At 40.1% G+C, this 72,089-nt stretch overlaps 2 protein-coding genes and 1 long non-coding RNA gene across 4 annotated transcripts in view; 2 read left to right on the forward strand and 1 right to left on the reverse strand.

Moving 5' to 3' along the window:
• Positions 1-5,965: 5,965 nt before the first annotated feature.
• Positions 5,966-31,916, forward strand: vax2 (ventral anterior homeobox 2). The gene is made up of 3 exons (XM_046065793.1): positions 5,966-7,035; positions 11,477-11,664; positions 27,439-31,916. The coding sequence occupies exons 1-3, from the start codon at positions 6,801-6,803 to the stop codon at positions 27,934-27,936; spliced, it is 921 nt and encodes a 306-aa protein (XP_045921749.1). The 5' UTR covers positions 5,966-6,800; the 3' UTR covers positions 27,937-31,916.
• LOC123981126 lies at positions 20,802-23,513 on the reverse strand. Its single transcript, XR_006827680.1, has 2 exons — positions 23,209-23,513; positions 20,802-21,254 (listed from the first exon to the last, which is right to left on the reverse strand). It is a non-coding gene; the product is annotated as an uncharacterized LOC123981126 (long non-coding RNA).
• A 25,610-nt stretch (positions 31,917-57,526) lies between the features above and the next one.
• Positions 57,527-72,089, forward strand: part of shtn2 (shootin 2) — a 15,621-nt gene continuing 1,058 nt past the window's right edge. Inside the window, exons 1-17 of one of the 2 annotated variants that reach the window (XM_046065779.1) lie at positions 57,527-57,837; positions 62,860-62,909; positions 63,365-63,425; positions 63,760-63,854; positions 64,122-64,314; positions 64,829-64,926; positions 65,000-65,081; positions 65,651-65,745; positions 67,881-68,015; positions 68,104-68,257; positions 68,932-69,111; positions 69,486-69,618; positions 69,815-69,873; positions 71,261-71,358; positions 71,538-71,558; positions 71,665-71,718; positions 71,819-71,969. In XM_046065779.1, coding sequence (XP_045921735.1) covers positions 63,380-63,425; positions 63,760-63,854; positions 64,122-64,314; positions 64,829-64,926; positions 65,000-65,081; positions 65,651-65,745; positions 67,881-68,015; positions 68,104-68,257; positions 68,932-69,111; positions 69,486-69,618; positions 69,815-69,873; positions 71,261-71,358; positions 71,538-71,558; positions 71,665-71,718; positions 71,819-71,969 — 1,594 coding nt within the window. In that variant the 5' untranslated portion in view covers positions 57,527-57,837; positions 62,860-62,909; positions 63,365-63,379. Of the gene's footprint in view, positions 57,838-61,245; positions 61,371-62,859; positions 62,910-63,364; positions 63,426-63,759; positions 63,855-64,121; positions 64,315-64,828; positions 64,927-64,999; positions 65,082-65,650; positions 65,746-67,880; positions 68,016-68,103; positions 68,258-68,931; positions 69,112-69,485; positions 69,619-69,814; positions 69,874-71,260; positions 71,359-71,537; positions 71,559-71,664; positions 71,719-71,818; positions 71,970-72,089 lie in introns of those variants that run through there. The other variant, XM_046065778.1, reaches the window with a different exon arrangement.

A 72,089-nucleotide genomic window follows, 5' to 3' on the forward strand; every position in this document is an offset into this window, starting at 1 on the left:
TTACTGAACATACTGTTCAGTCACTGAATCTGACAGAGGTATAAGTAACTTTTTATTTATGTTTCTTTTCAGTATTTATAAGACAGATATTTCACTTAAAGTAGAATATTTGAAATTACACCAATTTTTAAAAAAACTTTTTATTATCAGAGACTGAAATCATTTTTTGGGGATATGTTATCTTGTAATTTCTGGATTTCTTCAAAGATCACATTCAAGTGTGGATTCCTGTGTTGCTTTATACTTGTAGACATTAATTCACATAGAAAACATCACATCCATCAATGTTACTTACTGTTTTACCATTAAAGAAGGAAGTTAAGTTTTAAAAAAAAATTAAAAAAAAGGTTTTGTGTTTAGTATGCATATGGCTGTATTGCTCATTTTCTGACAAGCTGTTTGAAAATGAAGACTTTAGGTTCCCCTCAGAAATTTAAGTTACAAGATGCTTTTTGTTATTATTCAGAAGTCAATAGTACAACTCATTACAGAACAGAATTAAAAGAAACAACCTTTTAATCACTGAAATCTGGGAAGGTTTTGGTGAAACTGGCAGCAACAACGAGCCTCGTGACCAGACAAAAACTGAGGAAGCCAACAACAAACCTTGTCTCAAAGTAACTTTTAGTGTCACTGTTTTTGCTTCCACTAAAATACTTCTAAAGCAACACATAACAAGACTCTTTCTACTACAACAGAGGGCAGCCTAACCAGTGTATGTGTAAGGATGTAGATAATAAAGAGGAAGTTAAGTTTAGTTTTAGCCTTTAAGTCCACATTATAAAGATAAGTATGAATGTTTTGGGACATGGGGCATTAGGAGGCATTGCACTATCAGTGTGGTGAAGACTAAACTTCAAGGCTTAATTTAAAACTTTATTTACACTACTGACAAAGTTGCCTTAACTACAAAAATAAGAGTGCATGATTAAAAGAGAAGGTGAGGATTGTGTGGATTTTCTCTGGCTCATTTCCAGCCATTATATAACCAATGTTAAATAACCATTGCTATCAGTAACACTCCTTATTTTTTTATGTTTAAAAGGCCTATATATTTAATATTCAGAGATGATTTTTGGTTGTTTGAGCTGGGTTTGGGAAGACATCATCACTAACAATCTGCTTGTGTTGTGGTGCTGAACGTGTTCAGGAACGAACAAAAGGAAAAGTTGGAAGAAGCAGCGATCCTCTGCTCTCCTGTGGGACAGTTTGTACCCAGAGCGAAACCCGGACACAACAGCACCAAACTAAATGTCAGTACAGGAGAAACAACCTTTCGACGCCTGAAAGTTTCTTGAAGAGTCTGGTAATGATGCGGAGCTGCGGAGGGATCCGTGTTGTAAGAAAAGAGGAATAAATATTTTTCATTTCGACATTTTTTTCTGCATTGCTCTGTTATTGTACAAATATAAAGTAGGCTACATGTCTTTCTCTTACTGTATGTGTGTAAAAAAAATTTTTTTTAATAAAAACGCTTTAGAATTGTGATGCAGAAGAAAACATTTTCAGTCTCTTAATTGGGCGACAAAACTAACATTATCGTTAGTATTGGTGGTGTTGGTGTAGGCCTACAGTGTTAGTAGGAAACTAAAAGGGCAACATGCATTAATTATGAGCGTCTGAATTATTCATGTGTTGGTGTGTATTGGTAAAAAATATTGTTAAAATTCTGAGCAGGTTGTTAAAAGAAGGTAAAATATTAATAATAAGACATGCAGTTATTCATTCTTAAAATTTATTTTAAGTTATCTGCAGCTAGTCCCTTTAATGCTCAGAAATCACAAGCCAAAATGTTTTGTTTTCACCTTAAAATGTTACTTGTTAGCCCCAATTACACGTCCTTATATTGCTTTATTTTATTTAACTGCTTTTTAAATGTATGTATGTATATGATTATCCGTTTTGAAAGTGTCGAATTAAATAATTTTATCAACATTATGTTTAGTGACATCATGGTTTTCAGTAGACTTAACTGACAGTAAATATTTAATCTCCTAATAGACTTAATAGGCTTATTATAGTCAGATGTAACATGTGCCCGTGGTATTAGCATATATTAAGCATTAATTTTTCTACCAATAACAATGCATAGTCTATATATTTCTTAAAGGGCATACATTTCGTTTAAAATGAACTGCAGTTCCCTAAGATGTTCTGAAATACGGGCATTTTTTAGCCATTCAGTTGGACGAAATTATAGATTCTACAGGTTTATTTTATCATTTGTCCCTTGTTAAGTATTTTAATATTCCACATAGGTTGCCTCTGTGTTGTGCAACATCAGTTGTCTCTTGACTACATGGCAAGGAACTGCGAGTAAACATGAGCTGAGTAAAGTTGATGACCTTCTGAGAGCGAGGGGGGACAAACACAGAGATATTTTATTAACCGAAAGAGGCCAAACGCTTAATTCAGTTTGACTGCAGTCACTGAGATTTTATCACGAGGCCAGTCTGTCTGTTAATGTGGATAATAAGATCGAATAAATGTGCGTAAAGCTGAGTGTCCGTCACACCGCTGCCCACATTTTACATTAACCTGCTGCCTCATTTCCTCACCACCTCCTTCCAATGTTTTATTTCAACAAAGCTCCATGAACTCACCTGCAACCTGGCTCAGGTTTCTTTCCAGTATCCAAAATATAGAAATATCGGCTGTCCACATCTAGTTTCAGCAGCTCCACGGCTTTCATGGCCTAGTGACAAAACTCGTTTTCAACTGCTTGTTTTAATAATCCCAAATGCTTGTCTGTGACGTTACCTGCTCCGTTAACAAAAATAGACACACGAAACAGTTTTCGGGGGCATTTGAAATATTACAGCTTTTTATAAAGGCTTGGGAAATTATAAATCAATGCCTTTGTCTGATAAAACAGAGATCTTGCCAGCAGCTGCACTTGTATTTAGTGTAAAATAGCACCAGGTCGTTTAAATAATCTGTTTCCGTCTAAATGTTTGAATCTTTGCATAAAATTACAGTTTCGTGTGGCCAAATGTTTGCAATTCCTGCACAGATTTGTCTGGAGCTTGTGTGAGGGATGTGTGAACTCTGAGTGGCCCGGTGCCCTCCCGCTGACCTCTGGGATTACAGTAATCTCTGTTGATTGATCTGATTGATCAGATTCATCTCCACGAGGCCGCAATCCGCACATGGGAGAGGAGATGAGGCAGTCGGTGCGTGGTGCAAATAAACATCTTTTTCTTTTTGGTCTGCGGGCATATTCAGGCAGAGGGTAGATCTATGTTTTTACTCTTGCTACAGGCATCATAGCCTATTAGGAGACACGCGCATTTATGTGCAGTAGTGTAGTGTATGTCTGATTCTGAGTATATCAGAAATATGCTTCACATAAAATGGGGCTTTGTTTTGATTATTATCACGATAAAACAGATCAAGGATCTAGTTTCCCCTGATTGCATTCAATCACGTGGTAAAAATAATGAAATCATTCTATAGTAAACATCTCCTCAAGCCTCAAGGCAGGAAGATCAGCCATAACCTTTAAAAACTATGGAAGCCTGGTCATTAATGATCCTACGGATGAGTTAATAACAAAGTACATAAAAAAGTGATTAATGAGAACTGTTTATACTGTTGGGGCTTTTAATCTAGCAGTGCATCATTCTTTGTGTAGGTGAAGTATATTAGTTAATTAGTTTTTCTTTAATAAATATAACTAACATATGTATACTAATGGAGCCAGGAGGAGTAGCTACTGCAACAGAATCAGTGGATACTGATTAGGATCAACTGTGAACAACAACCAATAGCTAAATGTATTGGATCAAAATGCACAATATTTACCTGAAATGTGGTGGAGTCTATCTATCTATCTATCTATCTATCTATCTATCCCGTTTCTACTTATTTCATGATATTTTCATCGTTCACTAGAAATATATTAGAAGAGGTGTTTATCAGTGCAGCAAACATCCTGGCATATTTTGCAGCAAAGGCAGCAGCCACAATTGGTTAAATATTATAATCACAGAGTGAGACAAAAAAAACCCAACCGTTTCCTAATAGGCCTAAAGCTTGAAATCAAAATATGAGCAGTCTTCAGAAAAGTTAAACGTGGTAAAATCTGCTTTTTGGAGGGTTTTAGTTGTGCATCAGTAAAGGCAGAGAAGGTGAAAATACTGGAGGAGGAGGACGAAAAAGTGTGTGCGTGTGTGTGTGCTTGTGTGTGTGCGTGTGTGTGTGTGTGTGTGTGTGCCGCAGCACAGCAGCAGCAATCAGTCGCCTCTTGTCTCGCTGCTGAGTGCAGCGTCTGATTGACAGTTTCTATTCATCCTCTGTGAGATTAGGCCAGCTGAAAGGAGTAACGACCCATGGCTGTGAGCAGTAATTACGGCCTCGGATAAGAAAAATAAGAAAAAACACACACAGCAAAACTATAATTATATAATCCCGTTAAAAAAACCTACTACAGATGTTTCACCTGTAAAGAGGAAATTCCACCCAGTGTTTCAGTCCTTCCTGCAACCGAAATTATCTCACAGTCACAACAAACTACAGGCTGCACCATCAACATCAAGCTGGCAGAAAAGAAAATGGGCTTGAGTTGAATGAAGATGCACAGATACAGTAAATTACTGTGAATGAGGCGTTTTATCTGCAATGGAAAACAAATAGTGGCTTCACCTTACGCTCTTTTAGTGCTTATAAATAGGCGTAAACAGTGAGGTACAGGGTGCCATCAGCATTTCATAAAACAATACTCCAGGCAATTGTGTATAGAGAGGCGGTGGACAAAATAACAACAACACCTGTTGAATGGAAGAACTTTAATTCAGGCCTTGATACAACTTCAGGCTTTAGTTCGTTATGTTATTGTCTCGGACTATGTTTTAATGTGTGTTGAAACCTTCCTCAAAATATTTGCGCTTATTGTAACAGGGTGTCATCATATGCCGATATCTTATTTTTTAGATAAAAATTATACAGGTGATATTTTGTGCAGACATGTTTGACATCAACAGTAATGGTTTAATGGGCTTCGGAAACAGCATTTAGGGTAATAAAAAAAGTGACAGATCACATCCAAACCCAGAATTTTATGGCTTTAAATACTTTATGGAGAGCCACGCTCCATGTCTAGTGAACAGCAAAGTCAAGTCCCTTTTAACGGCCTTACATTAAAAAAAAAGACGTTTACCTTTACAATATGGGACATCCGCTATACTTAGAGTAAAGTTAACTCTTTTAATTTTAATAAAGTAAACACTCCCCCAGGTAAAGCTGTTAAGGGTCGCAATCAAGGTTACTGTTGCAAATGCTGCTCTTAACTAATTGCCCCTAGTGGGATTAATAAAGTTGATTGAACCAAGCACTTGAATGTGGCTGTAAAAGACACTAAAAAGACACTTAAATGTGACTGCAGGCTTTCTGTTGACGTAAAAATCTAAATCTGATCAAACTGACTGACAGGAAATCAAATTTTCAATTTAATTTAAAAAAAAATTGGGGCATATATGGGGCATGCATATGTTTATTAAATTCAGTTTTTAAGATCCTATTGATCGTATTGGGAATTGTGAGGCCCGTGGCTGAGTGAGATCTACAGGTAATACACTGAGATAGGCCTACATTTTAAATGTAGGCTAACTGAAGTTTTACCTCACAGGCTCATAGGTGCCTCTGCTTGTTGGAAACACTATTGAGCACCACTCACACGGTCTTCTGGACCGGGCAGAGCTCAGAGTTCGCTGTAAAACAAAAGAAAGTGTCAGAGTCTGTCGGTGCCGCGGAGAAAGGCCGGCCAGCGCTGCATTTTGGCTGTTTCCAGAGCGGAATATTGCACACAACCATCGTCTCATGTCTCCATGCCTGATCCCGGTCTGCAGCGCCGCTCATCAGCTTGTCAAAACGTGCCCTTCCAGCGGACCAATCGGCGACGACCCTGCGTGGACAGGAAGTGACGTATGGGGTTCCTGCCTCTGTAAAGTGTACCGTGTCACCACAAATATTATCCACACACCAACGTCTCTCCTCTGTCAGTGTAGGCAGGGTGTTCCAGCCGCCCCGCTCCGACGTGATGTTTCAGCTGCAAAGCAAATTATAAAAGCTGACCAGAGTGCTCCAGACTTTATTTGAGAACAAATGTGACCATTTCCCATTTCCCGACAGTCCCCTCCTGCAGGGTTTTCAACACAGACATCTTTTCTTGTGAGCTCTCCAAAAGCAGAAGACCACCGACTACCCTTATGTGGCCGTCTCACCACCAGCACCATTCAATCAAGGATCCGCAGAGGCAGTGGATCTGACCGGGGCTGAAGTAACAGGCAGCTGCTTTGAACAAACCAGGAGAAACTTTCCTCCTTGGCTTGTGCACCACGGTGAACTGTGATCGCTGCTGTGTGGGTTTTTTTTGTGTGTGTGCCGCCTCTCACTTTATTTCCACGTGGGTGAGCAGTGTGAGCTTGTGTTTGTGGCACCTCCCCGCTCCTCCATAGATCTGGTTGCTCACTAGCACCTTACAGGCTGCACTATGCAATTCTGCTGCACCTCCTGGCTGCTGTAGTTAGAACAGGATCTCGAGATACCTCCACTCCCCCCTTTGCCTTGGTTTGGACTCCGGACCGTGTGTCATGCCGAGACACCTGAAGCGCACCCCGGTCCCTTTGCAGGACCGCATGGTTCCTTTGTAACTGGATCTACTTTTTTGTAGGAAGAGGAGGGCATGTTCCTCTGGTCTCTGGAGAACACTTGCAAAGAGGAGAAGAAAGTAGAAAGACGAGGTTAAGCAGTACTGACAGACGGAGGGAGAGATAGTCTTAGAGAGTGTAACTTACTTGTAGATGTTTGATCAGGCCACGACTATGGGCGATGGGAACCACCGCTGTGGACCCAACCCGCTCTGTCCGGACCGGATGGAAGCAAAGTGCCGCGCCGAGATAGGGAGCCGGTCCCCGGTTCAGAGCTCCACCGACACCCCGGGGACATCAGCGTCCACCCCGACGTCCTCTAGCGAAGACGGACACGACAAACTTTTGGGAGTGGACCCTGACTACTGTCGGAGGATATTAGTAAGGGGTAAGTGGACGAACACAAAACAAAAACTGATTTATTCTGTGCGTAAAACTAATTGGAATCTGTGAGATTTTCCAGGAAATTGGAAGCTATTTTAACTTCACTGTATCCACAATTATCCCAATTATCGAATATACTACAAATATTTTAATAGGCTTCACCCCAGACATACAGTAGCCTACAGCACTGACAGTCCCAGCTATTAAAATAATAAAAAGTAGAAAATATTAAACTTGGGACAAAATCAAATATAAAAAATAACCTGACTGTGGAGTTGCTGGTGCTACTCTCATTAAACAAACAAACAAACAAAAATCAAAATATTACTTTAAAATATAATGGACTGGTACAAGGCAGATATCAGTCAAAAATGTGTGTAAAAGTTGGACTGATGCTCCAGGACAGACTTTAAAAATCACAACAGCTCTGGTGCAGGATGGACTACAAAAAAAGCTCCTGCTGTAGTAACAATGGGGTACTTTCACTTCCGTGGTACCTAAATGATTGTAACACCAGACCACGCCTGTAAACATTAATTTCACATAAAATTATATTGCAATATGAAATTAAATAACTTAGAAAGTAGTTGTTTGGCGCAGGCTTTATCTGCTGTGACAACCCGTTTGTTCATTTGAAAATATAAAAATTGATTGGCCGGATCAATAGTCAAAACAATTACTTAGGCCTATATATAAAATTCCCTAATTATTTTTCTCACATATGTTTTGAAAAAAATCTCTTTTACACGTTTCTGTGTGAATGTTTAAAAGGAGACCTTGGAGGGGGGGGGGGGGGAAACAAAGGAAAACTGTTCAGTATAATCAGGTGAAATTCACCCCTCGAGGCTTAGGCTATTTTGCTTTTATCAACGACAAAGCTGATACAAAAATCATCACGCAGCTCTCCATTAACAACCACTCTAAAGCGGTGTGTGGATTAGGTTACTTGCCAATAGCTGATTGTCTTTGAACGTTATGTTAATAAACATCAGAATATTATTTAATTTATTATTACTCTGAGTGTCCACGCCCTCCTGCAGGAGGCCAGCAGCCTCTGAATGATGCTGAGATTTTTTTTAAATCCAGAAAATTAAGATGAAATCACTACAATCAGCAAACACTAAAACATCTGTTGTCATTATTTTTATCTTATTTTATTTTTATTATAAATTCTATATCCTTAAAGGTAATTTTAGAGTCATATTTAGTCCAAGTAGCGCAAAATAGTTTCCATAAGTTACAGGTTAAATTATGGAAAATTAATCTGTACAGTAAATGTGTGTTATACCCCTGCAGAGAAGCTTAGAGGGCACCACGTTCCAATAATATAAAGAAAGCATGTATGCATCTGTCTAAACCTGTAGGTTATTTGAGGTTATTTGCATTGAGGGCGTGTGTAATTATTATTTCAGCATGTAAACATATAGACTGTTACAAAAATATCAGAATTTAGAATACATTATTATGTGAGGCATATTTTGAGTCACTGTGAAGTTTCCTGCATGAAGGATGCGTTTTATTCGATGCTTTCCAAGAACAAGTCAGCAGATTGCACGGTTCCCCTCCATTCAGAACCTCGTAAAGAAAAACGCTAAAATTAAATTGCAAGTGGTATTTCTGTGCATAATTTTTTAGCAGCGGTGTTTAACTGTTTGCTTAGGACAGAATCGATATGTCGGCCTATCAGTTCTCCAATTCTCTGCTATGGGCGAATGCTGTGGATGTTATGCTTGCTGGCTGGTTAGTTTTATCTTTTTATTGACCGTTTAGTCGTGCAGCGTCCTCTTTCCTATAGGCTAAAGAAGCAGCTCGTTTAGCGGGAGAATTGTACAATTTATATAGTAACGACCAGTTTTAAATAGTACACGGCACAGAGCACGAGGGAAGGAGAAACACGTGAAAAAATGGCGAAAGAGAGAGAAATTATGGACGTGGGTGCAGATGTATAAATATATATATGTATATATATAAAAGGCCTACATCTAAAACAAGCAGAGCGATCACTTCCAGTAAAAAGTGTTCTGTCATAGTTTATTATTATTTATTATTAGCCTTCTATGCTATATATCTAAGCTTCTAAGCCTTATATAAAATTTCTCTGCTGATCACACGACCCCCCTGATGTTTTCACATGAGCTCTGGCAGGCAGGTGTTCGCATACTCGCTATAAACGCATGTGATTCATCAGCACTGAGTTGGACATACTGCCGTTAATGTGCTGCTTCACTCGCTGGTTAATGGTGTCCATCAGAGGAGGAAGTGGCCTGTAGAAGGACGTTGGTGTGAGCCGGTTTTGGTGGATAACCTGTACAGTTCGCACTAAGGGAACGATACCTGCAGTGCCAGGATTTGTTTTTGAAGCGGGTCTGAATGCTCGGTTTTTCCGCAGAGCGTCCGGGGTCACCAAGAGGTCAGTCGGTCTGCGTACAGCCGCTGGTTCCCTCCTCTGCTTGCAAATGTTTCCATCACAGTTTGAGCTGTTATTTTCGCTCTGGAGCCGATGTGTAAATGTACGCCACTGTGTGTCTGTATATTAGGAGGGTTTATAGCATATCTGGCACAGAATGTCTCTCGGCTGGCGACACATTATGCAAAGTCATTACGCCTGCGTAAAGATGGAGACCTCTCAGGCAGGTTTCATTACGTTGCTTAGGCCTGCAGGCTGACCAAACACTTAAGAATAACTGCCTGGGACACTTCGATTGAAATAAAGGTTTAATGCAGTTCAGGGCGTACATAACTGACTATTGTTCTGAGTTTCATTAACTATTTTAATTCTCCTGTTGTATCTAAAACAGCTAGATTTTACGCACCGATTCTCATTCAACTTGCTGTATTTAATGACCCCAAATGTTTTGTTTCCCTCTTCATCACCACGCTGTTACACTACTTTAATACAAGGGGTGATATCCCTTTCCAGCAAGTCTAATTTGTCTTAATAGCTAAAATAAAATAAAAAATATTTCAACTTTAGTTTAGTTTTCGAGTGTTTTGGTTGCTCTAGCTGGTAGCCTTCCTAAAGAGACATTATAGATGTTCGGTTCAATCAGTTTTGTTTCATATTTAATTCAGGGCACTTCATATTTTATTGGATTGCATATTTTATGACTTAAAAACAGTGGACAAAGAGGACGTGTTGTCTTGCCTGCGCCTCCACTGAATGTGATAAATACAAACAAATAAAGGATTTTACTTTGGGAAGTCCCCCCCCCCCACCACCAAGGATATCTCTCTAATATTTAAATTTATATCCTACCATATGTTTTAAAAAAAATTATATTTAAATTAGTTCTGATTTTGCGGACAGGCTTTAGTTGATCAATCAAATCAGCTGAGATTAACAGCAGGCAGCTTGCAAACAGGGTGGAACAAATGACTGAACTTTAAAAAATGGACCAATAACCCGGACAAGCTAAAAAAAAAAAAAAAAAAGGTCAAGTAGCCTATTTCATGAGTTTTTGTTTTTTTCAGGAACCCACACACACTGTTGTTGTTGTTGTTGTTGTTGGGGATAAATAATGACGCACACCTTAGAGACAGTTGAGACTGAAGCTTTTGATACATACTCTGACTTGTATGGGGTGAATTAAATGTCGTGCAGAGAAATAAAGCAATGCTACCTTTTTGTGCAACACTTGATAGCCCAGTAGTTCTATGGTCAGGACAGATATTCAGAGCTCATAGTCTACCAGACTTATACCCCCGAAACTGGGGCAAAGTGAGCAGAATTAAATTAACATGTATGCGAATTTTCATTGCCATTTGTTTCTGATAAAGTTTCCGAAAATGTATTGGATCCGCAATGGCTTTGATTCAAGGATTTTAATTTGACTTTTAGTTCATGAAAACACAAGGTGTGTTCATTTTCACAGAACAGAGTCACGTGGACTAACATTACGCAGGCAGGGCAAGGGTAAATTTAGGCGTTTGAGTTGATACACGTGGGAAATCTCAAGCCTCAACCTTTCCCCAAATATCTGATATATTCACTGAATATGGATTATAGACTGTGATGTGGGCAAACTGTAAGAGTGTGTCATTATTGTGAGCACTCACAAATCGGTCACACATTTAAGCACAATTAAAGAAAATAGTTTGTCCTAATTTGTTTGCTGTCCAACACGCCTACAGTAGGGCCTAATGTATATAGATATTAATGACAATTGGGCCCTTCTTCAGGTGTGTCATAAACACTCCAATAACACACATGTAGCTTGTTTTATTCAAAGACGCGACATCCATCCATTTTTCCATTTGTAGCTACATCAGTTTGGGCCTTTGTGTGTTTGGTCGCCTAAAACTATACCGAAACGGTGATTGCATTTAAATTTTAATGTAAATGGATGAATGGATTAATAAATTTTATGAAAACCATTAGTAGCCTTGGCTGTTGCATCTCTTTCGAAAATATAGCTACTGAGACTTTGTGTTTTTATTCTGGACAGATGCCAAAGGCACCATCCGGGAGATCGTGCTGCCGAAGGGCCTCGACCTGGACCGGCCCAAGCGCACAAGGACCTCCTTCACGGCCGAACAGCTGTACCGGCTGGAGCTCGAGTTCCAGCGGTGCCAGTACGTGGTGGGGCGCGAGCGCACGGAGCTCGCGAGGCAGCTGAATCTCTCCGAAACACAGGTAAGAAATGTTGTCTTCAGCAAGGCTAAATGCTGTAGGGCGAAAAAGGCAATAACAACAAATAAAGAACTGATGCTGTAAGTATCTTTTAATGAAAAAACAATTTACTCAACTAGCTAGTAGCTTAGCCATGTTGCTAGTTAAGGCCTTAGCATAGCCTATGCTATAGCATATTTTATAATAATAATAAAAAACTATTAGGCCTATATTATTTATTGGCCAAAGCCAGCGATGTTCTTTCAAGTTAGCCTAATATTTCAAACGATTTGTCTTAGGTGTATTTGGGGCCTTTAATTGGCTCCTCAGCCAATGAGAGGGGAGGATTAAGAGCCACGCCCCAAACCACTCTTCAGCTGGCTTCTTAAATGGGCACATCCGGGGCCTAAACCAGACTGAACATGTTTACAATCCCACAAGAGAGGCACGAATTTTAATTGAGATGCGTAGCCTACTCCACACAAACAGACAAAAAAGTCCCCCATATATAGGCCTCAGGTGTGTGTGCACGTGCCAATAGAGGCCATAAATGAGCATGAAGCCTAAGGCCTTATAGTAGGCTCAAATTCCATTTGCACAATTAGTCCCTGTAGGCCTTGGCCGGATCATTTCTGTATAGGTCCATCTCAAAATATTGCAATTTTGTCCACATTTACCTACGGAAACATCGGGGCGTATTTTAAAACACTGTAGGCTACATGAATGCAACGCCACAGCCTCAAAAGTAAATGAGTCCACACCTCTCATGGAACGAAATTCAACATCATCAGTCTCGAAAATGGGCATTTTATAATGTGGCTATTGGATTGAATAGCGTGTGTGACAGATATAGGCTATAGCCTGTTATGCAAATTGGTGGCATCTTTCTTTCCTGATCAGCACATTTCAGTTTACATGGTTGTATTAGAAATAGAAGTAAACGCCACTCAAAAATCTTTATAAAATCTATGTGGTATAAAATTGCCTTTCGTGTGTGTGTTTGTGTAATGTAGTATAAAGACGCTGTCATGTTGCCCAGTAGATCGGCCCCGTCGGTGCATCCGGGCTCTTCTGAACACTGCAGACATTTCATGGCGCTCATTCATCGACGCCGCGCGCTTCATTCAAATCTTCCTGCAGCAGCAGGAGCCCATCCCCTCTGTATTTATTATGGGCGTCACCACCTAACACACTGACAGACCACACCAAAGACATTACAACACAACATTTTGTTAAAGCAACTATGATGGAGCTATAGAAGGAGAGATTTATGCATTAATAATGCACAAGACATGAACTTCTTAAGTGTTTTAAGCGGACCTTTAATTTGTTTTTTAAACCTACAATAAAATACAACTTTTATTATTATGGTTCACATAATATTACTGCACAAACCATTAAAGCGCGCGTTTTTCCAATTATGAGGTCTTAAGAAGAAATGGCATTTAGTCAACAGAAGGTTTATAACACAACATGGATGCTTGCTGTTGTGTCCTGTAGGCTACATTTCGGATTTCAGAGGCCATTCTTGCGGAAAGCATACATCTTGCGAATTTAATTGTATCATATTTTACCTAACGTTGAACCCCTAAACTACCTGCGGACACTTGTTACATGCAGTGCACTTACTTTTGGTGCCGTGGTCTGCAATCACAAAAAGTGTCTGTGCATTGGAAATGTGCGATCAGCATCGCCTCCTCTCCTCATAAGTAAATAATCCACAAGTCCTCTGTAGACAACACCTAACATAAAAACGGGCAGTTAGGGATGCAAGTTGGAGATGGTGACAGTTTCACAACGAAAACGTGGGAAATAAATCCACGAAATAAAATAACATGAAATTAAAGTAGGAGTAGGGTTATAATGTCGCCCATTTAATTTAATTGTGTGCAAATAAACACCCGGAGGCTGCAGGTTTCGAAGCCTTAAATCCTCTTGTGTGAAAACACTTGTTGCAGGAACTTTAGGCATCATCACTGTGGCTGTGGAGTACAGCAACATTAACATCCACCGACAAAAAACGCACTCAAACGTAGAGGTGGTGGAAAGGAGGTGTGTGTGTGTGTGTGTGTGTGTGTGTGTGCATTTTTGGGAGCACAGAGCAGCCACTGTGCCCCTCATTAGTGCTGACACTAGGGGTGTTAATGGGAGGGCCTCAGCTTCCTGCTGCTGCTGAGGAGACGCTGGGCAGCAGATGATTGGCTGAATGAAGCCGTCTGAAAACTGCCTGACCTTCAAGCGAGAACAAAATGTAAATAATAAAAGTCTCTAACAAAAGTCTCCCGGGTAATGGCGTGAAATATTATACCCATTGCTGTGAAATTTCTTAATGCTATGTGCTATTGAAGCAGCTTTTAAGCACGATCGAAAGGCTTTTAGTTGGCATTAGTTATCTTTCTTATTATCTTCATTCTGTTTGTGGCGTTTGCATATTTTTAAGCAAATGTGCCATTCAAGACTAATCATGCAAAACCACAGAAGGAAGATGGAAGCTCTCAAAGTTTAAGGTCCTTTTTAAAAGAGTTGGTTGGTCTTTTTTTCTGGTTTTCAGGTGGCTTACTGTGTTTGTTGATGTTTTTATTTTCGCCACTCAAGGCTTTCACATATTTCCCAGGAAGTAACTTGATTTTCATGTCCAAATTAAAGATCGCTGGGTTTAAACGCAGCTCCATTATAGCAAAGAGCGTTTATATGCTTTTTCTTTTTTTAGAAAGAGTATTCAGAGGAGATACTGGGCTACAAAGAAAAGATGCTATCTTCTATCTATCTGTCTGTCTAACATTTCTACAAATACACTCCCATACAGGCCTTCTTTTCCTGTGTTTTTATTTGTAAGGAAGTGACATGCTTTCTGTTGTGAGCTCTAAACCGTTTTCTTTCCTGGCATATCTTGTAAAAGCTTCGTGTTTAGATACAAAGTCGTGCTTTGGGGATTTTTTTTTAATCACAAAAAGTTCTCTGGGGAATCAATTTCTCCTCAATTTCGATTAGATTCATAACCTGAAATTAAAGATATTATTATTATTAGCCTATTATTGAACTTTTGATTTCAGTTAAAAACATAAAACCTGTTGTTTTGACTGTCTCTCACTGGCACTTAATACATCTGTCGCATTTAACTTCGGCTTTTTTCTTTCAAATTTCGTTGTGCCAAACTCAACTATTCCACACACTAAATGCAACATGGAGCTTTAGACTGGATTTTAGCAGAAAATCATGTAAAAAGTCACGTAATTGAACAAAAAACACAAACAAGTGAACTTCCCCTGTATTTTAAGAAACATTTCGAGAATTGTATAGCAACCAAAATACGATTAAAGCATTCTTACACACCGTAATTATAAACTTTTGTAAACGTGACACGTCTTTAACAGTGGCTGAAACACAAATAGCTACTAATTACAGTAATATGGGAGGTTGGGTCGTTAAGCGTTTTTTAACGATGTTTTGGGATTTGGTCGTTGACCCATGGGGTAACTCCAATTAGTTTGGTCAGGTAGGCTATTCAACCTGATCACGCAATGAGGCAGCAGACATTGGAAACACAAAACAACACACACACACACACACAGTGGCTAAAATCTTCAGCCAGACTATCACACAATTATAGAAACTTCGAAGGGAAAAAATGGCCAATGTTCAGAAGCCAACTGGAGTAATGCCTGAAAGTAAGATATTGTGTGATTATTAGAAATAAAGAAACGTCTCAAAGTCTCCAAAGTATCTCGCCAAGATGCACAGAGCTTGGATTAAAGATAAAACCTATACAAAATTTAAATTGTGGCTTCCAAATGTATTTATCACGCAAGTTTTATGGTAGTTTTGCTTTAAAATTACAAACAGAGTGACGCAAGTAAACTGAAAGTCTGACCTCTGCGCACAATTTCTTCTCCAGAGCCCTTTTTCTTGATAAAGTTTCAGTCAGCAAACTAAATCCAAGCCACACAGCGTTAAATAAACAGGACAAAAGAAGTAAATATGAGAAAACGGGTTGATTAAAAACGCCTAACTGGGTGGAGCCCATATGCTACTTATCGGGGGTGCTGCATGGTCTGGAAGGCAATCGATCTACTGCTTAGGCCTTTTGTTCGCTTCACAACTGACACGGACATTAATAACATTAAATACTGGTCAGTTGCCCTAATTATTTTAATAATAATATACAATATGCATAAATATTCAGCCTCGTTCTGATATTTGAACCTAAATGCAACCAAAACGCGTGAGAGGAAACCTGGAACTCTTCGTGCGTTCAGTGATCACGCAGCTGTAACGATACTGAGTAATCCCTTACCAGCCCAGAGCTCTCCCTTTATCCCGGCAGGTGGCTCCCCGCTACAAGGTAACTCAGCAGGAGGGGGGTGGTGTGTGTGTGTGTGTGTGTGTGTGTGTGTGTGTGAGTGAACAACCCCACCCTACACCCCACCCACACAGTTCATTTCTGTTACCTTTATGATCAGTTTGCATGAAGGACTCTGGATGTTCACGGATGCTTCAGCTCTTATTGTGAAGGTATGTTGTGTTGATTCCTGCAGGTGGAGTTGGATCATTTACATTATATCTAATTCATGCTTGATATGACCACAGAGAAACAACCTTAACAACAAAACCTAATATACTTTTTCATCTCAAATTATATTTTGGCTTTGCAGGACTCTTAAGATGTAGGCTATCACTGACTTATTTTATGAACATGTTGGAGACAACTGTTCACATTTAACTAAATTCCACACACCAAAATGTGTCAAACCACTTTCTGCAAGTTTCTTTTGCATGAAGACGACAAAAACTTTACACATTCCTTGAAGTGTCCTGCCTGCTCCGGCTGGTTTGGCAGTGCGACTCCAGGGGGTTTTAGGACACCATGCTGTGTGGTCACTTTAAGCTCTCCCACAGTCCTCCTGAGTTGAGTGCAGCTGACGTACACGCTGCCATTGTATCAGACTATTGTTGTTTGCCGCCCGTCCATGGAGAAGCTATGGATTTAATGCTTTCTGGGCCAAGTTAAACTAGTTTAATCCTGCAACAACCGGGAGACAGCTCAGTGAGAGAATCATGTTTAATCTTGAATGCAAAGATAGCTTAAAAATACACAGATGTGGGCAAGTGTTTGCATTTGTTTTCCTTCTTTTGGTCACAGTTGTTTGAGGACACAATGAAACTGGAATTTTTTTCACTTGTTTCCGCTTTTAAGTGGAAGTCCAGCCAGGATGTAACTTACAGGACTATTCAAATGTGTTTTTAATATGTCACAATTGCCTTGCACTTAATATTAAGCTGTCACAAATTAAAACATCTTGTTGTGTTTTTAGAGAAGGAAACAGGATTTTCGGAAGTGGTTGTTTAAACATGCCATTGGTCTCACTGACTTTCAGCCTTAGTTGCACAACCGCAACTTTATTATTCAGACCCTAGTGTGTTAGAGATCTGTGTGTGTGTGTGTGTGTGTGGGACTGTTTCTCACTTTCATGTTCACACCGAGGCTCAGAAGAGTTGGCACTCACGAGTTGAGCTAACATGGAGGGCTTTAAAACACAGAGAAGTCTCTTAAACTTTTCTCATTTTTATCACAGAAAGCACCAACTTTTTTTTTGGTTAATGGGCTTTTAGATCATTGTAGACATTGTAGATCTACATACAGGAGGATGATCAGAAGTTAAACAGACAAAATCTAGCTGCAGACCCACAAGACGTTAACTTAAAAGATGTACCTGCTGTTAGAATAGAGAGATGTACATTTTATAGGAATATATTTGCTCACTAAAGTTTAGACACGTTGCTTCGATTTTACTGGCTCACACGCAAACAGAGAGTACGGAGGCCCACAGGGACAAATTATGGCAAAAATCAAAGACAAGAAACTTTTTATAAGGTTATTGTGTCAGAAAGTGTTCATTCAGCACTTCATTTACTGATTTAGCAGCGGAGAACACATTTCCAGTGAGTGTACTTAGGTACTTGATATGATTTAAAACCACCACCACCTTAATGTGAAGCAACTGACCTCGGACAGGTGTGCAAGTCATCTGAGATCAGTGTCACACTTCTTCTCATGTTTTGCCTGCTGTCTTTTCTGTCAGACGAACAAAGTCTTGGATACCAAACAGCCTCAAGCACAGTTTAGTGATGCCAGTGAAAACTTCTAAGTGATGCCTCTTATTGCTGTCTTGTATTTTTACCTCGTGGCTTTCCTTACCACTCAGAGGTGAGAGGTCAGGGTTGGCCACAGATCAGTAACCCTGGAGCTGCTCACACTTCTAGAGTGTTTTTAGTTATCTAGGATCTTTTTTTAACATGTGGTGTAATTCATCTCTGAGTATCTTAAAACAACCCAGAGAGACACGCTTTATAAAAACGCTTTGTATAACTATAAACCTGGTAAATCTGAATTCTTCTGGTACCTGGTAAATCTGATCTGGCCTGCCGATATGAAGAGAACTGAAATAATTCACCTTTTTGTTCCTCTTCGAAGACAAAAAAAAAAAGACTCAGTTTGGTACCATGTACTGTAGGAAAAATCTCCAAAATACATCTATCTGTGTTTTCCTCTGCAGGCTGAGGCGAGAGGAGACAAGATGACGAGTTGTGTTTATGTGTCTACGTACAGTGAATGTCCTCGCTGTGTGTATTGTTCTCCATGACGGCCCAGACAGACGGTGTCTGGCCACTTGTCTGGAGCATAGAGGACGTGGCCATGACGTAAATCTGTGCAGATGTAGCAGAGAAGCAGCCGCACAGTACGGGGACTGTCCAAACACTCAGAATAGAGAAAGAGATAGGAAGGGACACAGACAGACAGACAGACACTTGCTGCCATTGTGCTTTCAGTTAAAATGTTTGGGCTTCCTGTTGTAAAGAAGCAAACACTTTCCTCTTAACTCGGCGGTGACCTAAAGCAAGAGCGTCATCTTCAGAACAAGAACCTTTGTCCGACTCGCTGATGGTCAGGAAGAAACTGTGAGGCTCTGATTATCTAATCAACTGATTAGTCAACTGATTAGATAATCAGAAGAACATAATGGCAATTAAGTCGTATTTGCCTTTGTCCTTAATTACTCTCTCAGATTGAATTGACTTGTTTCATCAGCTTCTGACAGAGTGAAGTGTGTGTGTGTGTGTGTGTGTGTGTGTGTGTGTGTGTGTGTTTGATTGCATGTGAAAAGTGAAAACCTCTTGTATCCCATTTTGCTGATTTACCTGTTTTTACCAGTTAAAGGATTACATGGTCCTCCATATGTTTGGAAAATTACACCATCCTTTGACACACACACACACACACACACACACACACACACACACACACACACACACACACACACACACACACACACACACACACACACACACACACACACACAGCGGATGCTTTAAATCTGACCTCAAGTTTACAGACCAATCAGCGTGGTCAAAAGTTTTCCAGGTACTCATTTTGTGGTTATAATAAAATGTAATTGCAAAAATTCTTTGTTACAAGAAAAAGTTCTTTCCGCGAAACCTACCTAAAATATCAAAAGTGGAAGTACTGCTTATGCACATTGGAGCGTTATTATATAGGCCTATGTATTATATAATTCAATTGTTGTAAGGATGTTGGTATGTAAGCAGCATTTTAATTTTGTAGCTGGACGAAGTGGAGGTAGATTGCTTTGTATTACTATACTATATTTGTTTTGAGTGTTTGTTTCATCCTAGATATTTTCTTTATTTAGATAGTATTTTCTTTTGCTAGGATTAGGGTTTGTTTGTCTGTTTTATTACCCTCAGTTCAGGTAAGGAAAAATGTTAACAAGGAAAAAAGGAACGAAGGAATGTCAGGAAAAACAACAGAAGAAGGATCCCATTCTAACGGCAAAAAAGAGGAGCAAAGCAATAGATTTTGTGTGTTAAATTAGTGTCATGCATTAAGGAAAATCAAAACGGAGGCAGCTGAATTGTGAGACCATCCTCTGTTTTTAGGCCTCTGTGTCTCGTTTTTACCAGCTGTGACAAAAACATTTTTGCCTGAGGTGATTCGAGTGTCTGCGGGGTGACATGCAAGAAAAGTCATGGACCACATTCAAACCCTGCTGGTTTCTTTGGCAAATGAGTGCAGCACTAGCATTGCAGCATGTGAAGGGAGGAGGTAAACACTGTTAAGGCCGCAAACCTGGTGGGGTTCACCCGGGCGTGGAGGGAGAGAGGGCGTTGAATGGATGGGGAGAGAGAGAGAGAGAGAGAGAGAGGGGGAAAAAAAGGTGGGCCTCATAAGTGCTTTTGCGCTAAGGAGGATTAGCCAGCCATATCTACCAGCGATTCTATAAGACGGGGTTAACCCTTGGCTGAACCTGGCAAGACGTGCTGCAGTAATGGAGGACCAGAACGGATTTATTCAAGCAAGGTTAGGTGATTGGGGGGGGGGGGGGTCTAGTGGGTTTCGAGGTTTAGGGGTCAGGTAATATATGGTGGTGATGATGACATTGACGCAGGTTTGAGGGGGGTAGTGATTTAGTGAGGCAGGTTGAAGGTGTGAGGTTGGGCTGATGAAAAAGAGGATGGGGGCTCTAGGAGAACAGAACCAGGCTGTTGGATCTCCCATGAAACAGACATCAGAGTGAAGGGGGATGCCAGTGGCCGTCTTTGATCTACGGTTCTACTTTTCCAGAAGTAATTGCTGGAGGGGGGTGATTGTACCGTTGTAGATAAACATTGTAAGACAATACAACACATTAATACATTTTACTATTTAGATATTCTTATTTATTCTACTTGTATGCCTCGTAAAATGAATGTTCCTGAAGGCTGTTTTATTAACCACCAATTCACCTGCATGTCTTTGGACTGTAGGGGAAGCCGGAGCGCCCAACAACAAACCCCCTCAGCCCAAACCAGCTCGAGGTTCAAACCGAAAACCTTCTTGCTGTGAGGCAACAGTGCTAGCCGCTGTACCAGTGTTTTTAATTCCCAAGTTCCAAAAATATCTTTCAACAATGTTAGAGGAAGAGTTTTTTCTGCTTTTTCTGATTGTTTAGTGTTGCACAATATTACACAATTGTTTTAATTGTGACTTGCTAAGGGGCCGCAGTGGGGACATTAGCTTTAAGTTAACACCATGGTGCAGTATGTCAAACGGCAACAAATATGTTAATACTGTACATGGTCTCTTACAAATAAAACGAAACAACTGAAAAATAAATAATTTATTTCTCAACAAATTGTTTGAGGTTAAAGTGTGAATTGGTCTGTCAAATGGTCCACTAACCTGAAAGTAAAAGTTAAATCTACTAAAAAACAAGCCAATTGTCATTACAATAGACAATCGTTTTAATTAATTGGTATGGATGCCTTTAATATAATCTGTAACAGTATTTATCCATCACACACAGTTGAGTAAGTCGTTGGTCTCTTCAAAAAAGGCGACCACTGGTCCGTCACACTCACTAGAGCTGAATACATATTGGTTGCCATTGGTCCATAACATTACATATAGTTGAGTATCCACTGGTGTGTTACATACAGTTCAATGGCAGCTGGACCGCCTGGTACAATCTCCATGAAAAGAGTTTTCATTGTGTGCTGCGGATCATCACATGCCTGGGATCAGGGGGTCTGAACAGGGTCACCGTGGGAGCACCAAGCTGTTGGAGGGGTCATGGAAAGTGTGAAAGAATGTCACCAAGCGTCCTTTTAAGACTTTAACCTTCACAATCCTGCATTTCACTTTACATTATCGGCATTATACAGCAGCAGAGTGTGTCACTCAGATGTTTTAGCTAATGCTTTCCATCGGTGTAGCTTAGGTCAGTAAAGCTGAGAAGCAAAGTGATTAAAAACATACTGTTAAATCGGGACAAACTATTTGGAAGAAAAGACACAATTATAAACATAATATAAACAATCAAATTTCATCTTTATTCCAATTTTCTCCTGTGGCTCCTTGAGTTTAGCACAGTTGCATGCTGGGAACACGGCAGAGCTTAGCTGATTTATTGAACAGACACACATGGATGCCCAGTTGATCTGTACACTGGGTCTTGATCTGGCTTAACCTTTATACCTCTAGCCCAGTTTGCCTGCCGCTCTATTTGCAGCTGTCTGGATTCACTGCGCAGACCTCTGATTGGCTGAACTCTGCCCGGCTGATCTGTGTATTCATGCATGCCGGGCTGATCATCTCTCCCTGACCTTGTATTTAACCCGCCTTGCCTTGCCCCCATCTTTTATAATGTTATCCTCTGCATTGTGTCCCATTGCCCTAGTCCTTTGTCTAGTCCAGTGATGGACTAGTGGTTTTCTCTCTCTGGTTTTGTCCAGTCTTGTCCTCCTCACACTTGCTTTACAGCAGCCGCTTCTTGCAAACAGGATAAAGGGGTGGGACTAAATCTATAAACCAATCAGATGAAAGACAGTTACATTTGATTGTAGCTGTGGAAATGTGAGTTGTTTTTTTTTTTTAACTCAGGCTTACATATAAAACTGTCCCTAAGATTACACAGTTTTTTAAACAAATTAATTATTTTCTAAATGTTTTTGTCCTTTCAGTCAACAGAACAGGAGCCTCAGTGAAGGACATAGTGTTAAGATATCATAAATACTGTATATAATGGAGGGCTTTATTATTAAGTCATCAAAGAGTTTTACATTGAATTCTAAAACAATAGTATATCCGTTTGATTGCTACAAACTCATATCCTAAACCAATTATATTACATACATGGTCTCCTCTTATGAATATACATATTTTTACACCACTTCTTGTGTGACCCTTATGGTTTTCCCCTTCCTCTCTATACCCATAATCCTAATGCCATGCTGATACAGTTTCTTTGTTTTGTACTTATTAAAAAACAGACCTACTTCTTTAGAATTCACACAGAGTGGCAGAGACTTGTTTAAACTCACTGTCAGACAGAAAGGGGGGAAAAAATGAAAAGAAAAAAACTTTGTACACATCATTCACCTATAAAATATCACCCACCTCATCTTGAAAATCTCATCCTGCTGCTTTGCAAATCATAAACATTTAACAATAATACCTTTTTAGATAACAGTATTTTCTGTCAGACGCAAATGAACTAAATCAGCAGCTGTCTTAAATTATAAAGTTAGCGATATTCTGTGTATTTCTCATTATCAAAAAATCTCATACAAAGACCAACAGCGAAATGTATTATCTGTGTTTCCAAAGCTGGATACATAAATCTTATTCCTCTGTGCCACAGAACTCAATTGTTCACTATCTATTTAAAATGCATCAGTGAGCAACACTGTTGCACTGGGCGACACATTCCTTCATTACAATAACCATGGGCACTATTTACTACTGTTTGAGTAATGCTTTCTAAAAGCTACAGTGCCCAGCAGTTTCAGAAAATTCCTTAAATCGACATCTGGTCAATCAACATTTAATGAAATGGCTGTGAAAACAAGACAATCAATCTTCTGTTTCCACTATGTAATGATCTAAGGGATGATTGACCTAAACACACAATGACATGGATATTATAATGGGAATGTGTTTAAATATAACTTCCTGTTGCCCTGTTTTTATCTCACCCATCCTTCCACCAATCTTGGTTCTGCCACCCTCACCTTAGTCTTACCCTCCTTGCCCAGACTCTTCCTGGCCTTGCCCCAGCCTTGCCCCGGCAGGCCGGTGCAGAGGGTGAGGCTGGGGCAAATGCAGGTCACGCCACATCCAGATATCCCTTGGTAATCTCTGCCCCAGCTCTGAACCCTGGATCCCATTAAAAAGGATTTACGTCCAATAGTGTAGATGTACCAAAGGCAGCTTTGCTTTCCTCTCTTCTCATCATTTTCCCCCCTCTAATAAAATCCCTGTAAAACACCAGCAAGCTTTTTTTTTATTCCTTTTTTTCCCAGCAATGGATAGTAGGACTGAGATGTGAACAGAGGGACTAAGCCACACCCCCAGCATAGGAATGAAGGAGAGGGATTGGTTGGGAGTTTGATCTGTAGTGAAAGCTTTTTATCGGCTGTGGCTGTTGCATGAGTAAAAGGCAGAGGGAGATCTCAGAGAGGCAGTGTGTGAGCTAACTAAATATAGCCTGAGAGAAAGGAGAAGAAGCTACACAGAGATCTTTTCTGATGCTTATACCCCCCCCCCCCCCCCCCCCCCCCCCCAACTACATCTCCTCTATCCCTCCCTCTGTGCTTCTTTTGCAAGTTTACAGTAAGACTTGCTGGCATCAGTATTTCTTTCTGAGCTCTGGGAACCCCTCCGATCCCATTATTTGTATCATGGTCTGAGCTGAAATGATATCACTTGCCCTAACTGTCTGTTGAGCCCACCTTTTCAGTGCATTACACTGTTGTCAGCACCAGCCGACCTGATTACCTCCACACGATCCACACCTACGACTGGCTTATAATTTATGCCACCCAAATGGGGCGAGCTGCTTGTCACTCTGGCTCCGGTGTTTTAGAAGATGAACGAGAACTAGTGCCAAAGGTGCTGTGTGATCACGCTACGCACTGAAAGAGAATATCCTTAGCAAGTATTAAAATGCCCTTGAGCAATTATTTGAGGGAGCTTCAGGGCAAATCTTGGTCTTTAGCTGCTAAATGCTCCATTATGTTCACCATCTAGTTGCTAATTTTGTTTGTTGCTGAGCAGGTAGTGTACAGTGAGGTTTCAGAAACAGCTGCCTACTGCAACAAAAAACAACACTATCAGAGCGGTGACTGTGAACCAGTAAAATTCTGGGCCGGACAAACAATGAGCTAAAACTCGTTGTAAAGCTCTTTAAATACGAAGAAAGCCGCTGAATTAGGTGATACATCATCTTCACATTGTCATTTGATTTTGTGATTATAAATATATTGGTTGTAGGTGCTTTAAAGGCATTGGAAATAGAAAAAAACACGTTGTCATTGAATGTGAACTGGGGTACTGCAGAATCTTCAGGTACCAATGTTGTCTGGCAAAAGGGTCGCCAAGAACAAACCTTCAGATGTGATTGGTTGGGTCTAGGCATGTTGCCAGGACCGGTTAAAATAAATTGACATACCTCTTGAGAAGTGTCCACGTTGTTATGCAGAGTCCTTACTCCATCAAACAAACAGCTAGTTAGCCTGTCGTCTTATGGAAGCCTTCACACAAGTTCTTTTACAATTTTTTTCACAGCCTTAAAGATAGCGGACATTTGTACAGAGGTCTTAAAAGGCAAAACATCAAAGCACAGGATGAAAACGCAAGGCAGGCAGAATGGAGGGGGGACAGTTATGCAACAAATGTCCCTGGTCAAACGTGATTAAATTGTCACCAGGTTTTCAAGTTAAAAAGTGAAATTCTGTCAAATTTGAACACTTTGAGTTGCAATGAATGAATGTGTGCGCACCAGATTCTAAAGGTTTTCTCAGAACAAGCTTATGCAGCACAACCCATGTTTTTTTGTAGCTGAAAACCTGGATAGAGAGACCATGAAAAGTAGTTTTAAAATAGTGAGGAGTGCTGCGCCGGTGTGCTTTGGGGTGTAACGACAGAGCTGGACAATACAGGAAAGACTATGATAAAAATGTAACTACTAGAACAATGATTTAACTGCAAAACACATAATCTGCTGCATGAAAGGGTGCTTCTCCCTAGAAGGCAGCGCTTAGTTGTACTTGTCTAACCCTAACCCTAACTTATGAGCAGGCTCAGATGAAACTATAAGATCTAATTCACTGTGTGCTTAACGATCCTTTGAAGTTACTTTGAGACTAAATGGAGGTTTAGAGGCTATTTGAAGTGTGTAAAATGAACCATCGGTGAAACTGAAACTTTTTGATATTGACCTTAAGACCGTTGTCTTACACCCTCGTGTTGACGAGGATCTCCACACACGAAGGTCTACTGTTTTACTGATAAACGGGGTCATGTGAGAGGTTCGCTCGCTGCAAGTGTGTGTGTGTGACTGTCGCATGTTTGGTTCACATGTGACCTCTGTGAATGTGTGTGCTCACATAGTCCTGCTGTGTTTGCGTTGTACCTTCATTCATGTGTCATACTTCATTAATTTATTTGCGTGTGTTTTGTTGTCTGGCTCTTGTGCAATCAACAAACAATTATGAAACTTTTTATTTAATGAAGCCACAGACCCTTCACAGGCTTACGCATTTCTGCTGTTACAGGAGTTTCCTTTTTAGTCGTCTGCCTCCAATCCCCACTTATCAGGGATTAGATTACTGTATTTCTACGAAAAATCATGAAGAGGCTGGAAAGTCTGTCGGGTATGTAAAGAATGTTACTTCTGTTGGCTAAACTTGAGGATGAGTGGAAAGAAGAGGAGAGATAAACATGCTTGTTGCGTGTTGTAATACACTCATCTGTTGAGCTGATTTTTAATGAAACAAACATACTTTTTGATTTATGACATAAGTCAGATCGAAACCGAGGATTTTAAAATGCAAAATTGACTGGAGTCGACATGTTGCTGTACCACAAATGATGATTTATACTCTGGTCACACATCCAAAGAATCACAAAAAGGCAAACATTTCATTATGTGGTAACATAATTCATTCTTGGGGTGAAAATAAGTTTTTTGTCAGTTTACAAAATCCGAGTAAAAAAAACTACAGCATCAATTTATCATTTAAATTCTCCCCAATGACAACAAGTCAAGACAAGTACCAAAGTATTATCCACCATCCTGCATGCCACACTGAGAGGGATACTGTAGGAGGTTTGAAACATGAAGAGCAGTGAAAGTCGGTTAGGATTGTATACATTTTTCATGTGTGTGATTCCTCTCAGTAGTGGCTCTCCGTGCTGCGATTTGTGGGACTCCTCCCCCCGTGCCTTCCAATCATCATCCCACCCAGCCCAACTTTTGCACACGCTATACATTAAAGCAGCGGCCTATCAATTAAACATGGTGGACAAGGACAGGCAGAGTTCACTGAGCTTTTCTCAATCTACAGTGGGTGGCGTAACTGCTCATGAGGTGAAACTAAAGTTTGCTGCTCTGAGAGATGACGATGGCGCAGATTTTCCATTTTCACTTTCTTTATCCTCTAGAGCCTGTGCAAACAGCTTTATTTGTGGTGCATTTGCATACTTTGTCTAATCTGTTCATTTGTCCACTTTCTAGGGCTATAGTGAGATTTTTATTTTTATTTAGCTCATACTCCCAATCTGCTGTACAGCTCTTATATCACTGCACATCCCCATTTGTGCATTTGTAGCCTGTTAGAGCCGTGAAGTGTGAGAGGAGGTAAAGTGCGTGGGACCATGATCAAATGTGCAGGGAAAACAACAGAGTTGATCCAATGGCTGTTGCCGAGGGATTACAGCATCTCTGCTTGTTCTGCATGGATTTATGTGCGTATGAGTGGTTTACATTTTTGTTGCGTGCGCTCACTGCTTGCAACATGCTACAGTGTGGATATGCATCAAGCAGAGATCAAGTCGTTCACACGTGTTCAACTTTTGGGCATTTAAGGAGGATGTAGGATGTCAGGATGAGATGGACTTACAGCGTGTTGAAACATCAGTGATCTTCACACGTTACAATAATGTAACAAAGAAGACAACAGTGTGGATAGCTCAAGAGTTAGGAAGCACTTCTTGCAGAATAAGCTTTGTGGTATAATATAAACACAAAATAACTAAAATCTGAAGGATTCATTTGTTTCTGTGACAAGAACATATAAAACTGATTTCTTAACATTTTCAGTCAGTGCTCCACGATGAAAAGCCTTGACAACGTTTTCTAGCCCTTTAATTCTGATTTTACTGATTCAACCACTGACAAAGTGTGTGGCTGGGACAACAAATTATAACGTGAAACTTTCTTCATGGTTGTGTTGTTGCAGGTCAAGGTGTGGTTCCAAAACCGGCGGACTAAACAGAAGAAGGACACCACCAAGGATTCCGACAAACGCTCCTCTAACACGAATGAGTCGTTGGCCACCTGCAACATCCTGCGCCTCCTGGAGCAGGGCCGCCTCCTGTCAGGCCCTGTCCCGCCACCTAACTCCCTCCTGGGGCCTCCCCACTCGGCACACAACGGCTCCCTGCTGAGCAGCCCGGGCGGAGGCTCCTCCACCTCTCCAGGGATCAACAGCAGCACTCCTCCCAGCTCCCTACCAGGGGGGACTTTCGGGCTGTCTCTGCCCTCGCTGGGTGGCACCCCGCCATCACCGCGGCTGGGCGTCCCGCCACCGCACTCCCTCTGCTTCTCCATGCCGCTGCTGGGGGGCGCTCATCATGAACTGACATCTGCCTACGGCTGCGGTTCATCAGCGTTTGAGCCGTACATGCGGCTGGACAGGAAGGAGGCCGATATGGGAGGAAAGAAGACAGTTTCTTAGGTAATGTGTCCCTCTTTTAGGACACCAGGGGCCTGGGACTTGTCGGGGTAAGAGTTCTTCTCCTCAGTCGTTCGCCATGCCGCCTGTTTGACACTTGAGGGACAGCAGACACGGGAAAGAAAGCACCCTGGATCATGAGAAATGTGAGAAAAGGAAGAGACCGGGTTGCTTTCCTTGCGGCACCATTTTGTGCCACAGCACTGTCGGGCACACTGACACAAAATGGTGAAAAGGACGCAATGTGACAGAGACTCTGGCACATAAAACAAACAAACAAACTGAATTACTGCAGAAATGCTGTGTGTATGTTGTGTGAACCCTGACAGACAGATGTTTTTATTGCCACTCTCTTCGCAGTGGTTTGTGACTCTTCACTTTTTGTCCAGTGAGTTTGTGTGTGTGGTTTTCTCTCTCTATATATACAGGCCTTCATTTACATCAGGAGAAAAAAACATACTTGACATGGATAATTCAGACAGAATCAGTGTCTGAATGGGAAGAGTGGTATTTCAAAGAGAGCAGTTTGTACACATTTCAGTACATATTCCCAGACAAGTGGCCATGTTTGATTTCAGTTAATGTGCTATCACAATATGGAAGAAACACTGAAGAAAAAAAAAAAAAAAGAATTGTAGCGTTTTAATATCGGTCTGTTTGGTGTCCAGCAGTAGTTTTTGTAAATTCTTTATTTGGTTGTATTTGTGTGTGAAATAATACGTGGTAGAATCTGGACAAATGGTGCAAAAATCACATATCTTGATCCGATAGTTTAATATAAAAGAAAATGAGAAGAAAACAGAGTAGTTTTGTGAGAACGCTGGTTAGACTCTCCCAAAGCATTTATGGATCAAGCTTTGGAGTTGCCACACTCGTGTCCTCCAATCGCAAAAGCAAGTCAAGGTCAAGCAATGACCTTCAAACCCAGTGCAAACTTGAAATTAACTTTTTAGTCTGTGATTTGCAGTTTCCCTTTGTGGCAGTTAAATAAGACTCAAAGAAAAAGGTTTGGACAACTTTTTTATTCACAAAGCCAAATTTGTGTAGGGCGGAAATGAAAGCGTCATTCTGCTCTTCAATGAGTCAGCTATAGTCTCAATCCACAGATCCAGAGATTTCTCTTTTGCATCTCGTTTCTCAGTGTAGTTTGGACTAGAGCTTCAATAATAACTTGATTCATTGATTATCAATAGAATATTAATCTGCAATGCTTTTTTGTAATTTTTGAGAAAAAATACCAAACATTTCCTGCTTCCAGCTTCTAAAACATGGCAATTTGCTGTGTGCGGCATTTTTTTCACCTTTTTAAAATGTTTTTTTTTTTTTTTCTTCACATTTCATAGACCAAGTGATTAAATGATAATGAAAATAATCATTAGTTGCAACCTTAGTTGGTCCTATTGAGTCACAACACCTGTAGAATCTGCTCCTGTTTTACCCTGCAAGATTTTTCTACTTTAGGTTGGCCATTTTATGGTTTGCGACATCATAACTATCAGAAGTACTGTTTCATCAGGTCATATCCTCATCTCTAGAAATCACAATTTAATGTTACCCAGGAAACTTAGGTTGCAATAAGCTGCAGCATCATGTGTGTCTTTTTAATGATATTTTAGTTATTTTTTGGTATTTTGTTTGCCCCATGATTCCCTTTTTGATGTTTTACTCTGACTTTTGGCTCACCCTCCTGTTAGACCATACCACAGCCCATCTTAAATGAAAGAAATTCCTCTGCTTGCCCCTCATTGAAAGCACTTTATTTTGTAGATTTTTATACATACTCCTTTATCTCCTCCTTTCTTGCTTTTGAATCTATTTCATTAACTCGTTGTTGGGAACAGACTAAAAAACCTTCAGCAGCTTTAGTAAGAGTCAGTGTTTGGAGTCGGTTTATTTTTCTCATAAATTGCCAGAAAACTGGATTTCTGCTACACTTCTGATTGATTAATTTTAACCTAAATTGACCTCAAGATCTGAAAACAGCCTGCTTTGATGTGCACATTTCTCTGTGATTGTGGATTGAGCAAATATACAATAAATTCATTCAGGACAGGCTGACGTAGGAAGGAAAAATAATCAGCTGTAGTATTTTTTCCTCTCCCCATGATGCCATTTGTCCAAAGAAAATCAAAACTCACCTGCGAGAACCTGCAATTTGCAACAGTTTGCCCTCAATTTGTGCATGTCACATGACTTTTCATATCTTCTGTTTCTCATCTGTTTGCTGCTCCTCATTTTTTCACTTCTCGTTTCCCCGTGTATCTTGTCATTTCTAAGTTTCATCTCTTTGTGAGATTTATTAACGTTTCTCCCCATCCCTTTCTCTCACACTCGCTGAAGGTGACTCGACATCTATTAAAAAGAAGCGGACACTCTCATGACATCAATTTAAAAAACTGCTCACAAGTAAAGGCCAGGCTACATCTAAAACAGCCGAGCACGTTTCCAACTGCAGATACGTTTCTCGTGGAGTGCATGGAAATGTTCTGACCTCAAACTCCCTGTCTGTCGGCTCACCGGGCCTTTTTACACCTGTGTAGTGCCGGCTGGTAGCAGGTGATTTGTTGTTGTTGTGTTCAGACCCCAGCAGTGCTGCAAAAACCCCTGTTATCCACTCACTGCTCTTTGCAGCTGTGCACCTGTGCTGCTGTTGAACACTGTATTATTTTCTATAAGCACCATCCATAATTCACACGCTGTGGCATCAAATATTGAGCAAAGAGATGGAGCTGAGAGGTCAGGAGGCTTGCTTCTCGTGTAAGGCCCTTTCATGAACCCGTTTTTCTTTCTTTACTCACAACGGGGTTGTGTTGCTTCGTTGCTAAGTTGCTTTCCTGCTGTGTCATAAGCAAAACATAGTCTCTGTCCCCCTTTTCTGCTGGAATATTTGATTTTTTTTGTTGCAGATTTTAGAGCTAGGAATTATTGTGGATAAATGAGCTCTCAAAACTCTTAATGGATCTCATTTTCAGTTATATGTCAGTCAATGTGACAGGAAACGAAGATAAGAAAAAAAAGCTGATGACGTTGTGACAAAAGAAATCTTCTTACACTCCATATTTCCCTCCACATTCAGAATCAGCGCCACCTCGATGTGCTGTCACTGTAAGGTGGTGTATTGTAATGTAAATCTGCAGTTACTGTATTGTACGCTCAGTCACGGCGAGACTACTGAATAGTGGCTACTGGAGGAACGATTCAGCTTGAGGGGAAAAAGTCAAGGAGGTGAGACAACACTTCTCTTCCAGGCAACAGAGTGAAGTTTTGCAACGCCTTGCATCAGTTAAACAAAGCCTTTTGTTTTTATTTTTGCTTCTACCGCTTTTCTGCTTTCTTTTGCTTCTTTTTCAGGCAGCTTCTTCTCATTCCAGCTGAGGGGAAGTGTTGCTTTTTGTTGTGTGCAATCAGTGACATCTTGCACTTGTTTATGTTACCACCATCTCAGAAGCATTAAGGGCCTTCTCGTGGCTCTTGCTACTGCATCATGATTTTTCTGATGGGAAAAGTCCTTTTCAGATTGTGTGGAAATGTTCCTTTACTTTAAAAATGATCAGATTATCCTTGGTTTACCTTTTTCTTTATGCACAGCCAAGGTCCTGCATAGGCCGTAACTTCGTTTCTTTAAGCAGTAAAAGTTACTTAATGTCAAGCTAATGGCACCAGCTACAACTTATGATGAACCAACTCTATGTACATAGATATAAATTTATATATGAGTATATATAAATGGGTCTTTGCACAAGTTCTTCATGTCCGCTCCATGTGATTTTAACAGGAAAAACAAAATGCGAAGGAAGATTCAGAAAAAAAGACTTTATATATGCTTTTCAAATCTTTGTCTCATTAACATTTTGCACTTATTTAAAGAGGCTTACTTCAGTTTCTGGGCTGACAGAGCTGTTTTCACGCTCGGCCAAGAAATTGTACAATATGTATATGTATTTTTATTCATATTCATATAAATATATGTCTATGTAATTTGACTCCTGTGTTCTGTTTTCTTCATTTCTCACCGACCTTAAAGCTACAAAAAAAACTCAAATCCAAGATGCATGTATGGACCTGTGTTCTTTTAGTCTTAATCAAGAAACCATTTGCTGTACATTTGTCACAGCACAAAATTGTGATATGAATCACAAAAATATTTGAGAAAATCAGTTATTATAAACTTAGAGGACTATTCAGCTGAAATACAACTTTCTCAGCAAACATTACTGACATATGCATGTCTGAGCTCTTTCTATTCACATTTGAGGATTTTTTTTTTTACTGTGACTTCGCTCGCTCAAAGCTTTAAAAACCTTGGCTTCTTTGTCCTTATCGGTGTGACAAAACCATCAAGGCAGTGGACATTTTACTTTTCAGGTCATTTTATGGAGGTTGCCTTTTACTTCGCACCTTTAATCCTGTTTTGGTTTGAATAGTGGATCACAAAGAATGAATTGACCTGCCCATGACACATTCATTGGATGAAAATATGAGAACTTCACAAAATGTGGAATGACTCAGGCCGTTCTGTATTTTCTCTCTATTAGAAATAAATCTGATGTTTTCAAAAAACTTATAGCTTGTATAAAGTGTTCAGAGCAGAGTCATCTGCAGAGAGATGGTTGCCATCTACAGGACCAGGAAAATAACTATGTATTCAATGCTGCTTTTACTCCAGTACATTTATTTGATAATTTGAGTTACTAGTAACTTCAAAGATTCCAATTAATAATAAAAAATATTATCAATTAATATCAATAAATAAATTATGATGTATTATTATAGTTTAAGATGCTTAGCACATAACCAGCAGTATATAAATGTATTAAAATTACCATTACCAGCTGCAACCATACAGCCATATGTACACATAAATGCATGAACTATAATCCATTAATATAATATACAGTTTTCTGGAATAGGCCATTCTGCACAACTAAACTTTTATTTTTAGTATGTTAAGTATATTTTGATGCTAATATGTTTATGCTTTTACTGTACTTTTAGTAATATTTTGAATGCAATACGTTTACCTGTTACAGGATATTTCTACACTGTGGTACAGCTACTTTTAATTACGTTGGGCGTCCATAGATAAAGGTATGTGTGATGCAGCACCTGTCAAGGTTACATGTTACCTTGACTGATACAGGAAAGATGCAGGCTGTCTGATGCGCTGCGTCATTGCCAAAAGACAAAAGACATTTCTTCTCTCCATTTCAAACCAGCTAAATCACATTTTGATGATTTCTTATCAAAACGCAACCACTGACATGTCAAATGAATAAAAATCTACAAAGAAAGAACAAGGCATGTATTGGTTTTACTAAGCTAGAATGGTAGCACAATACATATATCCCCCCTGTTAGCCCAGACTTCAGCAAGGGGCACCTCTCCAAACTGGGACAATTGACCTCCAGGGTGCCAATTATAGTGATTGGCACCTTTATTTGAGCGAGGAAAAGGCGAGAGGGCCAGCACAAAGGAGACCAGATGGGTGGCCTGTTTTAGAGGTGGGGTGGAGAGCAGGGAGGGGACGGACAGGAGGAACTGCTCTGCAGCAGAGGGAGAAACTGTGGTGGTAAACAGCTTCCAGTGAGGAGCAACAGAACTCAACTAATTGGGTTTTTATTGGTGCTTCTAATTGGTGATCTCTCACCTGTGGCATATTAACCAATAAAAATAAGATGCTTTAGCTCTGTGTGTGCAGCAGAGCAGGGACAGAATTACTGTAGGTGTATATTTTCCTTAAAATATAAGACAAAACTAAATAATATTAATAATAATAATAATAAATTTTTCAAATTTACATTTGAAGCAGAATGTGTGATCTTGATAACTACATTTTATAGGAAGGTTATTGAATGGAGCAATTTAATTTGGTAAATAGAACCAGTGTTCATTTTGTACATTTCAAATATAGTGTAAGTCTTTTAGTCAGTGCACAGCAGGTCATCTAAAAATAAATTCTAAAATGTAAATTGTGTCCACAGGCAAGGATACAATTCAACATTAACGAAGAATAAATGTAATGAAGAGCTATTATGGTCAAATTCCTTTAGAAATAAAATTCTTAGAAACTCATTACAAGCATCTAAGCTCTAATAACTGATTAAGAACCATCTTTCTAGTTTCCTTTTAATTGGTATAAAATGACTTCTTTCTTTCCTGGAAACTTGCAAAGAAATGATTAACAAAAGATCTGTAAAACAAAGTGCAGAAGTCACTCTGCTACACATGGAACAATTATAAGTAAATAAATAATTAACATTCATCATTCATCCAGGAGTGAAAGTACTTTGTGACTGTTTAAAAATGACAATGAAAAAACTTTTTTCTAGACTAGAGTGCTTTGAAATATTTGTTTTTTTAAATCGAATTAAATAAAAAATGATTTAGTCTTCTTCACAGGAGGAATTTGGATCAAGCTACAAAGTGTTTGAATCAGCTGTCACGATTCAGTACAATGCGTGTTACATTTATGTCATAGTAATTGAACAATTAAACAGTTTGGACGATAGCAGCAAAAAAGTGTTAATATGTTGATGATACTGTAATTTCTATCTGTAATTTGATCGCTCTTCAGGTCAAGTGCAGTTTTATATGATGGATAAGGTATGTAAATGCCTTAAAGTTGAAGATGTCCTCAAAATATTTTAACGTTTTACAGGAAGAGAAAAGAGGGATTTAAAAACACACAGGCATGACATGTATTTAACATAATTTAACATATTATGAGAGAAAAGGGGAACAATTTATTTTAAGTTTAAGTTTACACTTATAGTTTACTCTTCAGATTAACATTTTATAACACATGATCTGTGTATTAAGTATTTTAAATGCAGGAATTTCACTTGTAATAGAATATTTTCTCATTGTTGTATTGCTGCTTTTACTTCAGTAAAAGATCAGAGTATTTCTTCCACCACAGGTATACATAAATAAAATATATGTACATGAAAAAATGAAAACATAGAGTAAAAAAACAAAAATACACAATCTAATAGTAATCTACCCCAATTCTGAAAGGAAAGGAATAAATGAAAGGATGCATGAAGTTTTCTTTGTCATGTGTGCCTGATGCTTCCCACTTGTTTAAAGTCTTGTCTGTAAGCAAGCACCAGATCAATTCCACATCGGCACTCGAAAGCTGTTTGTTGTGCATCAACAAATGAACTTTCAGCTCAATGTTGGCTCTGTGTCTCTTTTAATAGGCGCCGTATGTGTTTGTGTGTGATTCTGGAGGGCTGACAGACCTTTAGGAATGCATCACTGTCATGCCACCCCCACCTCTCGTCCCCCTGCTCTCCTTCTTCCATCCCTCCATCCTCCTCCCCTTTCTCCTATAGAACAGCTCAGCGGCCCATCAGGGGGCCCCTCCACTAATTAGGGTCACTAATTGGGGGTCAGCCGGGGCAGAGACCCCTCCACACCTGCATGGCCATGTGACATTCAAAGAGGTGCGCAGGGTCATGGGTCTCGTAGTCGGGGGGGTGAAAGGAGGTTGCATTAGGTTGACTGAGCAGACGAAGAGAGGGGTTAAAGGAGGAAAACTGCTGGCAGCAAGATGACGGAAAGGGTCAAATGGACTTTTAGCTGGATTTTTATGTATGTTAAATTTCTCAGCTATGAACAACCTCAGTGAGCGTGAAGTTTAAAAAGAGTCCATCATGAATCAACAGGTTAACAGATTATTTATTTTCACTGACAGGAACCTCTGGGTCTGAAAAGTGAAGCCAATGTGAAAGTGCCTTAAACCTGCATTCTTTATAATGGCCAGCAGGGGGTGCAAAAAGGAGTCAGATTGTATAGAAGTCTATAAGAAAATTACCGGAAGTCTATGAGAAAATTACCGGAATTTATTACCTCGGTAAACACTTTTCTAATGAGTTTATGATCTCTATCGCTAGTTTCAAGTCTTCTTCAATACTGCATGATGTTGTGCTTGTAAATTATGGTCCCATTTACAGCGAAATAGACGATAAAACAGGGTATACTTTAGGGCGTGGCTACCTTGCTACCACAGCAAGCTGTCAGGTGTAGCAATCCCTCCCCAGCTCCACCCTCTCTTCCAAATATGGTCACTTCTGGTTCCAAAAAAAGCACCCAACAAGTTGGCGATGGCCAAAATGCCAAACTCGAGGCTTCAAAACAGTTGTCCACAAACCAATGGGTGATGTCACGGTGGCTGCGTCTTCTTCTTTATACAGTGTATGTGTCTCGCCCATTTACAGGTTCTGTCAGCTTCACTATCTGTATCTGACGGAGCCTTTAAAGAAAGTGTTCAAATAGAAGGAGTGCAGAGAAATGTAGAGGACGTTTAAGATGACCAAGTGAAAGACATGTTGAGAAATTAGGGTGGGGAACTGAATATTTTCAACTCACGCGAAGAAGTAGCATGACGTTGAGTCTTGATAGCCTATCGGTGTTGAGATTGTCCGTACGTCACCAAGGCTTCAGAGCGTTGTGTGGAGAGGGCCAGGCAGAGTGGGCGATTGAAAATCTGCAGGCCGGCTGAGAGCTGCTAAACTTGGGCTAGAGGAGCAGGGAGCAGCGCTGCAACCATTGGAGATAAAGACCCGTAGTCAGTCGGATTCTGCTCTGACAACTACTCCGTTTACTCACGGGAGGAGCTCGGAGTTAACTGCTTTTATTAAATTAGCTTTTTACTTTAGTGTTTGGGATTTCAACGTTGATTTATCTTCACTGGAGCTTCTCAGCAGCTAGCTTCCGTGCACATCCGGTTCCAGTGTTGTTGTTGTTAGCGTCGTTAGCTCTGTCGGACTACGACTTCATAATTATATAAAAACCGGACAAAACTGGACATAACTTGGAGAAAAGAAAGTGAGGAGGTTGAACTACCTGGTGAGTTCAGAAAACATGTGTCTGTATGTAACTTTATTCCAGCTATCATTGTACTGTGCTTAGCATAGCCCTGATCGATCCAAACTCCATTCAGAAAACAAACATTTTAGAAGTTGTTGTCCTGCTGTCTTGCTGACAGACCTGACAAAGCATGAATTCATATGTTTAACAAAACTGCATCATGTTGTAGTTATTTCGGCATCAGTTTAATCCGTTTATTGCTATTTAATCACAGCAAAATGTTTACTTTGGGTTCATACAGTTGTAGTAATGACGAGTTGTGTTTATTCACCTTATGGCGTTAAAATTGCCTTCTTGCGTTGTGTGTGAACCACAAAAATTTGCGGTTGGTCTGAATGCGGCATAAGCCCTGAACCCTCACAGACTTCACTGACATCACTTGGAAAGTGATTGAGTGAAAGAGGCTGCAATGGCTCAAAATGCTGTAAACAGGAACGGGACAGCACTTTATCACCTTACCTTGAAGACGCTTTGCACACTTTTTATTTTATGTTTTTGCCTTATTTTTAAGTCCTGCAGGCTCTTGTCCTACAGAGTGGAGGAGAGATAGCCTAAATGTCAATATATATTTGTAATTAATCAATACACCATTGTTGGTCAAATAACATCATCAAGCAAAAACTAAAATAAATAGTTGAATAAACTAAGTGTGTAATAAGGTTATTAGTTATAGTTTCTATGCAGCATCTTAAGTTAAACAATTTTAACATCACGGCCCTGTTTCAGAATGCAGGCTTAACAAACTCTGAACGTATCCCTGAGCTCTGGGTTGATTGAGCCTGAGGTGGGACATTTTCCGGTTCCAGAACAGCCGATCATGATAAGTTCAAAAGCCATTGTGGTATCCAATATTTGTGCATTTGACTCATAACAGTTCAAAATAGCACTGTAGCAGCAGGGCAGAGGGTCAGTGACCTTCTATGGGGAGAGCAGTGATTGGTGGTTATGTAGGGACTGAACCCTTCTATAGAATTTGACCTCTAACCCCTTGTTTCGTTACCTCAGAATAGTACTGTACCCTTCTATGGGTTTGACTTTTTATTTTGCAGACTCAAACCCCTCTATGGTACCTAACAGATACCTACACATATCCTATATAAGCTATGTTTGATGTACAGAGAGACAGAGTGGCCATCGGGCTGGGTCACTCTCCAAGCTGCTGCAGAGCTTGTAATTGATGCTGAACTCCTTGATTTAATAAACTTTTATGATCAAGAACAGTGTCAAGCGGGTTTCTTCTCAACACATCATTGCAGCATTATTGTTTGGACACCACACCATCAAAAGAGCTCCGATACTACGATTCATCATGGCAACGGTTAAATAAAGGCAGAGCCTCCATTTTAATCGGGTGGAGCTAGAAATATGAATGCCTGCCAACGCGGCCCATGATAGGCTCTAAAATGCAGGAGTGGAAGAATGATCGATACATTTAAAATATTACATTTCATACAGTGTTGCTAATTCGTCATTTACCAGACTGGAATTTCCTTAATGAATGATAAAGTGCTGGGATTATCCTACAGCCTGTTATTCATTTTAAATAGGCTACAGGCCTGTTTATTCAGCTGTAACCTGACAGGACTAAATGCTGGTGGCAATAACTGAAGAAAATATTAATCGAACAGATTAGACATAGTTTAGGTTACTCATGGACCTGTGATTGTAAAGTGACAGTCCGACTCAGTAGGCCTATGGCTATTAATGATTTCTTTGCAATTTAAAATGTGTATATAGGTTCAAACTGATTGTGAAGTTTCAGACGTCTGTTACATTAATAAAATCTTGCTCATTTCGTATTTTATGAAATGCTGTCAAAACACATTCAGACTATCAGCAGATAATGAAAAACTCACTTTTAAACTACAGTTATTTGTTTCAGCTGCACCACAGTCATCCTCACTCAGAAATATTCACATCATATCCAGTTGATAACTACGATAGGAATGTCCAGCACAGAGTTCAAACCATCAAATTTCAAATGAAATATTTCTTCTCTCCTCCACTTCAGTGATCAGCACCTTGATCTTGCACTTAGTGAAATTTCTCTTTTTCACTTGTTTTGCAGCAGCCGTTGTTATTTGGACCTTAGAAGGTGACGCTTGTGTATTTCTGTTCATTTGCATAGTAATTTATGGGAGGAGCCGGGGGGGGGGGGGGGGGGGGGGGGGGGGGGGGTGTAAGTGGCTCATGCACGTGCGCTCGATTTCACCTTAAATGGGATGTATAAAGGAAAGGTGCGCAGGACCTGGCATATGCCTGGATTTATACATGTGGATATTTTTGTGCATACGTATACTTTTCAAATTCTGTGAGTACGCCCTCTTTCAGTATGAAAGCTGTGCAGTCTTTTATACAGATATCTAGGTGTTTGTGAGATGGAAGTTAGAAAGCACAGATTGTTTAAATGCAGCTTGTTCACAAACAAAAGAAGATTCAGAGGGTTTAACAGAATTATATTATTATAAACAAAGAATTTAGGTAGAAAGGTAAACATTATATATTTTTGATCACATCAGAAAACACACCTGTCGGCTCCTGCTGCTAACAGCCGACTGCCAGAAAGAGTGGGTACAGCCTACCAGGATAGCACGGTTCTGCCAGGTTGGTCTGTCTAATGCTGGACCCAGTTTTGCACACCGATCCAAGAGCATGACTCTAGGGAATCTAAATCGAAGTATTAGCCAGTCATCCTCATGGGCCAGGAAATCTTAATGGAGTCTCTCTAATCCTTCCATTGGTGTTGTCCTATACAGAGCCAGAGAGCAGCCCTGCATCATTACGCACGAGTGTCACGCAGAAGCCTATGTATATGTTTACAGCAGTCAGACTCAGTACTTCACACTTCGACAAAATGATTGCTTCAGTCAGTGGTCTCCCCTACTCTGGGAGATCATTTGAAGATTGCGGTTTGACAGGTGAACACATTTCTTAATGTCGGTTTTGTTATAGTTGTCCTGCATCATGAGGATGGAGTGTAGCGATTGTGTGAGAGCTGTCCCTAGCTTTATTTCCAGATATGTTTAACTTACACAACCCATAGGCCTATGTGCAGGTGTTGAAGATTTGCAGGATGAGTTGAGGTGAGAATGCAGATGTGTTTGTGCGCCACCGCGGTGTCTCAGTGCGCTCTGTGCGCCTGACAGCATGGTCTGTTCACTGCAGCGTTTACACACGAAAACTAAATATGCACAGATGATATGATTTAAAAACTACTGAAGCTGTCTTCTGCAATTCTTTGTTGCCATTTGATGTTATCTTGGATTTTTATGATGAGAATCCCATTGGCCGAGTTCAAAGGATTCAGAAGCTAAATTCACGTCTAATATCGGGGGAAAGGCAGCCTGCATCCTGCCACCTGACATTATCCTGGCTTTAGGCTGTCAGGTCCACAGCAACAGAGTGTCGGTGGCTACACTCCGGCCCTCTCCTCTGCGCTCCGGAGTGGGTGGTGGAGTATTTAGCGGACATTGCTTTAAAATCTGAGCTATTGCTATTAAACCACAACATACATTATCAAACTTATTGTGGATCAACGGACATAATTAGGTTTTTGATTGACTCACTGCTTCATTGACATCTGCACAGTAACTGCAGTGGAAACGTTATTTTGAAACATTTGGTGAGTTTTGGCACATTGAAGTTCACTGACAGAGCCAGACAAAGTTTGCGGAAATTCCGCACATTCTCACGGCAGCTCAAGAGTTTGCGCTTCGACCCGCACAGTCTCAAGTCACGTTCATTTTTATACATCCCACGTGTGCGTGAAAACCATAGACTGTATAGTGAAAACCAGCGTAGGCAACCTTTTTGTGTGTAGGCAGCGTTTATAGGCTACAGGAGGCCCCAGATGATGCTCTATCCTGTAGGCTATGGATTTAAGCTACCACTATTTAAAAATAAAAAAAACACAAAGCAGGTCCCTCCCACATTTTCACTAATCATGTAGCATATTCATAACCGTCAATGAGTAGGCCTATGATTTTTATGAAGCATATACATTTTTTTAAAGCCACTGTCTGATATCAAAAAAATTCAAGCAAGTGTCTCGACCTTTGACCTAACCTTTCTGTTTTGCACATGCATTTATAAGAAAAGCATTCAGTGCTTTTACAAAACACAAAATGTTGATTAGCGCCACTCTCTCCTGCCCAGTGGATGCTTCACTGACAGTAGGCTAGAGCCCGAGTTTCTTTCTACAGGCTAAGTTTCACGTTGCTGTGCTGCTTTAGCAGATGCTTCAATACAAAATTGTTTGCGGTTGAGAGCTTTTTGCTGGTCGCACAAAGTTTACAATGGAAAACAAGTTCTTTGCATCTCTGAGTGTGACACAGCCAGGCTTAATGGCAGTACTTAAACAACACCTCTCCATCATTCTCCATTCTTCCTTTAGCTTTTTGGCTAGCAGCCCACTTGAACAACTTAAGATCCAGTGTGCTGCAGCGTGGTCACGCATGTTATTAATATAGGAAATGAAACGCAAACAAACAGATCCAACTCTAAAATGGCAGTTTATTATTGAGTCAACAAGATTTTACAAACAACGTGTAATCTAGTTGATTGCAGTTGTTGACTACAGTCTTCTGATCGGCTACCGAAGTACTTTTGCCCCCCTGTTTGCCTGCGCATCCAGTAGTGTTTGTATACAAGAAACCAGTCTATAAATAAATCAGATATTTGAAGTGAGGAGATGATCGTTAATGATATTAGTAACATCTTTACTTTTCCAAAATGTGCTGTGAAAAAGTCCTATAAGCCGCTTTAGATCAGAGATTGAAAGAGTCAGATCAACACCAGCTCAGTAGGCTACCTTCATACAGCGCAGCGAGCCCGCATATTGGTAAAACCCCTCACCCCCCGAATATAAGGCAGTGTGAAAGCATCTATAGAGATACTCAAACTAACACAACAACCCTGATTTTATGTCTATATACAACAAATTTGAATATGTATATAATATGTATATATACCATACTCTTTGTAATATTATTTATAAAAAGCCAACAATACCAACCATGAGCAAGCACTTGTTGACAGTGGCAAGAAAAAAAAAACCTCGGACAAATAAAAATATCTGTCTCAACCGGTTGGTTTGAGAGAAAGGGGCAGAGAGATGGTAAAGAGCGAGAGAGAGAGTAGGAGGAATGAGAACGCACAGTATGCAAGTTCCACATAGAGATGCAAAATAATAGTGCTGGTACATGTATACAATATAATATGACATGTATGTATATTGTTGTTACAGTAGGTTTATGCATCTCAATGCAACAAGTTTTCATGTGTGATTTAAAATAATCCAGTATTTTACACAATTATATGACAGTGTGCTTTCACATTGCTGAGCATTTTTTCTAAACAAATTGTGAAGGTCTGCTGATGCACTGTTGTGCAAAAGCAAACAAGCTAGCAGGAATAACATTTTTCAAAAGCACTTTTTCGATCCCATCTGCAAACACTAGAACCAAGGCCTGTCACAGGTCAGCACATGTGGACAAACAGGCATTTAAACTGAAGAAGTGTAGGCGACTCATCATAGTTGTATTTTGTGTCATTGTGACACACACAAACATTCGCTAATAAACACTCACATACCAACACATCAATGCAGTGTTCCCATTTTCAGTTTCTCAACCTTTCAGAGTACAATGAATCTTGCTTCTAAAGAAACGCAGCTGAGGACATAGGAAGTTGAGATTACATGTTGCACTTTGCCCTCATGCACATTAAATTCAAGCAATGGTCCAACAGAAGAGAACGCCACAGTCTCCTTTTGTCACTGATGGCTATGCCACGTCTGTTGTCGCAGGATTCAAGAATGCTTTCCCCTTTCTCTCGTCTGAGCAGGCCATATTTTTGCATCACCTCTTTATCTCTTCTTCTGCATTTCTGTGAGTGTAGCCTGTATTCAGGTAGGCCGGCTGTGATATGTGTTGTGTATCATGTACGGCGAGTGCATCAAGAACATTCCAGCACTGTTTTGCATTGTGCTGTGAATCAGTGGACAGAGCTGCACATAGGACTTTGTAGATTTGGCCTTGGGTTTAAAGCTGCCTTTGTGGAGCAGCCATTGCTGCGCTTATCTTCCTTGATTAGGTCAGTGGATGTTCAGAAAGTGATCACCTCAAGGACACAAGATGGCACCTTCATTTGTCTCGTGGAGCACAATGTACACAGCCTCTAAAGCACTGATCTTTCACCGTTAACCAACACAGTCTTGAAACCTTGGACTTCCCCCTTGAGTCAGAAGAAACTTGATAAACTCTGCATTAAAATGCTTCTTCTCCTTTCACTGTGTCCAATAGGGGTAATTCAGAGTACTCCCTTTACTAATGAATGCAAGGTGTGCAGAAAGATTTTATCAGATACTTCAAGACTCACTGAACTGCAAAGCATTCATGGCGAACCAACAATAGCTAATTACATTTCACAACGACACTGAGAAGCAATCTGTTATTTAGATTTCCACGGCAGAAGAGAGTGCTTTTGGAAATAAAAGGTGAGGTGATGATGAGTAGAGTGCAGTCTGTGGTGAAAAATATAGCATTTAGTAAGAAGGAAGCAGGAGACTGAAGAAAGTACTTAAGATTTTGTATAAGATAATCTTAATAGAGCGTGTGTACATCTTTGAGTGTCTAAATGTCAGTCACACCTCAACCTTAAGTATCTCATTGAAAGCTTAAGGGGACTTGTCTTACATGAATCAGGTTTCTGAGGATATGTATCCCTTCACTGTCCCTTTAGTCATATAGCGATGAAGCCTCGCTTCTTTTCTAAAGCATGTTTGTCATCATGATCAGGCATTTCTTCTGATCCCATCTTTGTGCTGTTATATGTGATTTTAACAATATTTTGAGTCCATGGCATGTAAATGCGTGCTTTGTCTTTTTTTTTTTTTTTTATTGCTTATTAGTAGCTTGCATATATAACAGTCGCAGATCTTTCACTGAAAAACACAACCAAAGGGTTAAATGTATGGTTTTGTTGTTCATGTTTTCCAACAATGTGTTTTTATTCAGAAGAGAAAAGGCTTTCAAAACAAGGAATAACTAATCCGAATAACTGATCCTGGGTAGAGTTGGCGATGGTTTTAAAAATTTCAAATTAAATCCAACAAAGAGCAGGACAGAGCCTCTAATTTTAGCCTGAACTCTAATATAGTAGCATCTTGGACCTGCTCCCAAACAGTGGATGTTCCAGTTTTTAATGGGGCTTTTTTGTAACCTGTAAACTGACAAAATAATGTAGTTTGCAAAATTTGGTAGCAAGACTGTAGGCAGGAGGGGCTCATGCTTATGTCCCCATGGTCCTATGTTCCCAGCATGCATGTGTCCTGATATATACCAACATTGTAAGGGATTGATAAGGCAAAATGCACAAGAATGACGGGAGATGCATGTTTCAAAAGCAGTGTGAATGGTAAAAATCTGTTCAGTCCCTGAACTGAGTATAACATCAACAGGCTATAAGCTGTAGGTGGGTGATTTCAATATAAGGACCCAGGCAAAAACATACATACAACATTTGACCCAGGGAAAAAACATTGCTGAGAACATAAACACAAAGGCATAGAGATGCTCCCAGTAGGAGTTATCCTTGCATGATAAGTTTTGCATCTTATTTTAGAGCGCAGTTCAATCCATTGCTCACGCTTTTGCTCATGTTCTTCTCTTTTCTCTTACCATGGTCCACATGTACACTGCTTCAAAATGTGGAGAAATCCAAGGCTTCACAGGCCTTCCAATTTTATCAAATATGAGTGTGTTTCAGGCTGTAATATGTCAAAGTTGCTGGACTGTCTGTTTAAATTCAAATCGAATGTAATTATTTTATGTGTAATGCTGCATCATCTGCATTCTGATCTTATGTATTGAACCTTTTAATCAAGTCTAATCTTGTCTTTGAACGACACTACAACTTAGTTTTACTTTCATTTTGTGAAAGCAGCTGGTGTCTCATTTGAAAATAGTGCATGTCTCATTTTAAATCTTGATTTCAACCCTTCATCCCTTGGATCATCCCATCAGGCTTGGTTTGACCCTCTGCACCCCTGGGGTCACCGCAGGTTGCCCTCATTAGCAACAGGGGGTCTCCACCTCGACCCAGTCCATCACCCTATTTGTGTCGTCTCTAATAGAGCCAAAAACGACCACACATGAACGGAGGTTCCTACCCAAACTGTAACCTATAACCTATAGTTCTTTGCCTCCATTCATGCTTTACTCACTCAGACTCCAGCAATCCGTTTAGTCAATGAAAAGGGAAAAGACACACATGCACACGAGATCATTTCCTCGGCTCAAACCCAGGACACACACACACACACACACACACACACAAACACACACACATCCTCGAGTGGTCATGCAGTGTGTTTCCGGGCCGGACCGAAAACAGAGGGAGCTAGAGAGAGAGACGGAGCAGAGGCTCAGAATGGGATTGTTGGGGAACAGGAAGGGAGGGGGAGGAGGCCCCCCTCTCTGCTTTGCAACGGATGTGTGAACAAAAGCCTGGTCAAACTGTCAGGCCTGTAGCCTAGGGTGTTTACCGCTCTTGTATCTATAACCAACAAATCAAGAACCACCCCCTCACCACCACCTCCACCACTCATCTCCCCCTGCTGCCCCTTTTCCCTTGAGATGCCCGGCTTTATTGGGAACAGCAAATTAAGGAACCATCCATCTGGGTGTGATCACCAATTACGGAGGGAAGCTGTCAGCATGCATTAAGGCCTGCAGGGAAGGCGGGCGTGTTAGGGCGGCTTTTATGAAGAGGGAGGCAAGAGAGAGGGAGTTAAGGAGCGAGAGCTTGATTGGATATGATTTAAAAAATCTCCTAAAAACGAGAACATTTTCTTTGTCGTTTTATTTTATTTTTTTTAAGTCTAAGAAAACCAAAAACTCATCCGGGCCATTCTTGATGAACCATGTGTTTCATGAAGTCCCCTCATTATTTGCTGCTCCAAATAAATTTACATTGTTACCAGAAGCGAGGAAGAGTGAGTGCACTTTTTCAGAGCAACATAAAGTGACCATGTAAGCGATATAAATATGGTAAAAACTCAATGCTGCTTACGGCCGGGCCCCTTTTGTCACTGCTCACTGGCACAGTCCATGATTCCCAGTTACACTTCTCCTTCGGCCAGCTTTCTCACAACACAATAGGGTCGTCATTAACTTTTTGCTCCATCGGAATGCTGAAAGACCCCGTCGACCAAACATCCCCTTCCCCTCCCCTCCGTTCCCCTCGTTCCACCATGCATCCCGCTTTTCTCTCCGCTCCCTGGTTTTCCAGGGCCCTAATTTGCGAAGGCCAGGTGTGCGCGGACCCACAGTTAGGGGGGTGAGGATGGGGTGAGAGCGTGGGGGGGGAAAAGGGGTGGGCGGCACACAAAGGGGTCCCTCAAACCAGAGGGCATCGGTGCAGACTATTTTCAGGCACATTTACTCAAGTATTTTAGTTGTTGGAATGTGTTTTATTGTGAAAATTTAACCACTAAACCTGTGGTTCCAAGCCTGGGGGGTCACAGGATAAACCTGAGGGGTCACAAGATGATTAACAAGAGATGAAAGCAGAAAAAAAACTTGTTTAAGGTATACAAATCTATGCCTCTAAAATGATTCACATTAAACAAGTAAAATCTTTGCTTGGTTGAACTGGCAACCACCAGTAGACATTTTTAATGACGAGGGGTTGCAATTGGCTCGGTTTTAAGCGGTTACCATCCAAAAATGTTGGGGAAAAACTAGTGACTTAAACCTGCAATAACAGATTGTTTGGCCAACTAATAAACAGGCAACAGGTAGTAAACACAACACTGACACATTAGCAACTAAGTTAACAAGCCAAAATTGTTTGCTAAAAGTTGCAGATTTTACACATCCAGCAGATTCGGAGAAACATTAGCATTTCTGGTTGCTTGGCGAATTTAAGTCCAATATTCACATTGTTTGTCTCCATGATCTCCAGAGGGAAATTTATGGATCTTTAGCTGCTTAAGGCTGTTCCTCGTTCACCAGCTGTGCTAACCTTTTCAGCAGGTTTGCTGCATGGCAGCTAGCATACAGGGAGTTTTTTAGAGCTTTCTCGCAAAAGCGTATGTGACAGCAGTGAGTGCACAAAAACGGTAAAGTTGGTGGCCAGAAAACCTAAACAATGAGCTAAAAGATGCTAAAACGCTCCACAGACCTGGGAGGAAATGCTGAGTTGATAATTCAATATTTAGCTACTGCTAGTGGCACCCTTCACATTACGTGTAGTAATTTGATAAAAATAATTAATTATAGCTGCTTTAATTTTAGGAGGTTATGTGCAGAAAACTGTGTTTCTATGTGATGTGTCACTTTGAATATGTTCTCTGGTGGTGAATATGAGTATAAATGTGTGAATGAGTCAGAGTGTGTGTGTGTGTGTGAGAGTAATTGTAGGATGAAGAGGGGGGAGATCTACAAGTAGCTCCAAAGTTGTTCACAAGCCAGCCTGCCAGGTTGAGCGAGTTGCTCAAAGCTCTGCAGCTTTGCTTTTTTGGAGAGACACAGCGGGTGGGTGAGGAGGGAGGAGGCTGCGGAGGAGGGAAGAGTAAGAGGTGGGGAGGACCAGGACTAATTGCCACTAATTGAATTGGATGTACTGATCAGATGGGAGGCTGTGGAAGTAATCTGAGTTGTCACAGCAGATAACTCTGGGCCATCCCAGAGTGTCCGCTTCTTGTGACAGCCTGTAACATAGCCTGCGAGAGGGCACTGGCCCCATTTGTCAACGCCACAAAAGGGGAGAGAAGCAAAGTTGCCAGTTACAGTGAGAAGCGACAGGGTCAGAGCGGGAGGAGGGAGAGGGAGAGAGCGGAAGAGGAGGAAATGAGGAGGGGAGAGATGACTGAGATGAAAGAGGAAAGCTGAGGAAGGGGAGATGTTCATTGGATGAAAACGGTGTGAAATGAGATGAAGACTAGTGTGGAAATCTGCAGTCTGCAGGTTTCATTCACAAACAGTAGGAGTGTCATGTGTTGAAGTTTAAGAAAGTTTTAACTGAGTAACAGTATTGATCTAGTTAATTATCAATATAAAAGAATTACAGAACTTTCTGTACTTGCCAAAAGCTAGCTAAAGGTGGAGCTATTAAAGTTGATCCACTTTATTTGAATCATCTTACAAATTAGTATGTTAGTAAAAATGAAAGTCTACAGGTACTATATTTAGGGTGATTAATGTCATAGAATCAGGCAGGTTTGGGTTTAATCAACCCGAGAATCAGATGCAAAGTGAACATCCTCTTTTTGTCACTTTATTATTGGCATTGAACCTCAGCACTGGAACATGGAGCAGAAGTTGTTGTCATTGTACTCTTTTTAGGATGAAGAGCAAAGCTAAATGAAACATTTACAAAATGTAATTGAAATCACAAGTATTTAAACATTACTATAATAATTTATATGCCATAAACCCTTTCTATCCTAATGGAGCGCAGGTCATCCACAACTCCTCGCCTACGCACCTGATACTGACTTTTATAAATCAGCAGAAAATTAATTATGATAAATCACAATATTAGAGACAAAAGAGAACCTTTGTTGATATGTTTCCAGGTTGTATGTGATTTTATATTATCTTTGTTTCATATTGATAAAAAGGCCTAACTATAATATTGTGAAAACTAGATAAGATTTTAAAGCTGAACTGCGTCCTTGATTATTTTTCTTCTGATCCTGTATGTTTGAAAGGACACACGACTCCCAGGCACACCTGATGTATGAATGCGGCTGAATATAAACACCTATTTCTGATGTTGTAAATGATGGATGATGATCAGTAATTTTCCTCTGAGCTTTTTTTTGCTGTTATGTTTGAGTGGTTTTCGCAAAGCACACCTGCATTCACTGCAGCTCAGCAGTTACACTGTAAAACCTCTGCTGTTGAACATAGAAACACAGGATAATGCGAGCACAGGTGGACGACAGCAACTGACAAAAAATGGGGAGAGAGGGGTGAGAAAAAGAGAAAGTAGAGAGTGGCTGTGGGTCTTTCCCAAGCCTGCAGCAGTCCAATTAAGCAGGATTTCTCCCGCACCATGTCTGACACACACACACACACACACACACACACACACACACACACACACACACACACACACACACAGCAGCTGTGCAGTCAGTCGGTGCTATAGAAGGAGGGGTTAAGTCTTGTCAGCATGATGAAAGCAGGCCGGAGTTGTGTGTGTGTGTGTGGTTCTGAGTGTGCTTGCAAATGTGTATGCCCACATTTGTGCATTTTTGTGCCAGTATGTATATATACTCTGTACAGTGTGTGTCTGCTCAGCTCTGCGTGTGTGTGTGTGTGTGTGTGTGTGTGTGTTGTGTAAAGGGTGAGTTATGCATGCAGTGGGCATCCTGGGGCACGCAGATGTGTGAGTGTGGAGGACTAAGCCCTGGCGAAGCTCGCTGCGAGGGGTCATGACCTTTACAGAATCAGTGCCTCTGCATGTCAGGACTAATGGAAGGGCCCCACCAGCTGCACAGAGAGGAGGAGGAGGAGGAGGAGGAGAAGGAGGAAAAGGGTGAGAGGTAAAAAAAAAAAAGGGATGAACAGGAAGATTTGGGAGATGGTGGGAGGAGAAATGGAGAGGAAGAGGAGAAGAAGAAATCAGAGAGAGGAGGGGCTGCAGTGGGAGGGAGGATGGGAATATTTTGGGGAAGAAAGTGTTTTAAAAAGGGAGTTTGAGGGAGAACAATCTGTAAATACTCATAATTTAGGAAGGGAAGAGATGGGAAGCAGAAATGGAGCAGGATTTTTATTTTTTTTTTTTAAAAGAGAAAACCAAGGAACATTGGACAAAATGGATAGAAAGAGGGAAAGAGAGAGGAAGAGCAACAGGAAATGCAAGGTAAGGATGAAAAAGAGAGCTTTGATGAGTAAAGAAAACGCAGGCAGTGTAGAAAGATGTTCGGGTAAGAGTGTAACCAAAGAGGGAGGAGTGATGGTATGATGTGATGGACAGATAGTCGGGGAGAAATGGGTGTGGCCTTGGTGATGAATGGGTCCTCTGTCTGGTGTCATCTCTTCTCTGTGTTACGCTTGCGTTGTATTGCAAAGTGTTTCATAACATAATTTCAATGCAAACACTGTCCTGGCTTTAAAGCTTTGACATGAACTTTGTACAGCGTGAGGAAAACCACCTGTTGCACATAATTGTATCAGACTCACTGAGTTTGATTGGTGGATGCTTGGGAGGGAATTATGAGGACGGACCTGTGGCGGAAAATCTACATTTACTCAATTGCTTAAGTACAGTTCTGAGGTAATTGTACTTTACTTGAATATTTTCCAGTTTCTTTATAATCTATACTACATGTATTTGACAGCTATAGTTAGTAGTTACTTTAGAAATTGTGTATTTTATTGATTAAACCACCCAACAATATGTAAAATAGTAATATAAATACAACATAAATAAACTCAAAACAGAAAAAGAGCTACAATCAAATGTTGTTAACCTGCTAATGCATCAGTAATAAGTATCCAATGATATGTACATTTGGGATAATATAACACCCTGAAAGAGCCTCATATTTGCTCTTGTTAGTACATTTTGCAGCTAATACTGAAACTGAATACACATTTTATTGCAGGACTTTTACTTCAAATGGACATTTTTTTCCCTGAATACTTCTCCTGTACTTGGTATGTACTGCATTGAGTGTAACCTTGTGAAAAGAGGCTGCGTAACGCCAACACCAATACACAGTTTGAGGTGAACTGGAGAATGAGAGCAAGTGAGCCTTAAAGGCGAGAGAAAAACCCAGCAAAAGAGAGATGAATGTGAGACGGCTTCATCTCAGCATTAAAAACGAGCAGCAATTTGTGTTTTAATTGTTTACTTGTTCAACAAACACACAATAAGACTCTCATTCTAGCCGGCAAATGTGGACAGTCTGGGCTTGACCTTTGCCCTTTGAGGGTCTGCAGCTCCTTGTCTTACACAGAGAAGGATGCTTATATACTATTTACCAGTTAAACCTAGAGCCAGGCGTGTTTATGCATATTAACTAAAAATAATAAATCCCAATAATGATCAGATGCTAACTCTCCTCTGAGAAACAGCATAATTAATTGAATATTTTGCATCTTGTAGCTCATTCAAGTGTCCATTTGCAGTAAAAAAAAAAAAAATCAGCATTTACATTTGAAATAGTTGCCATTTTAGGGGAAATGAGAATGTGTGATTGCATTGCAAAGCCAGTATTTAGGAGAAATAAGTGTGCTCAAAGCAATCAGGTAATTGATGTGAAATGGTGTTCCACACTGATAAGAACAAATTGGTTGTGACGTTTATTGAAGAGAAAATGAGCAGCAATCAAGATGAGGCAGCTAAACATACAGCGAGTTATGTTTTAAAAGTGAGAGGTAGAACAATTTTTTTGTAACAAAAAAAGTATGCTAATTTATGCTGTTCAGACAGACGCCTCTCTCCATATCAGTCTGTCAGCTGCAGTGCCAGCCAGGCCAGAGTCTGCTGACTGTTTTTGTGTGTGTGTGTGTGTGTGTAAGTGTGTATTTGAATGCATGTATCTGTGTGAACTTCAGTGCGAGTGTGTTCAGCTGCAGACAGTGCCACTGTGTGCCCACCATGACCAGACACCCTGCTTCCTCTCCTGTCATGAGCCGGAGATGGTGATCAGGCCGTCTGTGCCACTTTGTGCCAGGTTCAGCAGACGGCTTCCCCTCTGACATCATCATTGTGAGACGGTGATGTAGCTGCCGTTACAGGAGACGGGACAAAAGCCAACGATGGAGGACACAGACAGTGCGTCTGGGCGTACAGGGGCTGATGTGTCTTTGTCTCACAGACTTTTAGAGTTTAGTCTGGAGAGCAGAGAGAGGACAATTTTATTCATCAAAAAATCCCTCAGGTGAAGCACAAAACCGGAAATTGTAGAATGGACACACTAGATCTTAGCTCCCACAATAATAACTAAATAAAATATTATTATGGGAGCAAAGAAACAATTTGCACATCCTTTTATCATAAGCAGGAAAACAAGACACAAATTCATGCAATAATGCTATTCACAAACTTGATTGTTTTTCATTTTATACCTTCAGATAAAAGACCAAACATTTTTGGTAGTTTTCACATTATTTTTCATTTCAAATTTTAAATTTCTTTCCCTGCAGTTAGAAAGATTTAGAGCTCGATACAGAAGGAATGACCTGTGGAAGAGATGTGGCCGAGCAACAGGTGGCAGACCAAAGAGTTAGAGCGACACCTACAGAGCTCAGGCTGGAAAACCCCCCAGCTCCAGGGAACACACACACACACACACACACACTCACACAGTGGACGTTAGATTATGATTCATTATATAAACATAACACATATTTCTTAATTTGCTTTAAAATAAAAGAGTGTTGTACAGGTGACTGACAAACAAGGAAGATTTATTAAGACTATAGAGTAAAATAAACTATAAAAATAAGTTTATATTGGGTTTAGAGAGATCCGACACAGAGGGGACATGTGTTGGCTTTCTTTAGGACTTTACTGAATCTAATTTGTATTTAATTCTTTTGAAATGAAATCTAATAGAGTTGCACATTTTTCACGTTTTGGTAAAAACACTACACATTTGCATTCATTCAAAACTTAGTAGTTAGAAAATGGATACATTAAATTTAAAACTGCAATAAATCTACAATTAAACTACATAAAGTCCACCTGATTACATGCGCCATCTTTTAACAGGAACTGACCTGGATTAAAAATGTTCACACTTATAATATAATATAGTTTGACTTCTGCAGGTAAGAACTTGAACCTGTAAAGTCTGCCGAGTTCGGTGGATTATCAATAGCAAAAGCAGCCAGTCCACATTTGTGAATATTTCTTCTCAGCTCAGTGTGTGAATGTGCTCGTGTTTGTGTATAGTGTGCGCTGGAACTAATCACAGGAGAATATTGCCATTTACTCTCTAATAGACTCTGTCATCATCCTCTGGCCTCAACTAATGCAGAGACAAATCCCCCGCAGGGAACTGACTCAGGCTGCTATTCTCAGCCATGAAACGTTCAGATTCAAAACTGAACATTTTCACCTGCAGCCTCTAGTAGTTATGTGGCTTCTGCGTCAGCGTAGTAGTGAATCATAAAATACAGTAACATGAATGTACTTCTACAGCTGTGCGTTCCTGGTGATGTAATTTCAAGTGGTAAACGTGGCCCACATAATAAATATCCCATTAAGTGCTTAAAAAAATCCCTGCTGGCTCTTGCCAGATGGTAAAAGGATAGTTTGGGGTCATGAAAAACGATATCCTTCTGTTTTCAGGCGAACACACACACAAAAAAAGTGTTGGTGTTTGTTTGGACAAAATGTAAACGCTTTTACCATAGAGCGGGGATAACGTGTGAGAGGAAAAGTGGATGGAGCCGCCGCCGGCGGCTGCGGCGGCGGCCCTGTTTGTTTGTGTTTCCAGCGTACAGTGGAGTCACCAGGAGGCCAATAGTGTCTGCAAGGCTCTTCTGTCACAAAGCATCCCGTCTCCCTCCTCCAAACATGCGACATCCTTCCTCCCCCTCCTCTCTGGACGATCTCAGCATCCTCCTTCTCTGAATTCCCAGAAACATGGATCCTGTCTAATCTCTGTCACCATTCTGCTTAAAAAAGACACCTGCTCTTAAAATCTGTCTTTCATTCCCCGCCTCTTCTGCTGCCCTGCCCAAGGCCTCGTCTTATGTAAAGGTCAAGACCCTGCTGACCTCTTGTTGACCCCAGCTTGGCCTTTGCAGGTTAGCTCCTCTGTCAGCTGCAGCTGTGGCGCTGCTAAAAGCCTGGATAATCCAATCACACAGTCATTAGTGCTGAGTAGGCCACAGCCTGAGCAGGTGAGGGTGTGTTTGTGTCACCCTCTCTCTCTCTCTCTCTCTTTTCTTTTCAATCGCTCTGTTACTCAGACGTTTTTGCTCATTTCACACACAAACCATGTAGATTTTCCCCAGCACATAATCACAACGACCCCTCTTTGTCTTGCGCTCAAAAACACATCAGATCAGTGGTGTTAAAACCCAACAACGGTCTGTCACCTCAGTCCACTTCCTCTGAGTATTAAAACAAACAGATGCTGCTGCTGCAGAGTCATAAACTAAACCAGGCGTTTCAGCTTCATTTGTGTGCACTTGTTGTGTGCATGTGTGGATGCAGATGAGGGGAGAGGTTGCCAGGATTGAGATTTTCAGGATGAAAGGCATGTGTGGCGTCCGAGTTAATCATGGCGGAGTGGCGTAAAGAAGACTGAAGACAAGCTGGGTGGGTTTTTTTTTTTTTTTAGATGCATGGTCTTTGCTTTTTTGACAGTCCTCCTGAGCTGCAGCAGAGTTTCGGAGGAAATATTTACGATCTCTGCCTGTATGAATAAAAACGTGACTCTTAATGATTGCAAAGACCAATTAAACATCAATGAAGAAGAATTTTAGTAAAATGGCGTGAGCGCCATTTAATCTGGTCTTTCATATTGTTTCATGCTGTCCTGTCTGTTACCATGGTGATGCCTCCCTTTTATCTTAGTGGGACCTACTTAATTACAAATTAAAACAATACTGATTTTAGCAGCTTTTCCCTTGCCCCTTGAACATACCTTTATGGCAGTTGTGTGACACTACAGGAAACAGTGTGAAGAGCTACACAGGAATACGTCCTAAGAGGAGAAAAGGTCATTTAAATGCAGCCTTTGTAAAATACTTTGATTAAATTGTTAAATAAAATTATACAGTTTAATGAGTTTTTGAAAATGAATGATATCAAAAGTAGATTTATTGCCTGATCTGCTGTTTTTTTTTTGTTAGTGTGATGAGTCAACAGTACTTCCATATGTCAGGGTGGCTGAGTGGTCTAAGGTGCTGCGTTCAGGTTGCAGTCTCCTCTGGATTTGTGGGTTTGACTCCCATTTCTAACATAAACCTTTAGAAGAGCTTAGCATTGAAAACACTTCATAAAACTGATATTAAGCACACGATAATCTGCTGTAACTTGCCTGAAAGATTCTGTTGACACGTTCTGCTTTAAACAGTCTCTTCCTGCTGTTGGCTTCTGCATTTTAGTCAAACTGAGAGTTTGTTTTTTAAATCTCAGGCTTTTACTTTGAAATAGCTATTAACATATGACTGCCCTCTGCAGTAACTGTTTTTGTTGCAGCTTAAAATAGATATCTTTCCAGCTTAGTCATGGCTTCAACATGCTGAAGCACAGGTGGGGTGATCACAGCTACAAGCAAACACGATAATTTCTACTGTGTGACTGTAGCCTATTATTTCACATCCTGAGCTTGTAATACAAACACACATCCCCAGCGTTACAGAAGCTGAGTTAACTTCTTGCACTATACGATAACAGTGACACATGATTATCCACAAAAAATAATAATACTAATAATAATTGTATCTGACGCTTTTATCCAAAGCAACTTACAATTTCTATTTATCTAAGAGGTCACACGCCTCGGGAGCGATTAGGGGTTAAGTGTCTTGCTCGGGGACACATTGGTGGATGTGTCACAGTGGGGAATTGAACCTGGGTCTCTCACACCCGGGTTCAATTTCCCACTTTATTTTGCCCACAAGGTAAAATAAACAAATAAATACTCAAGTCAATAAGCAACTTAATAAATGCGATCAAATAAAAATAAATAAATCATTTAAAAAAAAAAAAAAAAACATTTTAAAGTGAGAATCACAGACACCAGGTCTGTAACCAGGATTTTATAAATACTGAAGTCAACAGTCCACCTGCCCCCCTTTACTTATAAGATTTATTTTATTTTACCACCAACAAAAGTCTTAAATAATGTAATTTTTCCTAATTAATTTATTCAGTTAAGTGATTGATTATATTGTCTGTAAATGTTATTTCCACATTGTGAAGAAAGCATTTAGTTTCAGATATTTTTATTTTCAGTTCCACTGTCAGGAATACCATTCTTGAGGGGAAATGCTGAATCTTTTAAAAAAAAAAAAATCATATTTCAACATACTGAAAAATATTGCCCTATTTAGCATTCATGTGCAGCATACAAACATGTTATAAATGTTTATAACATACTATAATGTAGTTCTAAGTAATTTTTTATGCCTTTTTTTTTAATGTACGTTATTTGTCTGCAACTTCTCCTATGAAGACATATTTTCTATTATTACTGTATTTTACTATGTTGTCATTCATTATCTGTTTATACACCAGCATCCACCTATAAATGCCCACAGGAGGAGTTATGGTGTTGACAAATGCATTGATTAACTACTATATATTGTGTCATAAACCATTTATTAAATGTTAATAAATGAATAAACTGCTGATAAATGCTAAATTGGTGGGCCTAAAGTAGAAGTCCCAGAAGAGGCCTGTTTTGTCCATTTACATTTAATAGAAGAAAATTACTGTGTTATGTGACATATTGGGATATTAATAAAAAAGCCTGCAAAAGTTTAATTAAAATGAAGAATTACCACATGAAATACAACATTTCTCAATAGGATGCCTTCTTTTCCTCACACGCATACAAACATTTGTTTTTAAAATGGCCAGACACAGGGGCGTAAATTTCATCAAACAGTAGGGGGGGACAATAAACTCATTTTTCAAGAGCAATTTTGGATGGGGACACAAATAATACAGCCAAAATTGTACTTGTAAAGGATATGCGTACACAGAGGGAAGTTTTACTACTGTTTTCCTGGCCAACAACACAAAGCAATAGTTGTTTAAATATGACTTGGATTCATAGGTTCAACATGTGGTCATATTAACCTAATTAACTTGTGTTCTCTACATAGTCATTTAGGCTTCTTCTAGCGCAGAGGACTTCCCTTACTTAGGCTAGATATTTAACTGCAGCAGGCCAACTGATCTGCCACTTAACATCATAATGTGCAAAACCCAACTCAATGGCAGGTCTACGGTATTAGCCTAATATCGGTTCACACACAGACTTATCGCCTTGCAAGTTGTAGTAAGAGATGCACCGATTAAATTTTTCCTGGCTGATTACAATTACTGATTTTTTAAAGGTCTGACCTGCCGATTCTGATTTTCTTTCTTTTATAAGAACTATAATTGACAGCATATGCAAACATATTTGTAACTTTTTATTGGAAAAATCTATTTTTAGTAGGATCCCCATCAGCACCAGTATTAATGTTGGCTATTCTCCCTTGGGTCCATTCAATTCCATGGTCATAATGAAACAATGACTATAATATAGCATTCGCATTTTCACTGGAAGGAGCTGTTTTACAAATAAAATCCAAGTCTATAAACTAGACCATTTATTCTAGACTGATAGCCTATATTTACTTTAAAATATTTGAAAGAATAGGTTACATTATCATTTTTCTAATCTCACCATATTCTTTATTCTCTTTATTTTTGTTTAATCACAAACTACAGTAATCTGCTCACCTTGCTTTTCCAGTCAGACACACAGGCCCACATCTACACCTCTCTCTCTCTCTGCTCTGACTTTCTTTATCAGCAGTTTTATAAAAAAACAACTCGCGTTTTGTATTTTTTCACCCGCGATTCCGTTTTCACAGCATCAGATTAGTCGCGTGTGGAGGAGCCTTGTTATTAATTACCAATAGAGACCACCGTGGTATGAATGACAACAGCTATGTTCACTGTTACTTTACCTGGCCCCTGCTTTAAAATATCCATCTTTATCTTCTAACGTGATACAAGAACGCGTCTCTTTCTGCGTGTTTCTCTGCAGATATTTAGTGAGCGTTGCGTCTTCTTCTCTCTAGTGAGGAAGTTCCACACACATAAGGCAGGTTTTGGCCTGTGTGTGTGTGGCTGTGACACGAGGTTACTGTCTGTGCACACATGTGTAACACGGCGCAGTACAGCGTGTTTGTAACGTTCAATGTGACCAGCAGAAAACTGGATATTTGACACTGCTCAGCCCCGGTCACTTTTCATGTCTGAGTAAGCGAAAAAAACGGCCTATTTCAGTCCCCAGCTGATCAATCTGCGCATCTCTAGCTGTAGAAGGTGAGTTACAATCCAACAAGCTGTTAAACAAGCTACCAAACAAGCTAGGTAATGTTATAACATAGTGGGGTAATGGAAAAATAATCGGTTATCATAAGTTTTTGTCATGATTAATTTATTAATGACTCAGTATCATCTGTATTAAAGACAAAATAATCAGTTCATACGATGTTTAAAGTGAATAAAACAGCCTTGCCAGCATTTAACATTACTGCAGTTCCATAACTACTGAAGGATTCAAACTGGTTTTCTCCCACCGGCCTCCTGTGAGAGGGAAAGCAAGCTGTGGACCAAACCACTGTGAGGCAAGAGAGGGGGGACTCTTTCTAAACTTAAAACGCACTTTTATTGCCCTGTTTGCGTTTGTGTTGTTTTATTACTTACACAGTTATTCTAAGTATATATCTTTATATTATTTAATGTTTTTTAGGGAGGGGGGGGCAACCCTCAGAAAGGGGGGGTCCTGTCCCCCCCGCGATTTCTGTCTATGGGACAGATTAAAAGCAATCAGCACCCATTTCCCAAATGAAACAAAGAAGAGTGTAATAAAGGCCAAACGGCTCACTGAAACCTAAACTCGGCCTTGTTTAGTATTAATGTTATTTAAAAAATAAATTCTGCTGGCTTTGTAATCTGTCCCTACTTAACCAGAATTTAAAAGACTTAGTTTTAATGAGGACAGATTTTTCTGACAATGTCGCCCACTGCAAGAAACACCAGACAACGGCTAATGTTAAGTGACAATTTCACCTTTATTAACATGGTGAAGAATCATTAGTAAAGGTCATGGTGATGGGCTGGAGGAGGTCTTGGTGCATAGGTGGTGCCTGTAAAGAGAGCAACACACTGAGAGAGAAAAGACTCATTAAATAACAAGGATGCCATGAATCACAGCAGCATTTTATCATTCAGCCATTGAATGTGATTTAAAAGCAAAAAATGTAGTGAGGAGTTTTTTTATTATTGTTTTAGATTACCTATGTTCACCAGGAACTTTTATTGAGATAACCTAAAGCACAGTGTGGACAAAACTATGGAGCATTATTAGACTTGTCCATTAATTGTAAAAGTAATAACGGTTTATTACAGCCATAAAAACTCTATTTTGGTCCTATATTTTCTAATAGGACATAACTGTAGCTATGCCTCTTCTTGAAATGAGTACTTGCCCACTACCTTTAAGATTTGTTTTATTCCGCTTAGGGCTAATTGTTTTCTATACTTCATGTGTGAAGACATTGTACATTAAGTTTACAGAAACAAAGAGCATTTAATGACAATTTAAAGTTTATGTCTGGCGATATTCTATTTTCAACAAACAAATTCCACCCAACCCAAAACATTAAATCAATCCTAATAACGAGTAGCCTGTTGCCAAAGCCTGATAAATGTTAATCCTCTGTGAGCTCAGTTGTTCAAATACTATTAACCCTTTCATGCAAGAATTATTTGTAGTTATACAAATAGTTTTATGTTTATTTTTCCTTTTAAAAAAGTGAAAAAATGTGCCTGTAAACTTTTTTTCCCCATATATATTTTATTTTGAGATGTGTCCACTGTGGCATGTACGCCGCCATACAAAGTGACTCAATATAGTTTTATTTATTTATTTTTTTAAACATTTACTAAAAGCAAGTGGTATTAATACACAAAGTTATTCAAGTACAAATGATATCCTCATTTTAAATAAAACATACAATATGAGGTGGAATCTACTCAGAATATACCCTTTGGTGTAGAACATCCACTGGAGTGGACAGATGTATTTTCTTCAAAATGTACAAGAAACACATCATTAAATCTGGATAAATGTATTTCCAACATCTTATTTAGTTGAAAAATATATTTTTTTACTGGTTTGGTTTTCTTAGAATAAAAGGATTTTACAGTTATTGCTGTATTCTTCTGTCCCCTGTAGTGAATTTATGATTCAGTATGTCAAAATGACAGAATTGTAAATATAATAAGTGGAATTGTAGATATCATTTTGAAGGAAATGTAATGCCGGCCGGATTACATTTTCTATTAACATAATGAGGAGATGTTGTTAATTAGAGCATAAGTCATGTAAATAGAGAATATAGTCAGCAGTGCACAAAACACGACTCATTAATAACATTTAATCAAAACTGATCTTTAACTGCTTTTTTTTGCTTAAACCTAACCACCTACGTGAGTCACATAGTACGCCTGCTCGCTATCCATCCAGATTACCTCCTTACAATTTCTGTGCGATAGATGAAGTTAGCGCTCTATTCACTCACAAAACATCTGTGAACATAATCCAGCCAGTGATTACATTCACACAATGTAACTGATGCTAAGCGACACTGTTGGTGACGTGTTCCTTCATATGAATAATTAACACGGGCACTGTTTGTTTTGAGTCAATCCCACACTGTTCTGCTGCTATAAATACTTACTAGAGCAAATGTGTATTAATACGCAAAATAGTCCCTAATAAATGCCCCATTTCCTTCTGTTTGAGTTATACCGGATTAAAACTACAGTGCCCAGGGGTTTTAGGAAATCACTCGGCCTTTTTATTAAATGAATGAACCTTTTCTTAAAGATTTATATCGTAAGCAGGATCCAATGAGCTTGGGGCTGAGTACTACAGACAGAGTATCAAAGACCGAAAGCCCTGAGAGACAGACTGGTCCTTTAATGGGATTTGCTGACAATGGATTGGATTTGTTAACGCAAGCCTTATTCTTTAAGATACAGTTCTGTCCTCTGACCTCCAGTTTGCCCTGATGAACCAAACCCCACTCACCGGAAGCACCAATCCAGCTAAACTGCTAAGTGTTATATGCAAGTAGTATGCTACTTAACCCTGACCAGGGCAAGTGGCAGGTGAATAAATAAAACAGGAGAGAGGGATGAAAAATTTGAAGTTTTTGAATTATTCACAGTGGAGGAATGTGTGTCATCAACATCATCACTGCCACCCATCTTCGTCATCTCCTGAATTATCCCTGAGGATTTGGTTCCCATGGCAGGCTTGATGCTTCAGAGGTCATGAACTCACAGCACATATGCTAATAGACTAATAAAGCAGCCTTTCCTTTGCATCTGACTGCCTGAGTGACATTGATCTTGCAGTAGAGAGACAGTGTTGTCCCTTAGAGACCACATGCATGGACACAGGCTGCATGAACAGGGGGGACCTCGTCCTCTAACATACTTGTAACATCAAAAGCAAAATTCAACAAACATAATACATATTTACATAAAAATAAGTAATCGAAACTACATAAAAGTCTCTTATTAGGCTATAAATCCACATTAGACTGTGATGATTAAGATGGCCTTCTGGCCAGTGTAAGGAAAACGTTCCTCTTTTTGAAACCGTGGCAGTGGGGGAGGGTTTTCCCACTTGCTTCCTCCACTATAAGCCGACTGCTGCTGAAACAGAATGCAGGTTTTGTTTGTGCTGGAATTTGCAGCTTAATTTAGTGTACCAAGAAGCTAAAAAAACTTGAGAACTGTGCAGAGGATGTGGGTGCAAGCTGAGGACAGTGCAGCGGCAGGTAAGACTTGACATATGTGGATATAAACTGGTGCTGAGGTACTTATTTTAGTCACATGATGACTTTTGCAGTTTCAAAAAGATTTCTCAGTATCTAAATAAGTCATGTTCTTTGTTGTGGACTGTTTTTAATTCTCTAATTGTGTGTATGAAAAGTTCAAGCCATAAAATGCTTCCGTTTAGTACAGTTTCAAAGTGTCATCTTTGTTTGATTATTCCAACAATCTCCTGTATTGCTGACATTTAAATTGCTTTAAGAAATCCAAACTGTGCTTGAATAAAATGTTCACTGGAATTAATCAGTGCTTCATTACCGTTAAGGCAAAAGTTCACCATTTAGCGGAATTTGTAAATTCACTGTCCTGAGGATAGCGAGATGAGAAGGCCGATACAGCTCACACGTATGTCAGGTAAATATGAAGCTATACAGCCAGTTAGCTTAGCCTAGCACAAAGACTTGGGGTTTGTGTGCAGGACAATTTCTTAGCTTGGCCATATGAAAGATTCCTACACATAAACCCACATAAAACCTGTTTTTACACTTCAGTTTTTGAACAGGTTAAACAAACAAAATATAATGTGCTAATTAGAGAGGTGCTGGCAGGTTTTCAATATATTCATTTTCTTGGTGATGGTTGGATGAGAAGATTGGTAGCAATCTCATAAAGGGCCTATGCCTGGTAAATATGAAGAAACAGTGACCAACCAGTTAGCATGGCTTAGCACAAAGACTGGAAACAAGGGTAACCAGCTAGCTCACAAATCAACACTTTATTTCTTGCTTGTTTAACCTGTTCAAAAACTGCTGTCACTTCACCCACCTAAGAAATTGTCTTGCTCATAAACCCCGGTCTTAATGCTAGGCTAAGCTAAATGGCTGCTGGCTGTAGCTTCACATTTAAAAGACAGATGCAAGAGCGGTATTGATCTTCTCATCTTACTCCCCTCAGGAAAGTGAATTTGCATATTCCTGTAATGAAGCACTGATCGATTGGCCAACATTGTATTCAAGCACTTTTTTTGGATTTATTCAAGCAATTAGAAAAGCAGAAGTGTAAAAACAACATGATAGGGGTTTTATAGGTGGTTATATGATGGACTATTTCATGGCTGGATATGAGAACGGTATCAATGTTCTCATCAAACTCTCAGCAAGAAAGCAAATTAAGGTGTTTCCCAAAATGTCGAACAATTGAAAAGAACTTAAAGCTCTCAGTTTGTAAGAAACAGTGAAGCCGCAGGAAACTGGTGTGAGTCAGAAGTCACAGAAAGTGAAACAATTTTTTCTAGGATCCCTCTGTGATTTCACTTCCTGTATTTCTCTCACCAACCTCCTTCACACAGCCTTACGAAGTTCCTCTTGCAGTCACGCTGACAGGATGAGAGGATCTGTGATTATCTTGCCTCCCAGCTGACCATGGTCTCTGTTTTCTGTTGCCAGTCAGTCCATCTGTTGTGTGACGATAAAAAGATTTTCTTTTTCCCCGCAGAGTCTGATGGAGAGAGTGGTTTATCTTCTGAAGATGAGGGAGACATTCAGGTATCACTGTTAGTGACAGGCAGTAAAATAATGGTTAATTAATGCCACTTTGTAATGTGCATTAGAGACAATCAGCATCAGAATATCAGGAAACACTGAAAATTCTGCTCAAGCAGGAAGTCTAATGACTTTTCCCATGTTATGGTAAAAACAACGGAGATGTTATTGGGTTTGGTTAAAAAATCTTGGATGTTTAATCAGAGAAAAGTCATATTATTTTGTCTTCACAGCTCACATTTTTACAGTAAACAAATACAGAAACAATTTAAAAAAAGAGAGAAAATATTTTACAAAATTGCTGAATTAAAAACTTGAAAAAAAGGTGTACAAACATGATTACATTAACAATAACAAATGCAATGTTGGTGCCTCAACCATACGGATAATAGAATAAAATTAAATACATTGATCTCTTTCTCCTGCTTTGTTGTTGCTCATTGATGTTTGATTTTTAGTGTGAGATCCTGGAAATGCAGAGGGATGAAGCCAATCAGAGACTGGCTGAATTGGAGGAAGGTGAGAAGAAACTGTTCATTTTCTTTGCCTGCTTGTCCCCATCCAGGACCATACGTGGGGTGGAGACTATCCCAGTATGCATGATTGGGCAGACAGACTCAAATTGACATATATCACATCTATAATATACAGTCTACAGTGCGTGGAACGAAAATAAGGAAGGAAGGATTACAGTGAACAAATGTACACAAAAACAGCTTAAAATAATCTTACTTGGTTGAAGTTTCACATTAATTCTGTACAATTTAATTCAACTCTCTCCTCAAGTCTCCTCTCTTATATTTCTATGAGATGACCATGAGATGACTATTAACTGCCCTCTTTTCATTTCCAGTCTCCAGTCAGCTCTTGAAAGAGATGAATATACTGGAGATCCAGTTCCAGATTGAACGCTCCTGCAGGGAGAGTGCTGAGGCACTGGCTGTTAAAGTACGTCCTTTTTACCACTGTAGTGTTGCTCCTTTCCTTTTCATTCCTCTCCTTTCCTTTATTTGCCAGCCCTTTTCTTTGCTATGATCTTTTTGTTACTTTCCTTTGTCTTTTCCTTTCCCCTCCTGACATGTCAAGAGACTGACGTAAAAATGCACTGTACATCCGATGATATACTCTAACCTCACCTTACCTTTTTCATACTGACATATTAGAATAAAACAAACAGCGACCTCCGGACTCACCACGGTCTCCTCTCTTACCTAGGTGACCAAAGACAACAAAGTCTTGAAGAGGAAGAGCCAGATGCTGATGCCGCTCATCCCCGAGCATCATGAGAACTTGCCAACTGTGACCTTTGACCTAGAGCCTGACCCCGCCTTTAACTGTGACGTGGTTGATCTTGGTGATGACAGCAAGGAGGAGACACTGCTGCTGGAGAGTCAAGTCAAGATCGCAGGTTTGACAAATTTGCTCATGATGTGAATTCACATGATTCTCAATTAAAGGTCTAACTGGCAGTGACCAAAAGCATTTTTGTCTGCCTGATGAATCATGTTGAAAATGGAAAAGGCACCACAGCTACTGTCACACCTGATGTCCCAAAATAATAATCATGATATATATATATATATATATAAAATAAAATATTCGCCGAGAATAAGTGCTTTAAAATATTTTATCTTTCCGGGCAGCCAGTAGATTTCTATGTGAACACAAAAATCACTTTGAAGGTATTAAAATAACATTTGATTTTCACCCTACCGCTGTGGGACCGAGTCATGGAGCGGAGCGATCACATATTATAGCAGCTTCAAAGTGTTTTTCTTCAACATTTTCCCTTAATAAGCTGTTTCAAAATCATACGTACTCAGATCATCATCACAGACAAATTGGACTTGGATTTGGGAAGTGGATTATTCGTTGGTGTCAAAGTCTATAACTCGTCATGAACCTCTTTCTGTGTGTGTCAGAGCTGCAGGCGTCACTGGATGGTCTGCTGGCTGAGAAGCTGCAGCTGCAGCAACAAGTGGAGGATCTGACCAAAGAGCAGGCCCAACTCAGAGAGCAGGTACATTGTGTGTGTGTGTGTGTGTGTGTGTGTTTGTGGGTGTGTATAATTTATCACAGACCTTTTGTCTCAGCTAGCACTGGAGGTTGAGGAAAAAGAGGCCATACTGAGAAAAATGAGCAAACAGAGCAAGACCATGAATAAAATCAAACGAGGTGAGTGCTCATTACATTCGGACTGCAGCTTATAATTATTTTCATTATTGATGAATCTATCAAGTATTTTTCTCTAAATTGACTATTTGATCTAGAAAATGGCAGGATATAGTGAAAACTAGCCTTTACAAGTTCCCAGTCCCAAAGTCTTTCCTTGTTTCCATTTCTTGTTTCATTCAGCCAAACCCTAAACCTAAAGGTATTTAAAGAGGCATTTCACCAAAATTACAAAAACACCACATTTTCGTCTGATATCTAGCCACTCAAGAGGTTTTGAGATATCTGCCTCTGAGATTTCTTCTGCCATGCCAACACAAGTCATGTATGTGTTGTTACTGTAATGTAGAAAAAGCAGCAAATCCTCATATTTTAAAGACTTGAATGGGCATTTTTGCTTTATAAATGACTTCACACAAATCATCTGCAGATTGACTAATTTATTAAGCAATGAATCATTTCAGTGCTACATTTATTTGTTATTTATTTATTTTCAGATCGTCAGTCAAAATCTTCATGAATGCTGCTTAATTTTATGTGTGTGTCTTCTGTGTGTGTGTGTACATGCACAGTCTCCCAGCTTGTCACAGAGGAGTTTGCAGAAATGTCTCAGAAACTGGAGCTGGAGCAGGGCCTCCGGCAGCACGCTGAAGTCTTCGCCCACCAGGTGTGAGCACATGGCGTGTACGTGTGTGTGCGTGTGTGCGTGTGTGTGTGTACATGTGTGTTTTTCTGCACAGCACTGAACATTTTGTCATACATTCACACCTATAGATACTGAGGGTGACAGGTCGTGCCACAGGAGCAGGAGCAGGGGTGTTGGCGCTGACCTTCGGGCAGCTACGGCGAACACACTTGGACAGGAGGGGGATGGGGGGGCGCACACACACTCACACACACACACTTCTGGTGTCAGAGTGCAGCTGATGTGGCGGGACAGGAGAAGGGGTCTCCATTCTCTGTTTTCACACCGATGACACTTTGGTCAAATCTGGGCTCTCTGTGTGAGGCGAAGCGTTCACACACACAAGACAAAGGCAGACACTCTTACACATGCGGGAAAAAACACCAATTCTCTTAAAATCCACATACCCAAACACACGTACACACAGCACAGTTTTGCTGCCCCAGCTGCTCCTATAATGAAGGCCCTTTCTTTCAAAAAACATCTCTCTGTTCCATTCCCTTCCCATTTAGCCCCTCCCTTCCCCATAATTAGTGCTCATCACTGCTGCTGAAGGAGAATAGCTGCCTTTAAGCACAACCTGTCTTTGCCTGACACCTTTATGTTTTGCCGAGCATATAGCAATTGTCGCCTTTGTGCACAGTGTCCTCCATTTACCGGACAGGCGCACAATGGGCTGCCTCGCAGGGGTCCTTACCTGTGAAAAGGACCCCCAACTGTTCACACAATTCAGCCCCTTTACTCTCAATTCATGGTAAAAGACCCCCCTGCGCTGAATGCCTGTTGTATGCACTACTATTTGTCTGTTTTCATGTGTTTTGAAAACACTAACCATTCACACCTCTTCTCTGTGATGCATGGTGGTATAATGATGCAGGGCCTCAAACAGGAAACAATTTGGAGGTTTTTTTTTGTGTGTGTGTCTTTGTCTCTTTGTGTAGCTGTGTGTGGTTGGGCCGTGTGTTTGTATGTATGAAATAATTGTGCTAATTGCTGTGTGAAAATTGCTCTCTGCTTAAGGGAGACCAGAGATTAGGGCGGTGTCATTTGCAGCACGGAGCCTTGTGCTGCATGCGCGGATACAGAAACCTGATACACCAAACCTGCTGCCTCATGTTTGCTCGTACAGTAAAAACACAGAAATGAAAACCATTTGTTCTCACACTTCCTGTTTTCTGATCAGTACCTGCTCCCCAAAAGTGTGCGTACAATCTGTCAGAGAATCCAATATGACCAAAATACGCCCGAGCTCATCATTTGTTTTGTTTCTGTGAACAAAGGGGGGTTTAACAACTACAATTACACATAAATTACACATGATGACATGAAGTTTTTAAAGGTGACTGATATTTTTGGGGAATCGGTATAGTCAGAAATCTGTTTCTGGCAATATAAAGAAAGAGAAATTCAATAATTTTTTGACCAATTGTGTTAAATACTAGATGGGCTCCTGAGCTCTATTTATGTCCTTTTTCGAACTTGTGTTTGTTTCTTGCCAGTCTGTCATTCAAATGTTACCTGCTGTGACCTACTCTGGATGGGAGGCCAAACTAGTTCTCCTTTGTGGATTAATAAGCTATTTAATCTAACGGATCAATACCCACATTTTACCTGTATATACAATTTTAAACATCACACAAGCTCATTCAAATGAACAAAAGGTTTGTTTATAACACTCTTAACTATAGCTGGTGTATTTATTTGCCCCACCATAGAAGAAAAAATCACATTTTCCCAGTAACTCGAGGCAAAGCTTGACATTTTTCATTTTTCCTCACAAGCCACATATCATAATGTTGGAAAAGGGATGCTTTGTCTCGCAGCGAAATTGTCCTGTTTTCATTGTTACTCTTCTTCAATGAAGCCGATGAGTAATTCTAATAAGGCTTCCAAGTCATTGTTCAGTCAAACACTGGTTTGAAAACATTTTCTCTGCATTGTGACAACCTCCTGGGGGATAAAATGAACAACCAGCCATTCAGATCTCACTGGATTTTTTCTCTAATTGCTGTTCATTGTCATTGATGGATTTCTCTTCCATTTTCGTAGCAGCAGATAATCATAAAGATGTGCTCAACAAGTCAAAAGGTGAAGCTGGATTTGATTTGTCTTGTCAGATGATGGCGCAGCAGACGGCAGCCAACACTCAGAGCATGAGCGCAGGGACTGGCCTGCAGCTGCAGCAGGCGCTGGAACAAATCACCACCATCAGCACAGCCCTGTGTGATATACAACGCTACTACCAGGACCAGGTGTGTGTACATTTGATGAAAAAAGTGTCATTATACTACTATTAATGGTCTTCATCATGTCCCCTACTTCTTTCATCCCTGTGTTCAGGTAAAACAGAGTCAGAGTGTTGTGGAAGAAAGCAATGTCCTCTCTGAGCTGCAGAGCCTGAGAGAACAGCTGGAGAAGAGTGAGGAGGAGAGGAAGGCCTTAGAAAATCAACTGTGTGAGGCCAATGGCACTGTCACACAGCTCCAGGAGGAGGGTAGGTGCTGGTGGAGAAAGAAAACACCTCTCTAAAATACTTCTTAGCAAACATGCCTAAAGGTTACAGCAGAAAAGGGTCAAAAACAGTGGCTGAATGAAGACAAAGTGTAAGTGCGGTATGATGCATGCTCCTCTACTGGCTTCTAGATATTGGCTCTAAAAAACATCTCGCAAAACACCTAAAAACACCAGTGTAGGGTTTTAGTAACTAATGTCAATTCTTCTGTGTGTTGGGAATGATTAAAAAAAATATTGTTCAATTAAGAAGCTTAGGAAAAGCTTGTTTAACTTGATTTAGAGGTGGTGGATGCCGCTTGCCTACCCCACCTCAGCTCTATCAAATTTATGCTTCAAAATGTCCTTATTTAAACCTACGGATGACGTCCCAGACGCTGTTTTTTACAAGCTGCGATCAAAATTTCAACTCAAATGCTTCTTAGCTGATTCCTCAAATTCATCTTGTCATTGTCTATTAGACATGTTTTCCTGTCACTGTACTTTCTGCTAAATCCTTTTCTCAGAGTTATAAAGTTCCTCTCAAGCTTGTGTCTTTCTCTGAATGAGCAGGTGTTTCCAAAAAACATTTGTTATGGAATTACTTTTGCATTTCCAGGGCGAATAGTTTATGATACTAATGTTTAAAGGAAACACATTTTATTATCTTATTTGTAGTGAAACAGTTACAAGATACACTGAAGAGGGAGGATAAAACTGAAGAACCAGGGGACAGCAGCGTCCTTTCTGAGCTGCAGAGCCTGAGAGAACAACTGGAGAAGAGTGAGGAGGAGAGGAAGGCCTTAGAAACTCAGCTGTGTGAGGCTAACGGCACTGTCACGCAGCTCCAGGAGGAGGGTAAGTGCTGGTAGAGAAAGACAACACCTCTCTGAAATATTTCTTAGCAAACATGCCCAATGGTTACAGCAGAAAAGGGTCAAAAGCAGTGGCTGAATGTTGAAGCCAGACGTGTAAGTGCGGTATGATGCATGTTCCTCAACTAGCTTCTAGATGTTTGCTCCAAAAAACGTCTTGCAAAACGCCTAAAAACACCAATGTAGGGTTTTAGTAACTAATGTCACTTCTTGTGTCTTCCTCTGAGCAGGTGTTTCCAACATTTGTTTTAACATTTCGTATGAATTAATTAATAAAATTGCATTTCCTGGGTGAATTTTCTTTTAGTTTATGATACTGATGATCAAAGGAAACATGTTTAATTATCTTCTTTGTAGTGAAACAGTTACAAGTTACACTGAACAAGGAGGATAAAACTGACGAACTGCAGGAGAAATCCACTGCTGCTCCACCTCCACCTCCACCTCCGCCACCTCCTCCACCTCCTCTGCCCCTCGCTACTGTCACCAGGTATGCTTAACCAAAGCTAGAGTTTCCCTTCAACATTAAAAACAAGGAGATTTGGGGGACTGTCTTACATTATATAATTACATAGTTTAAATACTTTCAGAGGCTTTTCACACCCTGACAACAAAAACTTATTCTTCACCAAGTTTGACAACTTGACCTGTGTGACCTCTCTGTCTCTCTCTCTCTCTGTGCTAAGTTCAATTGATTTCATAAGAAGCAGGAGAAAAGATAAAACCAGTAAAGTTGAACTAAATGGTGAGTCTCACATTTACCACTTTACATAAAACACATTTTTCACCCTGTAGCAGAAGTTTATCCTGAAGGTTAAAACAAGGGATTGTTGGACATTTTCTTTTTGGTTTCTCTAAACACAAAACTTCATCTTTGACTTAATTTTGATCGTGTGTTTGGTCGTGTATGTGTGCTTGTATGCATCTGTCCGCAGCTCATCTAGCATACCACCGGATCCATCAACCTAATATTTTTTTGTGCCAGGCATATCTAGTCTGCTGCAGGCCTTTGGCGGTCTCATCTTGAATCGGGGTATTTGCAGATTAATTCCATACCCGGTATGTTATGATTATAGACTGTATGAAAGAAGTGGACATAGCCACTGTGACGTCACCCACTGGTTTGCAGACTACTGTTTTGAAGACTTGAGTTTGATGTTTTGGTTATTGCGATCTTGGCTTGAACCAGATGTGACCATATTTGGACGAGAGAGTGGTGCGAGCCAGCCCGGTTAGCAAGGTGCATCAGGAATTCACATTAAATGTGATATTAATTAGGATGGTAAATTTGTGAAAAACAGGCTTAAAACAAATGTACTTACTGGAAACATTAACAGCCGACTCCTAATAAGCTTTTTCAACAGCGCTGGTCAAATTGACACTGAGCAGTGGATACGAGTGACCTCTATCCTGATTGACAGGTGGCATGTTGCGACTTGTCAATCACAAGAAAGTGGAAGGAAAGGAAAGTGGTTCCCGCTTGGTTATGATCCACTAAAGCAAGGCACGATACGAGATGATTAAATCACCATTTTTGTGTTCTTTGCCGCCATCTCGACTGGGGACAATTGAGTGAGAGCTCTTGTTTGTTTGAGAGGGACGCATATAGCCAAGACCCGTCGCCGTCAGTTTGCAACGCACTGGGCATCCCCATAGTGTCATAGTTCAACGCAGTGGGGGCCCTAGCATCACTTTTGAACGGTAAAGGTAGGTGAAGGTTATTTAACAGAAAAGCCAGAGTAGGTGGTTGGGGTGCACAGGTGGGCCAGAAACTGGACTTTCATCAAGGAGACTGGTGTTTGTTTCCCTGTGTAAAACAAAAAGTCAACATTAAATATTTTTATTCAAGTTACATAGGTTACGTAAAATGCGTAAGTTACACAAGTAACTTTACTTAACTTACATGTGATCTGATGTACGTAGTTATTTTAACCCAAACCACGATCTTTCCTAACACTAACCAAGTACTTTTGTTGCCTAAACCTAACCAAATTGTAACGTTTCACAACTTTAACAAGGGTCAATATGTGATGAGTTGGGAGTGAGAAGGTGTTGGACTTTACAGAACAAGATGGTTTAAAACAGTTATATATTATATTAAATAAATATTTTATCCATTTATTATCTTTAAGAACCAGCACCCTTGTTGGACATGAAGGCGAAAGCGGTGGATGAAATGATGGAGAGAATAAAGAAAGGCATCATCCTGAGGCCCATCAAGAGAATACAGGTGCACAGATTGTATTTGCAAAGACTTTCACATTTGTTTGTTTGTCTATATTTCCCATTGAATGTAACATGTATGTGCAATTTTGCATTTATATGGTGATCTTGTCCAGATGAACTTGTATAAGGACAAAAGCCAAATAATAAACTGTGTTAACTAACATCTGATTTCCCTGCTCACAGGAAGATGACAGCTCATGGAAGGTCGGTTATCCTCATACCTTTTTGTTTCTTTTTGTTGTTATTATAAAGCAGCTGTGACACAGTTCCAAAATATTTCAAATCTTCAAATCCCCAAATCGTCTTACAGGACCAGAGGAGTGAAAACAGAAAATCCGCTATCGTGGAGTTGAAAGGAATGCTGGTAATGTACTTAAACTCATAAAGGCCAAAACTTGACCAAAACATTTTAGTTATAAAAGACCCCTGTGTCTTAAAACTTCTTTAACCATTCTACACACCAGGACAACATAAAACGGCAGCCCCTCCGCAGAGTGCCATCCAGAAGGGGAATTGGCAGAAATGTTGGGGAAGCAGAGCTCTTGCAGGTTCTGCAGAGGAGGAGGAGAGCGATGGGAGAGACCCAGGACCTGGTCCCCTCAACACAAACAAAGGGTACACTTTCCTGTCACTCCTCTAAGCTCATGATGATGCTGCCGCGTGTGGTGTCTCTACAGTATATCTTTTATTTTGTCTTTTAGTAAATGTTTTTTTCTTAATATTGCTATTCTTGTT

The sequence above is a fragment of the Micropterus dolomieu genome, linkage group LG12, assembly GCF_021292245.1.
Source record: "Micropterus dolomieu isolate WLL.071019.BEF.003 ecotype Adirondacks linkage group LG12, ASM2129224v1, whole genome shotgun sequence".
NCBI classification, from domain to species: Eukaryota; Metazoa; Chordata; class Actinopteri; order Centrarchiformes; family Centrarchidae; genus Micropterus; species Micropterus dolomieu.

Bases quoted from the DNA above. Each gene is read 5' to 3' on its own strand.
- vax2 (XM_046065793.1), top strand. From the start codon at position 6,801: ATGTTTGATCAGGCCACGACTATGGGCGATGGGAACCACCGCTGTGGA. The intron at 7,036-11,476 runs GTAAGTGGACGA...TATTCTGGACAG, and splicing joins TCGGAGGATATTAGTAAGGG to ATGCCAAAGGCACCATCCGG. The intron at 11,665-27,438 runs GTAAGAAATGTT...GTGTTGTTGCAG, and splicing joins TGAATCTCTCCGAAACACAG to GTCAAGGTGTGGTTCCAAAA.